Source organism: Henckelia pumila, chromosome 3 (assembly GCF_033568475.1).
Source record: "Henckelia pumila isolate YLH828 chromosome 3, ASM3356847v2, whole genome shotgun sequence".
Taxonomy (NCBI): Eukaryota; Viridiplantae; Streptophyta; class Magnoliopsida; order Lamiales; family Gesneriaceae; genus Henckelia; species Henckelia pumila.
In genome coordinates, this window is record NC_133122.1 from 160454186 (window position 1) to 160526274 (window position 72089).

At 35.7% G+C, this 72089-nt stretch overlaps 2 protein-coding genes and 2 long non-coding RNA genes across 10 annotated transcripts; all 4 read right to left on the bottom strand.

Moving 5' to 3' along the window:
* Positions 1 to 9380: 9380 nt before the first annotated feature.
* LOC140892829 (uncharacterized) lies at positions 9381 to 31458 on the bottom strand. Of its 2 annotated transcripts, XR_012152923.1 has the most exons (5): positions 30244 to 31458; positions 30051 to 30163; positions 29894 to 29971; positions 29627 to 29713; positions 9381 to 9489 (listed from the first exon to the last, which is right to left on the bottom strand). It is a non-coding gene; the product is annotated as an uncharacterized lncRNA (long non-coding RNA). The 2 variants fall into 2 exon arrangements; XR_012152922.1 differs by lacking the exon at positions 9381 to 9489 and having other exon boundaries at positions 29570 to 29713.
* LOC140892580 (WAT1-related protein At5g64700-like) lies at positions 12549 to 16380 on the bottom strand. 6 transcript variants are annotated; one of them, XM_073301522.1, is made up of 9 exons: positions 16175 to 16380; positions 15369 to 15467; positions 15208 to 15286; positions 14536 to 14613; positions 14183 to 14452; positions 13553 to 13615; positions 13222 to 13338; positions 12768 to 13020; positions 12549 to 12628 (listed from the first exon to the last, which is right to left on the bottom strand). In XM_073301522.1, the coding sequence occupies exons 5-9, from the start codon at positions 14209 to 14211 to the stop codon at positions 12611 to 12613; spliced, it is 480 nt and encodes a 159-aa protein (XP_073157623.1). In that variant the 5' UTR covers positions 14212 to 14452; positions 14536 to 14613; positions 15208 to 15286; positions 15369 to 15467; positions 16175 to 16380; the 3' UTR covers positions 12549 to 12610. The 6 variants fall into 6 exon arrangements, with proteins under 6 accessions (XP_073157623.1, XP_073157622.1, XP_073157621.1 ...); XM_073301521.1 differs by having other exon boundaries at positions 15369 to 15472; XM_073301520.1 differs by having other exon boundaries at positions 15208 to 15467.
* A 3547-nt stretch (positions 31459 to 35005) lies between the features above and the next one.
* LOC140890614 (uncharacterized) lies at positions 35006 to 41048 on the bottom strand. Its single transcript, XR_012152223.1, has 3 exons — positions 40925 to 41048; positions 36104 to 36261; positions 35006 to 36014 (listed from the first exon to the last, which is right to left on the bottom strand). It is a non-coding gene; the product is annotated as an uncharacterized lncRNA (long non-coding RNA).
* A 2169-nt stretch (positions 41049 to 43217) lies between these two features.
* LOC140889853 (uncharacterized) lies at positions 43218 to 44114 on the bottom strand. The gene is made up of 3 exons (XM_073297586.1): positions 43941 to 44114; positions 43752 to 43803; positions 43218 to 43381 (listed from the first exon to the last, which is right to left on the bottom strand). The coding sequence occupies exons 1-3, from the start codon at positions 44112 to 44114 to the stop codon at positions 43218 to 43220; spliced, it is 390 nt and encodes a 129-aa protein (XP_073153687.1).
* Between the last annotated feature and the right edge of the window lie 27975 nt (positions 44115 to 72089).

Sequence of the window (72089 nt, forward strand, 5' to 3'; positions counted from 1 at the left end):
GAAGTACCCACGTGGATGAACACATCTAATAACCCGAACGTTAGCTATACGATAAATGCGGATATTGAACCCCAATTTTGTTGCTGCTTCTGTCGATCCATGCCAATATGTTTGAATAATACCTGCATGCACAATAGCTCAGATGTGATCATTAATATGTCGAATAATTGTCCGCACTTGGATCGGCATGTCTCTGTGTTTCTTATGGTTACAAGCTCTCCAGATAAACCAATTGATAAGAAATGAAATCATTTCTCTGACATTGGCTTTGCCACCTCAAAAGCTAACTCAAGAGGGGAGGTTTGTCCTTGTCTATATAAAGGGCTCCCAGGTTATTTAGCCAACCAATGTGGGACACAAATTAATACACCAAAAATAAGCGTCATTTTTTAAAATAATACACAACGGCGGCGGCGGCGATGATGAACAAGGTATCCATATTCCCTGTTCATTTTGGTGGAAGCGCATCTTCATCTTCTAATGAAGAATAGAAAACCAGAGAACGAGAGAAGGAGAAAACGAGAGATTCTCAAAAAATGATGAAGAATAAAAACCATAAAATAGAGAACGAGAGATATGAAGTCAAGTTGAAATGAATTTTAAGATCACTCAATAATTATGTCATTTGAAATATATTTTAGTTTGTATTACTAATGTACTAATAAATAAATTTTAAATTTTAAATTTTATCAATTCTTTCATTGTAAACAATAACATTAAAATTATATTAGAATCAAAATTCAAGAATTTAAAATCCATCAATCCAAATACAACCTTAAAATATTCACTTTTTCAACTTTCTCTTGCATTTTGTTTTCACATTTTGTAGAGATGTTGGTCTTGTATTTTATTTACAAATTGGTTTAACTTTTGCAATATTTTGAAATATAATATATAATATAGTTGTGTGAATCAAGATCCTAGATTTTCCCAATACATCAAATCCCTATATAAGAAAAAATTGAACATCCTGATATATGTTGTATATATCCATCTTCAGAATTAACAGGAGAAAATATGAAACACCTAATTCAAAATTTAACATCAAATATAAAAATGAGCTCCATTGATAGGCGCGCCATAAATTGATTTTTTTTTTCCCAAGAACCTTCCTGTATATATAAAAAAGAAATGGAGCTTCATATTTCGATCCCTCTTAGATTTGCTACCATTTCAGCTCTAGTATTAGAACTATTTCCAATATGTTCATGGAAAGCCACAATTGGGTCCCCTTTGTGATCACGAACTGTGTCTCCAATGCTAGACTCCCCATCACTCTTTGAATACCCATTTGTGTTTAATTTGAAGTACCCCCAAGGAGGATGAACCCATCTAATAACCCGAACGTTAGCTGTACGATAAATGCACATTTTTTTGCTGCTTTTGTTGATCCATGCCATTGATATGTTTGAATAATACCTGCATGCACAAGCGATAAGATGTGATCATTAATATGTCGAACAATTTTACGTACTTGGATCGTCATGTCTCTGTGTTTCTTTAGGTTACGAGCTCTTCAGATAAACCAAATGATAAGAAATGGAATCATTTCTCTAACATTGTCTTTGTCACCTCAAAAGCTAGCTCAAGAGGAGAGGTTTGTCCTTGTCTATATAAAGGGATCCCAGGTTATTTAGTCAATCAATGTGAGACACAAATTAATACACCAAAAATAAGCGTTATTTTTAAAAATAAATCACAATAAAAGGACATGTGATGATGCTCACATGCTGCTACGGCGGTGGCCGCGACGATGAACGAGGTATCCATATTCCCTGTTCATTTGGTGGAAGCGCATCTTCATCTTCTAATGAAGAATAGAAAACCAGAGAACGAGAGAATCCATATTCCCTGTTCATTTGGTGGAAGCGCATCTTCATCTTCTAATGAAGAATAGAAAACCAGAGAACGAGAGAAGAAGAAAACGAGAGATTTTCAAAAAATGATGAAGAATAGAAAACCAGAGAACGAGAGAAGAAGAAAACGAGAGATTTTCAAAAAATGACGAAGAATAGAAAACCAAAGAACGAGAGATATGAAGTCACGTTGAAATGAATTTTAAGATCACTCAACAATTATGTCATTTGAAATGTATTTTAGTTTGTATTACTAATGTACTAATAAATGAAATATAAATTAAAAATTTTATCAATTGTTTCATTGTAAACAATAACATTAGAATCAAAATTCAAGAATTTGAAATCCATCAATCCAAATACAACCTTAAAATATTCACTTTTTCAACTTTCCCTTGCATTATCTCTTCACATTTTGTTGAGATGTTGGTCTTGTATTTTATTTACACATTTGTTTTAACTTTTGCAATATTTTGAAATATGATATATAATATTGTTGTTTGAATCAAGATCCTAGATTTTTCCAATACATGAAATCCCTATATAATAAAAAAAATTAAACATCGTGATATATGTTGTATATATCCATCTTAAGAATTAACGGGAGAAAATATGAAAAACTTAATTCAAAATTTAAAATCAAATATAAAAATGAGCTCCATTGATAGGCGAGCAATGAATTATTTTTTTTCCAGGAACCTACCTGTATATATAAAAAAGAAATCAATACAGGAGAAGGGGACTAGGCCAATACCTGTCTAGTAGCAACAACAATAAGATTCAAATTTTAGTGCTAACTCTAATATATGGAAAGCCCATTTTTCGAGTCTACAGATCCTTTTGAGACGACCTTGGAAATCCCTAGGCTGATGCGCTCTCGTCCCAAAGTTAATCCCCATGTTTTCCAGTTTGTCTGCTGCTGCATTCGCTTCTCTAAAGACATGAGTTTTTCAAATTTCATATGAGAACAAAAACTTTTGGATAACTGTCAAAGTATTTCTCAAATCCCATTGAACGGTATCCAAATTTATAATTGAAAGCACAGTAGTGGAATCGACTTCAAGTCCAAGGGGAAAGAAATTGTGCAGCTTACAAATTTCGAGCCCTCTTAGAATTGCTACCATTTCAGCTCTAGTATTAGAACCATTTCCAATATGTTCATGGAAAGCCACAATTGTGTCCCCTTTGTCTAGAATTTGTATGAAAATCGATTCATTTTAAGCATCATTAATGGACTCTTCAAGAGGTAGCTAATGTCTAGTAGTAGTCGTCAAATAAAAATTCTAAATTTGTATGCATAATTTTTCAAGCTCATAAGTATTTTCATGAATGATTACGGTATCCTATATGTTACGTTGGGTAATTATTTTTAAAAACATGGGGTTAGGATATTACCGGAACCCGAATTTTATATGTAGGGTTGGTTATAATAAATATATTTTGAACCAATTTTATGCAACATTATATTAACATTACAAATAAATATAAGGAAATTAAATGATTTCCAATATTGTGATCAAATTTAGGAATTTTTTGTCGTGGAAAAGCCTGACGCAGTTACTTCAAATTAGTTTAATTTTAATTCTACTTTATAAACCGAAATTAATGAAGAGAAGTTTGCATATATATTCTTACCATGACCTAAAAATCGTCTCATCTTTAAGGGAGAGGATCCGAGCGAGTCTAGGGTTATTGTTTCTTGATCGGAAAGTTAGAAGATGGATCTTTTTAAATGGAAATTTGTAAAAATAAAATTTGTTCCAACTTAAAGAGCAAAATTCCAATTTCGAATACTCTTATTCACCAATTTACTTGCCTTGATAAATGAAGGATAACATAGATAATACCAACTAATCCTATGTTTACTTGCAAAATTAAAAAATGGTATAAATATTTAGGCCCGTTAATGATAGGATTGAGAGATGATTTTTAGTTCTAAATTTTTAATGGGATTATAAATATTATGGAGTGAGAGAATGAAAAAAAACAATTATGTCCTTCCTTTTTATCTTCCACCTTCTTTCCTTCTTTGCCGAACATATGATTATTATGATAGCTAAAGGGTGAAATCGTAATTTGTTCTTAATTATCATTTCAATCCCAAAATTAATCCATCCAACTAAACATATTATTATTTATCCATAATCACTCTCTATCATATCAAATTATATTAATAATCATACTTTAATCTATCATTGTTCAATCCCATCATTCAAAGTAAACGTAGCTTTAAAATTATATATACAAGTTAGTGGACTAAAAAATTATAGGGAAAAATTGCATATATCACCCTTGTGAAATCTCGGGTTTGCTGATAACCCCCTATGAAATTTTTTTATGCTGATAACCCCCTATTAAATTTTTTTAAGCTAATAACCCCCTGTGATACTAGATTTGTAGCATACACACCCTTTTGCAGCTAAAAAATAACGAAAATACTCTTACTTAAATAAATAATTAAATTAATTTTGTTTTATAATTCTATATTTAATTGGATAAAATAATCAAATTTTAGTTAAACAACTATGAAAATTATATATAATTATTTTTTTTATTAATATTTGTTATAAACGAAATATTTTTTAATAGTAAATTTTATTATTACATTAAATTATGTAATAAGTTTAATTATTTTTTAAATAAAATTTAATATTTAAATTAATTAAAGTGATTGTATAAATAAACTTAATTGAAAATATAAGTTAATGCATTGGTTTTTTCATTTCAATCTTCAATAAAATGTGATAAATTAAAGAGTTCATAAAAGTCAAAGAGCATTTTCGTCATTTTTTAGCCAGAAGGGATGTGTATGCTACAGATCTAGAATCACAGGGGGCTACTAACTTAAAAAACTTTCATAGGGAGTTATCAGAAAATCCAAAATTTCATAGGGATGATATATGTCATTTTCCCAAAATTATATATCATCTTATTATATAAATATTGTAATTCAATATTTATAATTGTAATTCTATAATACAGAGAGATAAAAAAAATAATGATATAGTCTTAATATATATATATATATATATATATATTGGATAAACTACATAAATTAATTAATGATTTTGATCGTTTAATTGATACAAAGAGTACTATAATTAATACTTCAATATAATAGTACTATATATATGATAATGATTGTTTTTTATCAACCATTCATGTGCCAAAGACTTTCTCATTTTTTGAAGCTAGTTTTGTTAGAAAAAAAATAGTAAATTAAATTAAAGCTTATTAAATATTAATCTAATATATGGTAATAGATAATCCATCACGGTATGTCAATAATAACCCAAAAACAAGCCAGTTTTTTCTCCTCCAAAAAGCTGCCCTGCCCGGAATATAGTACAAAAACAAGAATAAACTCATGCGTAGTGAAGTGGGCAAGTCAAAGATCAAACAAAAATATTAAAGGACCGTGAGAGAATAGTAAGTAACAATGGATTGGAATTACATACACAGCATCAAACAGCAGCACAGATACCACACCCACTGAAAAATTTGTCTTGAATCCCAGAACAAAATGCTTTCTACGAAATATTATATATATTAGCGAACAAATACATAACAAAAACGAAAACCTCAGGATAATTCATTACTCATGAATCTTAATTTCACTTAGATTTTATATTATAATAAACATTCCACCACACTATATAGTACCCCAAAAAGACAATTTAAAGATCATAGTACAAAAACAAGAATAAACTCATGCGTAGCGAAGTGGCGGACAAATTCAGTCCCGTTTCCCTTGTTGCCTAAAAGACACGAAATGGAGAGATTATGTTTCCTAGGAAAAATATATGTATGAGAATTAGAACAATAATCATACCCGAGGAAATACATTGGGAATCCTTGGCTAGCTTACTGTAAAAAATATGTATATTTATAATCTATAACTTGAAATATCTATTGATCATATATTTTTGGATAATCTATCATTTTATTTAATATATGACTTACAATAATTAAAATAATAATGAAAATTGAAAATGTTTTTTTCTCGCTTATACTCGTTCTAAGCTTGCTTAAACTTGAAAAACACAAAAAAATATGCTTTTCAAATATAATAACAACAATAATGAATAAAAAAATTATATGTAAAATAAAAAAATTGTTCTCTTCACTTAATGTTACCAGAAACTTCACAATGTTGCAGACCTCTTTTACATTACGTTGAATGCATTTTATAAACTCTTCCACGGCCAAAACCATTGTTCTAAAAAACGAGATTAAACGAGGATTAAATGAGATTAAACGTGAAACGTGATGAAAACGCTAAGATTCATGTAAAAACAGGAAAAAAACGGTCAACTCTAAGTTGATCATATTAAACGTGATTAAACGTGTTTAATCGAGATTAAACGTGATTTTTGTAAAAAAAATTAATTTTTTATTTATTTTTTAAATAAATTATATTAATTTAAAAATCTCAAAATAAAACTATTTTCTTCAAAATCAAATAAATAAATCCAGTCATATATTTTTCAAAACCTTTTTCTTCAAAATATTTTGTGTTTTGGGTAATGTTTAAAATTTTTTATGCGGTCTAGCCATAGATATTGCTAAAAATTATAGTTTTGATATTTTTTTTGCTTTTAAACATTTGAAAAATTGTATGTTACTATTAAATTTATTATATATGTGTGTTATTTAGCCTATATATTGGTAATAGAGAATTAAAATTTTAATAAAAGCTTGAAACATTTTTTCACGTTGAAACTTGTATTAAACACGTTTAAACTTGTGAAACTTAAAACTTAATTCGACATTTCGTCGCGTTTCACATTTTTTATAACCTTGCCAAAACCCACAATATTTGACATGATTGTGCTACTATATGTAAGAACACCCCACAAGATATCTATTATTAAAATATATTATTTGATAATTTTAAAATCTTAAAACACTATTTCTCCATCTCAATTATATTAAAACTATATTCCCAAAAAAATCGATTAGTATAATAGTTGAAAATAAGCCAATCCAAACAGATCACCCACACGTTGTGTAATATGTAGTATTGTGGTTAGAATGAGTATAGATATGAAGGACAATAGGACGTAGTGGACATTTCTTCCCCAACCCCTTCCCCGATATAAAATTCATTGCCATCCTCGTCCAAATAAGTGAGTGGTCGATAAGAAAATTTATAGATCTGTGAACTTAGAAAGACCTATCTCAAAAAAAAAATTTTAAAACCCGAATATCAATAATGCAAAAAGAAATTATTATAAAAGAGAGTGAAATATCACTATTTGAACATCTTATACTATTCATTAGTAAATATCTTATTAGATCGTCTTACGGATCCATATTCGTGATATACGCCGACTTCTTCAATATCTAGGATAAAAATTTATATTTTTTCATTAATCAATTGGATAATAAACTCATTTCAAAAAATGATTCGTGAAACGGTCTCATCAAAATTTTTATATTAATTTATTTATTCATTCAATAAACTTGAATAAAAAGCACCAATAAAATAGTGTCAACTTCTATTAATATTAATTTATGTAGGATCAAGCATGAGATTGCTTTCATAAAATGCCCTGACAACTGATCACCCGAAAGACCCTGTGAAACTTTATCTTCATTTGAATTGAGCATTGAAATTCAAATTTATCGTTTTAAATTCCAGCAATAAAAATCCAAATAACAAAATCCCCAATCTTCCTTCGACCACAAGCTAAACAATCTCACTCTCTTCCTTTCACCATGAACAAGAAAAGTGAAATCAAGCATTTTTTTTATATAGATAAAACCATAAAAAAATAAAAAGGCACAAAAAATAATTTCGATGAAATTGGACGACTAAAATGTTGAAGAAAGGGGAAAATGTTTAAGAAATAGAAGGTCGGAAATTTCCTCGCGAAGGTGAGTCGTGTGGCAGTGGTGTTACTTGTTAGCCGATTTTTGTGTTACTATTATTTCTCCTCTCTTTATTCTTTTTCCATTTTTTTTAAATTTTCTTATTTTGTGGTCGAAGATGAAGATGGAAGCCAAGAAAAAATTGAAACTTTTTTTAAAAAATGAATAGTATGGAGAAATAAGAAAGAGGAGGCAGATCATTAAAAAAACAAAAAAACAAACGTGAGTACAATTTTGTCATTACAAGGACATTCACAAAATTAATCAATAATATTAAAATCCTACCAAACATTATGTATCAATTTATAATATTTTATTTATTATCCTTTTATTTCAATTTATTATCTCTATTTTTTTATCAATCATTCATTTATCTAATCACCCGTAACAAGTGGTGTATTATTATTAATCATTTTTTAATTTATCTTTGTATTTAATTACCTGATGAAGGTCATTTTTAGGATCATAAGTGAATCCGGGCCAATAAAGGTTGAGCCCACAAACTCTATATAAACCTATAAACAGATCACTTACTCTCCATTTAAAAGATAAGATCTCATTTACTCTGTTCGTGATGCATTACCTTCTTATTAAGATTCGTATGAGCAACATTTGTAGTCCGACATTCCCCCTTTACCCTAAATTTCGTGACTTAAATGACGGTTTTATTTTGCTACGTCACTCCATGAATTTTCTTAGAGCATGTTTAATGGTGTAAATAAAAAAAATAGTAAAATTTTATGTTATCCCCACCCAAGACATCTATTTCTATTACATACCTAAAAGTATAAATAAATAAACAGTAAAGTTTTTCAATTATAAATTAACTTTACCCTTTTATTCTGCAATATTGTATCAAAACTAAAAAAATATAAGGATAATGTAAAAGTAAAATACTAGTTACAGTATAGGAGTAATAATATATTTTATATATAAATACAAAACACATTCATTAGTTTTTAATCCAAATAATAAATTAATATTGACCGATAAAATAAATTATAAATAGAGGTATCTATTTATATTTTTTTTACGGCAAGTATCTATTTATATTTTTAATAATATATATTAAGTTATTAAATTTAATTTTTGATGTTATCCCCACCCAATAAAGATTTTAAAAAATAAAATAGATTTTATTATATAAACAAATTGTCACCGAGTACGACGTATGTGCTATTTACTAAGATCATAAAATACATGCATTTAAAGGAACAAAATGGACATTTAATACCACCACGCTGTCAGAAAATCTAGTTAACCTTTCTTGCAATTTCTTCTTGTCATCAACCGAAATGGCCTGTTTAGTTGTATCTGCAATTTTGCACTGATAATAAGTGTTCAACCTAACGCTTTTGATACCTAAACTTTAAAAAAATGTGACATAACTAATCCTTAATTACCACTAATTATATGGTTAAACTAAATGAAATGTATTCGTGATACTTGACAAAAAATGTTTATAAAAACTACTCGTTTCAAAGCATACCATCTTTATCTGGGCATTGATGTTTCCCTTTCCACCAGCTCCATCAATTATTATTGTTTTATTAAAGGATATGATTATCTAAAAGAAAGGAAAAAATATGAGTAAAACCGATAATATAATTCGTAACTAAGGAAAGTAATTAACAACTAAAACTTACCCTTCGACATGTTCCCAACATTTTGGCCTTAACTTTCTCTAGGTTCGTCACAAGCTTGCTCTGTGTCACAATGACTAGATATTTCAAATCAGATTTTCGGTGCTCCCCACAGCCTAGATTTAATTTTTATAATAATGAAAAAATCAATTATCTCAATCAAGTGATTAATAGATTTATTAAACAGTATAACTACCTTCATCCCAACATGAAATTTGGGGCTAATTGCATCCACACCCCCTGTGAAAAGTTTAAAAAGCATAAAATCCCTTAAAAAATATTAATAGGCTAATGCATCCCTCAGTTTTTTAAAATGTAGCACATTTCACCCCTATGTTATACAAACTCGGGCACATTTATACCCTCTCATAGGGGTTTTTATGCTAATTTTTTTAAAATATAGGATCTAACATGCTATTAATTTTACACATGGGGTTTTATGCCTTTTAGACTTTTCACAGGGGGTGTGGATGCAATTAGCCCATCAAATCTGTTAGTATAAAGAATTTCAAGCAAATCATCGTCCAATTGTACAGTAAAAACCACGAGTGGACTTTTCTTCTTCATAACACAAGAAGTATAAGAAAACAAGAACCAATGAATTAAGACAGAAAAAATTATTATGAGAAAACAAGAACAACCAATGACTTAAGAAAAAAATTTATTTATTCCATCATTAATTATTATATAGTCAATCTTCTTCCAAAGATTTAGTCCGGCCAAAATCGGTAATTTTAGTATTCATCTAGTTGTCTAGTAAAATATTGGATGGCTTGGGATCTTTATGGATTATCTGTGATCCTAAATCTTAATGAAGATACCGTAGTCCTCGAGCAATTCCCACGATGATCTTGAACATGTGATTCCACTGAAGTTGGATTCGTCGTGCTTCATCTGTACATGTGTAGAAATAATTTAAAAATAGACCCCCTACCCAATCTAAAATTCATTCTCATCCTCGTCCAAGTAATCGCATTTTCAGATCGGGGATTCACTGTCCTCATCTCAATAGGAATTATCTCTATCTCCCCACCTATCAGGTTCTATTTAATTGAAAAATCTCCATCTCACCCCCCGCCCATACTCGGTTCTTTACAATTGGATAATCTCATTTCTGATTCTAAAAATATTTTATATATCCTAGAAGGCCTTACGAGCAGCCTAAACATAGTGAATGGTCGATAAGAAAATTTATAAATATGTGAACGTAAAAGACCTACCTCAAAAAATTGTTTGAAAAACCGAATATCAATAATGCAAAAAAAAGTTATTATAAAAGAGAGTGAAATATCACTATTTGAACATCTTATACTATTCATTAGTAAATATCTTATTAGACCGTCTTACGGATTCATATTCGTGAGATACGCCGACTTCGTCAATATCTAAAGTACAAATTTATATTTTGTTATTAATCAATTGGATAATAAACTCATCTCAAAAAATGATTCGTGAGACGGTCTTATCAAAGTTAGTGTACAAATTCTGATTGGTCCAAAATGATGACGTGGACCAATAAGAAGATGACATGTATGCAGTTGGACGAAAAAACAATAAAAATGCAAAGTTAGTGTACCAAAACCCACATCGAAAAAATTAATGGATCAAAATCCAAAAAAAGTAAAGTTACTGAATCAAAAAATTTATTTTTTTTTCTATTAATATTAATTTATGTAGGATCAAGCATGAGATTGTTTTCATAAAATTCCCTGACAACTCGTCACCCGAAAGACCTGTGATAATTTATCTTCATTTGAATTGAGTATTGAAATACCAAATTTATCCTTTTAAATTCCAGCATTAAAAATTTAAATAACAAAATCCCCAATCTTCCTTCGACCACAAACTAAACTATCTCACACTCCTCCTTTGACCATGAACAAGCACAGTAAAATCAAGCATTTGTTTATAGATTGTTGGGAAATTTAGTTTTGGTATTTACAAAAGAAAGCCAAACTAATTGAGCAACCAAAAAGAGCTAAACTGATATTGAGAACTAAATGATGTCACTATCAACAACCGTATGGCTAAGGGATGCAGTTTACTTCGCTAAACTGAATCGCTAAACTGAATCCCCAAACTGATGACGTCACTATCAATGACCGCGCTCAACTGGCGAAGGGATGCAAATCAGTTTACCTCGCTAAACTGAATCCATCAGTTTACCCACAACAGTTTACTACCTTACTATTTCTGGATAAGATCATCCGTACTCTGACAAAATCTGCAGAAGGAAGTGACGCGATACTAAGGGCAATGTCGGCTCAAGAATTCGTTGGTGAAAGTGACAAATCCAACGGGAATAATTTAAAACTTATCGAAAGAATTCAAATTGGATTTATGACCGTTGAAAATCCAAAGGGTATAAATAGAGATCTTGATCGATCAATACAGCCACTTCACGCGAAAACGCTCTGCTATTTTACAAGAGTATTCAAAGCATCAAAAGCTAAAGATTTGATCAAGGAACTCGAAGTACAAACGCTCAAGTGTTATTCTGATCATTGAAGGATCGATTTTTGTGCTAAAAGATTTTGAGTTGTATTCATTCTATTATATCATCAGTCTAGGACTGAAACTGAAGTTTTGTACTAGGAATTCTTGTTTAGGCAGTGTCTAAGTCCTAAATCGGATTGGGTTTGTACAAATTACTTGTATCACTACAAGAAAAACGGCTAAAGATAACGCTTTTTTCGCGTTGTTAATGTTCCCAAAAAAGCGTTGTCGTAGCCAGTGTTGTAAAAAACCATGGTCAAAGACAACGCGGAAAAAGCGTTGTCGTTTCTGAAAAAGACAACGCTTAAAAAGCGTTGTTGTATCTAACAACGACAACGCTTTTTAAGCATTGTCTTTTATAAAAAGCGTTGTTGTTTTTGGAAGAGACAACGTTTTTTAAGCGTCATTGTATTTGGAAAAGACAACGCTTAAAAAAAGCGTTGTCTTTACCAGAAAAGACAACGCTTTTTAAAAGCGTTGTCGTTTTTAAAACATAAAACAAAAAAAATTAAATCACAAATTTTCAATATTATAAATCACTCAAAATTCAAAAATTTCTAAAATAAAATTTAGTATAAAATCTTCCAATATTATAAATCATTCAAATAAAAAAATAATCGAATTCTAAATTAATGAACACTAGGAAAAAACTATGCATTAATCTCGAAAAACTTTGATTCCTTCCTTCAGCATATGTTACCGTCCCAAGCTTTCATAAAAGCAGCAACAATTTCTTTTCCTTTAATTTGTATCTCCATACTGTAAATTATTAAAAATAAAAACAAACATAAAACAAATATGAATAGATTAAAATGGAAAGTAAACTTAAACACTTATTTATCAGTAAAAGAACATGAATTTAAATAGCATAGAATATTAATTATTAATGAATTAATACCTGTAATAACAGCCATAATGCCCAGGTTACATTGGAAAGCATCATGAGGAAGACACCTTTAATCCAAGTATCAGCGGCAGGATCTTCGCCTCGTCGCATTTCATGAATGCGACTACTGATCAAGTGATGGTGCACCAGTAGTTTCAAGAGAGGCCCTTTGAAGAAAGCAATAGTCGCTACTCCGGCAATGCATAGACTTAGTCCTCCAAATTTCATTATCCCACCAATTGTCCTTAGTTTTATGTTTTCCATCCTGTCATGATGAGATTATAGTTCATGTATTAATTATTAATTTTTGTTTTAAACAGGGCCAGGAATCATTAAATTAAATAGCTAGGAATGATAACAAGTGATTTCTTATACATAATCGAATTATTTTTCTTGTATTTCCATTCCCTCGAAAAATTTTGCTATAATTAAATTAGAATATTTTTTCGTAATTAACTTTAATTACCTTAATAGAACAACAAGAAAGAAAGTAATAACAGGATGAGTATTTGAAGAAGCAGCTCCCAAAGATGCGGATGTATATTTCAAAGCTACACCAACAATGTTTAAGCTCATCGTGATCCTGCAAATTATTAATTATCCAACTCATTAAATATAATTAATATCTATGTAGTATGTATGAACAACCATATTTAATTTAAAACACTAAAAGGATCAAACAAAATCATAATTATGAGAACAAAAAAACACTTAATTCATGATTTTTATATATATTCTTGTTTAATTACCACCAAAAAAAATTGTAATTACCATTCTGAAACATATGACGCACGTACCCAATCAGTGAAAGTAGGAATATCTTGATCGTCAGGGAAAAAGATAGAGGTGGAGCACTTTTCCTGAAAGTAAAATCAAATCATTTGGAAAAAAAAACAAAAGAATCAAAATCAAAATCAAATTCACGGTTATGATTGAAGTTTTAGGCATCGAACTAATACAACTTTGTTAATATGCATGATTATTTTATATATTGCCATTCAGCTCTAGCATCGAGCAAGCCAGCATCTCTTCAATGGCCTCTCATTTCTGAAGGTCTAGGGTAGTGTTCTGGGGAATCTCTTCTAAAACTGAGTTTTACAAAAAAATGGAATTTTTCTAAAACAGGAGCTCGAGATCCTGGAGATGATATCGAGATGGAGTTGAGAAATTTTCAGACACACAAAAACAGCATAAGAAATTATACCCCGCAGATGGCTATCTATAAAAAATTTCACGTAAATCGTGGATATTTTAGTCAGGAATACCAGCTGCGTATATTGTATGATTATGTTGTTACAAATGTTCATTACAGCCACATAATTACCGAATCGATTAAAAAGAAAAATCGCCTCATCAAGTGAAACAAACGTCAACCCAGAATCAACATCAATAATAAAACACAAGTGCGTGAATAACACAACACGTACCTTTTGCTTTTCAGCATCGATATACTCATTGACACCAGGAATCGACCTCATAAAATAGAAATAGAAATAAATAAATGTAGTCAACAATTACGAGAATGCACAAACAAAAATCAAAGGATAAGAAAAATTACTGAAGTCAACAATTACGAGAACGCACAATCCAGCATCTCTTCAATGGCTAAGACAGACCTCTCATTTCTGAAGGTCAGCTTCCTTTTGAAGATCGAACTATGCAGCTATTGATAAATAGTGATTCATGATAGGAAATATCTGTATAATGAATTTTTACAAAAAAAAAATCAAACACTTGTGCAAGTTTTTGAAGAAGAACTATTAATATAAGGTAAAGTCACCTGAGTTCTCCAGTTATGAATATTGTGTTCCCCAAACCCCTTTAAAGGCATTACAACTGTGACCCTCGGCAACTTGATCTGATTAGAAAATGCTCCAGGTCATTATTGTCATAACAAAGAAAAGCAATTCACATCTAGCTTATTTGATATTCTCAAGGAAAAAAACAGGATCCTGGAAGCAAGGGAAAGACATACATTTCTTCATCAAGAGCCAAATTTATGCTTCATGCACTATAGTCTAATTTGTTGATTTGTACATGTATATATTTACACTATGGGGACGTCAAGGTATAACGATGAACTACACCTCATCATTTGTATGTATATCCATTTGTATGTATATCCACATTCCAAGCACTACACCTCATCATTTAATTCACGAACTAACCAATTTTGCAGATTCCTAAGCACTACACCTCATCATTTGTATGTATATCCACATTCCAACAAATTTATGTGCCATAATTTAAGACCTTCTACTCGAGACAAAGTTAAATTTTCAAATGAAATTGATCAAAAATTAGTGAGGGATAAACACAGGGAAAAATAAAAAGAAAAAGAAAACATAAGTTTTGCAATTGTATTATTCATGCTTGCATGAAACAGACCAAATCAAGACAGGCAACAAAACATGAAACCCGCTTCTTTAGAATTTGAGACAAAAAAACTCACCTATCCAGCGTTGAGTCAGCAAAAAAAAAAAGGATCAAAAACCTGTGACGAGTCGAAGAAGCTGTGGAAGATCTCAATCCTGTACGTAAGAACTGGAATCAAGCTTATAATGTCGAAACTCAAAGTAAAGAAGGCTGAAACAAAACAACAGCCATACTCACCTTAAATGCCAATAACATCCATATCAGGAAAATCATTTTCAAGGAAGTCTAAGAAATTCTGGACACCTTTCAAAACCATGTTCATCCCCATGGCATCACCTGTGCTGCAACTAAATCTAATTCACATATTTTTCCCCGTGGTAGCACACTAGATTCTAAAGAGTCTTGCAAATCTACTCGACATGGTCCAACATTGAAAATGCATACATTTTCAGTAACAGAATCGAGTTCAATGCATATAACCATATCAAACAAGAGCAACTTAACAAAGCAAGGCTTTGGCGTCAAGATTACGTACGGAGTGGAACCACCAACTCAAGAAAATGTAATCAATATCAGAGCATCGTATTATGTACGGAGTGGAAAAAAAGAGAATGTCAGTAAGAACCACCAACTCAAGAAAATGCAAGCAATATCAGCAAGATTAGAAAAGTTCAAAGTATTTAGCAATGTTAATTAATTTTTGGAATTCAAAATGGGAAATTAGAACAAAAAAGCTTCAATAGTTTAAATGAATGGAGCCTTTCCCTGGGTATTCATAAAAAAACACCAGCAACAGAAAAAAGGTTTTCCACGCCTCACTTGCCATGAAAATGACAAAAAAATTTACAATTCCGACAAATTCTATTGGTATGTACGGATGTACCTACTCCACAGGACAAGAACTCAATCTCTGTAAAATCATCATGCAGAAACATACACAACGCCGAATAATTCCAAACCATACTTCACAGACCAAATGAATCGAGAAAAACGAAACAACTAAAAAAATGCCCGAGTTCGAAAACCTAGAATTCAAAATATACCTCCAGGCTTTGAAATAAAGATCCAAAAAACCTTCCTTCTCTCCTATGCAACAGTCGGTGACGGCAAAACGACGACGACAGAAAAAAAGGTTCGACGGAGCGTGCTTAAAAATTAGGGAAATAGGTACTGGAAGAAAGCCCTCGACGAGAGGATTCTAAATCTATGCTCAAATCAATTTTTCAAGCAACGAGGCGGTGTAGATCGGAGCTAGAAATTTCGAAATGGTGAAGGGAGAAAGGAAGAAGATACCTAGGTGAAAGAGAGACCATGCGAGGAGAGAGAATAATACATGTAAGAAATATTTTATTTTGGGGCCAGATTATGTTTTAAAAAAAATTAATAGAAAATGTTTTTTAAAAAGCGTTGTCATAGATAGTAAAAAAAACGCTCATTAACAACGCTTTTTTAAAAGCGTTGTTGTAGATAATTAAAAAAACGCTCATAGACAACACTTTTTAAAAGCGTTGTTGAAGATATCAAAAAGCGTTGTCTTTTATAAATTTAAAAATTATGGACAACGCTTTTCAATAAAAGCGTTGTCTATCATAAAAATTTATTGTAGTGTATAAATCAAAGTCTTCTAGTGATATCCTTCTGAGGTGGAAGAAGGGGTGATGTAGGAGTGTTTTGAAATCTCCGAACATCCATAAACAACTACTTGTGTCATTTCAGTTTACTCACCATTACCACACACCCTAAAATGATATTCACTCAGTGTTTTGAATCTGCAGTTTGACATATTTTCGCACATATTTTTTTTGTCAAACTACATCTGACATTAAAATAACCCTCGAACTCAATCACTAAACCGATCGAGTTCAATATTTCCTACTAAACTATTTTGAAAGTATATTCACCCCCTCTAGACTTTCAACCGATCCTAACAAGTGGTATCAGAGAGGTTGTTATCTTATTCTTTAAACACTGTACCAAAATGACTTTGTTTAGCAAAATTCCTATGTTCTCAAAAGAAGATTTTGATGATTAGAAAATTTGTATGCAAGCACATCTATCAGCACTAGATGATGACATGTGGTTTGTCATCACTGATGGACCTCTTTCAATCACCAAGATCAATACTGCTATAGCTCTTTCTGGAGGTGGTCCACAGCACATTGAGAAATCAAGAATCGAATGGACTGCTGAAGAAAAAAAGAAGGCAAATCTTGACAATGTGGCTAAAGATATCTTGTATAAAACTCTTGACAAGAACACCTTCAGCAAGATCAAGACATGAAAAACCGGGAAAGAAATTTGGGAGAAATTGATTCAACTTTGTGAAGGAAATGAACAGACGAAAGAAAACAAACTGTCTATTGCCACTCAAAAATTTGACAACATGAGGATAAAACCAGGTGAATCAATGACAGAGTTTGATGAGAGAGTAAGCAACATTTTTATTGAGCTTAATGGATTGGAAAAGACATATCCCAACAGGGAAGTTATTCTCAAAGTAATTCGAGGCCTTCCCAAAGAATGGGATGTGAAGACAATGACAATGAGAGAATCGTAGGATTTGAACAAACTAGAGTTGCATGATCTGTTTGCAGATTTGAAGGCCTATGAATTCGAGTTGCGAACTTGAAAAGAAGATCAGTCTACCTCACAACTGACCAAAGCCTTGACTACAGTAAAAATAGAGTCACCAGCTAAATCAAAAAAATCAGCAGAACAACTGAGCAGTGATGCCATGTCCTTGTTTGTTAAGAAGTTCGTCAAATTCATCAGAAGAAACCAAGAAGGATCCTACAGAAGAAATTTCCAAAATAAAGATGCAGTCAAAGAACAAAGAAGTTGCTTCAACTGTGGGAAAACAGAACATTTTATTGCTGATTGTCCCAAACCGAAGAACTTTGACAAAAGGAGAAGTTCAAGGGATGACAGACATACTTCGAGACAGAAACATGAAGCACTGGTTGCAAAGGATAGCAAAGCCAAGTGGGCAGAAACAGATAGTGATTCAGAGGGATCCAACTGTTCCTCCAGTTCCAGTGATGATGAAGAAGAGGTCAAATGTCTCATGGAGAATGATCAAGAGCTTCCATCCACTAGTATACAGGTATTTGATTTCAGCTATGAGGAATTTACCAGAGAGGAACTGATCAAAGCTCTTCATGATATGGAAAATGAGTATCATCAACTGTCCTTAGCATTCGATGAAGTCAGAGCCAAGCAAAAGGATCTGCAAGATGCCTCAACTGAACCCTCCTGGGAACAATAAGTTGAGATAAATTTTCTTGAAACAGAGATTGCTGTGCTCCGAACTGAGAATGAACAATTCAATATCAACATCATGAATCTTACAACAGAAAAACATAACATGGATGAATTAATAAGATCATGGATTAAATCTTCGAGCATGTTGACAGAAATGAATGATTCATAAAGACCTCTCCATGACAAAACTGGTCTTGGATATGGTAAAACAGTAGAAACTGGTGAATCAAGTACTCTACCCAAACTGAACATGTGCGAAGGCAAATACATAAACTTTGTACGAGCAGTTAGGGAAAATGAAAATGAAAAACCTATCCTAATGACTTGGCAGCAAATAGAGCAGATGAACAGAAAAAGATTTGGTATTGGTTTCAATTCTCAGGAAACTAAGGTAGAGACTGCTAAAAGTCCTAAACGGACTAATGCATATCAACCTAATCCTATGAGAGGAAATCGAAGTCAATATCATAATCAACGTTCAGTTCAAAAGCGATATAGAAACTTCAAGGATACTGGAAAAGGCAAATAACATATGGTCTCACAAGCACATCACACTCCACCATCTGGAGCATCTAACTTAGTACGCACCTATAGGAACACAGAAACTGGTAAACTGGTTAAATTATTCCAGGTTTGTGTTCCTAAAGTATTAATCCCTCGTGGACCCAAATAAATGTGGGTACCAAAAGTTATTCAACCTTGTGAATGCAGGTAACAGGTACCAAAGAAAAGGTGGATGAATCATGGTACTTAGACCGTGGATGTTCAAGACACATGACTGGAAATGATAAACTACTGTCTGAACTCGTTAACTACCATGGTCCCACTATCACATTTGGTGAAAACTCAAAGGGTAAGACTGTGGGTAAGGGTAAGATTATCCACGGCAACAATATCATTCAAGATGTTCAATTGGTTGAGACTCTGAAATATAACTTAATCAGCATTAGTCAAATGTGTGACTATGGGCACTCTGTTGAATTTCAAAAGCTAACTTACATTTTTAGAGATGCCTTTGGTAACATTATTTTGACAGAAAACAGATGTGGAAACACATATAAAGTATGCTGGAATATTCAGTCTAGCAAACCAGTTTGCCTCGTAGCTTCCAACTCTAAGCGCAACTGGATTTGGCACAAGCGACTGAATCACCTCAACTTCAAATCAATTGCCAGTCTGAGTAAGCTCGAGCTAGTAACAGGCCTGCCTAAAATTGATTTTTCCAAAGACAATGTTTGCTCAGCTTGTCAATTTGGGAAGCAAGTTAGGTCATCTTTTGAAAACAAGGTTATAACTCATTTTTCCGATGCTTGGAATTATTGCAGATGGACTTATTTGGTCCAATTCCAGTAACAAGTTTAGGGGGAATGAGGTATACTCTTGTCATCATTGATGACTACTCACGTTTTACCTGGGTCATTTTCTTAAAATCAAAAGACCAAACTGCTTCTCAACTGATCAAGATTTTTAAAAGACTTTTTAACGAAAAATCAAGTAAGATTGACAAAATCAGAAGTGACAGAGGAACTGAATTTGTCAATCAAACTTTATCTTCATTTTTAGAGCATTATGGAATCAAACATGAATTTTCAGCTGCTAGAACACCACAACAAAATGGTGTTGCAGAAAGGAGAAATCGTACTCTTAAAGAAGCTGCGAGAACCATGTTAGCTGACTTCAAAGTCTCTCAAAGGTTTTGGGCAGAAGCTGTGAACACTGCTTGCTACACTCGAAAGAGATCAATGATATGCAAGAAATTTTTTTAAACCCCATATGAGATCTGGAATGGCAGACAACCTACTGTATCATACTTCAAGATATTTGGGAGTAAATGCTACATCCACAACAATGGTAAAAGTCATCTGACTGCATTTGATGCAAAGTCAGATGAGGGTATATTTCTGGGATACTCCTCAATTAGCAAAGCATATAGAGTTTTCAACAAAAGAACTTTAAATGTTGAAGAATCAATTCATGTTATATTTGATGCAGATTTAACTACTGATATTACAACTAATACTCATCAACTCTCAGATCTATTTCAGGAAATACAATTAGACAATGATAGTCAGGATGAAAGTGAAGACGAAGTTTCACCACCTATCAGAACACTTCAATCTCCTGAACCTGAACTAGTGGACCCAATAGTTGAGGATCATAACATTGATCAACCAGTTGATATTCACCAAACTCACACAGTTGAGAATAATGAAGAGCAGCATCATGAGACTCAAGATCCTCACACACATATTGAAGGCACAGAGCTTGACCAAGACAACATGACTAATCAAGATCTAGAGGCAGAATTGAACAGTGAAAATCAGCCTAATACTAGACTCAAATGGTCCAAAAAGCATCCACTCAGTTCGGTAATAGGTAATCCTATAGCACCACTAAGGACTCGATGGAAAATAATTAAAGAACTCCTTCATGCAGCCTTTGTATCCCAAGAAGAGCCAAAGAAAATTGAAGATGCACTGGCTGACAGCTGTTGGATGGAGGCTATGCAAGAAGAATTAAATCAGTTTACTAGAAACGCAGTCTGGGATCTTGTTCTAAGACCTTCACACCAGTCAGTCATTGGCACTCGTTGGGTCTTCAGAAACAAACTCAATGAAGAAGGAACTGTGGTCAGAAATAAAGCAAGGCTAGTAGCTCAAGGTTACAGGCAAGAAGAAGGAATTGATTATGATGAGACTTATGCACCAGCAGCTAGACTGGAAACCATAAGAATATTTCTTGCGTATGCATCCTTCAAGGACTTCAAAGTATATCAAATGCATGTCAAAAGTGAATTCCTAAATGGAAAACTTCAAGAGGAATTATTTGTTGAACAACCATCGGGATTCACAAATCATCAATTTCCAGAACATGTATACCATTTAAACAAAGCTTTATATGGACTGAAACAGGCTCCTAGAGCTTGGTATGACACTTTAACTAAATTTTTTCTTGAACACGAGTTTGCAATAGACACAGTTGATAAGACTTTGTTCAAATTCACAAAAGGTGATCACACACTGCTAGTTCAAATATATGTTGATGATATCATTTTTGGGTCAACTAACCCCAAATTATGCACAAGATTTTCTAAGCTAATGCAGGAAAAGTTTGAAATGAGCATGATGGATGAACTAAACTTTTTTCTTGGATTCCAAGTTTGACAAATGGAAAATGGGACATTCATAAGCCAAACTAAGTATACCAAAGAACTGATCAAAAAGTTTGGTATGGAAAACTGCACAGTTGCAACAACTCCCATGGGTGCATCAATTAAACTCGACAAAGACGAAGGGGGAATATCAGTTGATGCAACAATGTATCGAGGTCTAATAGGTTCATTGATTTATTTAACAGCCAGTAGACCTGACATTGTCTTTGCATTTTGTTTATGTGCTAGATTTCAGTCTAATCCTAAGCAGTCCCACTTAATAGCTGGCAAGAGGATACTAAGGTATCTTAAAGGATCTAAGAATGTTGGTCTGTGGTATGCTAAGCATAACTCCTTCAATCTAGTTGGATACTCAGATGCTGATTATGCTGGATGTAAACTGGATAGAAAAAGTACAAGTGGATCCAATTCCTTGGGGATAGATTGATCTCATGGTTTAGCAAGAAACAAACATCAATTGAAACCTCTACAACAGAAGCTGAGTACTTAGCTGCAGGAAGTTGCTGTGCTCAACTGCTCTTGATTCAACAACAGTTGAGGGATTATGGAATTGAAGAACATGATTCACCAATATTCTGTGATAACACCAGCACAACTGCAATCACTTACAACCCCATTCTTCATTCAAGAACAAAGCATATCGTAGTTAGACATCATTTTATCCATGAGCATGCACTCAAGAAGAATATTCGACTGGAGCATATATCTACGGTGCAACAAACTGCTGACATATTCACCAAACCACTCCCAGAGTCTAAGTTTTCTTACTTTCGGAATATTTTAGGGCTTATTGAATTAACTTAAAATTAGTTTATATGTTGCAAATTTTCTAAACAGTTTAGCATGACCTAAACTGAACTTTTCTCAAAATCATTAAACTGATTTTTTTTGAGATATTTCATTATACTTGTTTACGATGTTTTAAAACTCTCTTTATCTATTTAACTTGGTATAAACATATATTAAGGGGGAATATTGTTAATTCTTTTGCAGTTTATCTCTTAAGCGTATAACAGATATCAAAAATAACACCATATACAACAAAATAGCATATTTTATTAATAAACACCATTTACAGTGTCTATCTCATTCTCCACAGCTATTTTTCAAAGGAGAAGATGTTCCTCCAGCGGGCCATCCTCCATCTCCTCCAAGCCATGGAGAAGGGTCACCACCTTTAAATCCTTCTTCAGGAGCAACAACTGTATGCCCTCACGGCCAAGGACATAAGCAGGATCGTTGATCCCAAGCACTTGTTTGTACTTTCCGAGGCGTCGAATCTCGTCAGGACCATGGGCTTCCAAACCTCTAAACTGCATATACACAAGCTTTGCTCGAAGACGAGCAAGCTTTTCCTCGACAAAGTTTTCATGAGCAATTCTCCAATTATCCATATTTTTTCTGCTTATTTTGCTTATTTGATATATAAATGAATATCTTAATTCTTTTTTATATAGACCAAAAGCTCAAACATCGAAGAGTCTCTCACATTTATTATACTTAAATTACTTGAGAATATAAAGATTCTCTTACGTATACTTTCACGAAATAAGGCACTGTTTATGACAAAATATCTCTGAAATTTGATTGCATGTAATAATTATCTGATAACATAGTTTTTTGTGCTTATTATTACATATTGAAGTTTACCTTTATTAATCTAGCAATTGCATTAAAACAATTTAGGTAAACAAGTTCATGCACAATTTTAGTTTAGTAAAATTTCCTTTATTGGTACTCGAAATCAAATGCTACAATCACACACTTTAAATTTCCCTCATCTTAAGAAAAATCTCAAAACTCCAGTTCATCACCCATGCTCGTAGAGGAGCAACTGAAGGATCCATGAGCTCATCTGAGGCAAGGCGAACCAATGTGATGTAATCTTTACTGAGCATCATATAGAGAACATTTTTATCCTTAAAAATGTCTCTGGGTTCAAATGTGTCCAGTGCTATCATGTAGTACATCTTTCTCTGAGCTATCTCCGTTGCCTCCTCAAATTTCCTTGGAGGAAACTGAGCATGATGATACATGTGGAGTTCTTCTATCTTCAACCAGACTTTCATCACTTTTTCATACACCCTTTCCTCGATCCTCTTCTTTTCAATCTCAAAGTAACTCTCCCGACATGCTTCACATGCCACGTATGAATTTTGACCAAAACCGAACAAGGGAACATTGTTACTCATATTTCTATGCTCAACTGAATTTATAAAATTGGTTATCCTACTGTATTTCACTATTTATAGTTGAAGATTGTGGCATTTTTAGAGGGAAATACATGTACTATCTCCCGCTTTACTGTACTATTTTTTTGAATTTCAAAATTCCTTTTGTGCCATATCATCATCGTGTTGTATTGACCAAGTCACCCATTATACAACAACTCAGTTTATCATAAACCCTAAGTCTATCCTAACTTCCTTCAGATTTCTCTATTGATTCACAGGAACTATTTCAATGGATACTTCATCTGCAGTTTACATTCTCAATGCTCTCGCCGTCGACTTTGAATCTCTGTATGGAATAGATAAACCAAGCATAACCAATATTTGCACAACCCTTGAACAATCTGGACTTCGCCCTTTTTTGGATATAAAAAATATGAATATCTATCAAACGGACTTGATATCTTTATATCACAACTGCACGCTCAAAGATGATGGCATACTGTTACTTTCTCTTGGAGGACATACTATTCAAATCAGTGAAGAATTCTTTGCCAACACTTTCAGTTTACCTACTTCAGGTAATACTGACTTCAATATTATATCAACTACTGATATCACTGAAATGAAAAGCATATTTTCTGGCTCAAGTCAACCAATTTCTCTGTCTGGATACAAAAGAGATTTAAAGCCTGAATATCAAATGCTAGCTGATATTGTTGCCAAGAGTATTTTGGAAAAAAGAGGGTTCTTCGCCAAATTAACTATCGGAAAGTTCAAAGTAATGACTGCTATCATGAAAGGTGTAAAGATCAACTGGAGTAATATACTTTTCAATATTTTTGTTCAAATGATGACTCCCACCAAGAAATCTTCTGGATATATACTACAAGCCAGTCAACTCCTTGAAACTCTCGGAATTACTCTTCAAACATCTTCTCAACTGCACAAGCTTAGAGTTTTGAACGCTTGTATCTAACAAACTTTCAATCCAGAGAATCAACTGAGTTAGCTATTGCAAAAATTCAAAAGACACCAGCGAAGAAACCAGCCAAAAAGAAGAGAAATTTTCTTATATATGACAGTGAGGACACTGACAGTGAAGAAGTTGTGACAAAGCCCCACACCAAATGGACAAGAACTCTACAAACAAAGGCTAACTCATCTTCATCTAAACTGATCATCTCTGTGATTCCTAAACAAATGAATATGGCCTCAACTGAAGATACACATCTCGTTGATAAAACAACCGAGGAGCTAAAAGCAAAAACTGATTCCAATGGAAAACAACCAACGATGATTGAACCACTTCAGAGTCTTCAATCCTCTCTAGAAACTCAAATACATGAAGACTTGGAAACAGTTGTTAAAACTCAGAAGGCCCCTTTGCAATATATCTCACCAATCGTAGTCTTGCCTCAAGAAATACCAATCGGTGGTTTATCTTCAAAACAAATTATTGAATATACTCACTCAGGCTTGGACTTGGCAACAGGAAGTTCTCAAACAGAATCCTCCTGAGATCCTGACAGGCCATCCAATGCTATTCAACTTCAAATTGACTTAACCATGGATGAGGTACTTGAATATGCTGAGAAGCGCACTGCTGAAATCTTTGATACTTGGCACAAGTACATGACCTCTACATTGGCCAAACATCTCACCAAAAAGAATGAGCTATCTAAATTTGTCAAACTTGAAGAAATCGTGCTAAGGGTAGTCAAGACTGCCAACATTCAAGAGGCCTTAACAAAAAGAAAATACTTCTATGATCTTTTAAGGATCAAGAAATTGAGTGAAATTGTTGATGAATTTCAAAGGAATTATGATCCACGTGCCAGAACATCTTATGAAGATCGAGCCATTTTTACACAACTGCAAACTGATCTCATCAATATACAAACGGAAGTAAAATTCTGGGAGACTGATCAAACTTTGGAAACTCCAGAAATTTTTGTTTGGAAGAAACACAAATCTCACTCCAAATCTAGATCCAAACACAAGAAAAGAAAGAAAAGTCACACTTCCACTGAATCCTCCAACCATTCAATTGATCAGGTGTTTGAAGAACTTCAAAGAGAAACTTCAGTTGCTCACAATACAACAGAAACATCAATTGAGCAGCAACTGCATGCCTCAGGCACTGAAACTGCTCTACCCGAACTTCAACTAATGAACATTGATGAAGTCATCTCTCATATTGAAAATGAGGATCATCAAACTCCTTTATTAACAACATCATCTATGGAAGAAGTCGTGCCTCCACTGTCTCTCCAAGAGGAACCTGAAGAACCTCAACCGATCATTATGAAAGTGTCATCCTCTCAAATTCTTGACAATACAGATGAAACATTAACTTTATCTCAGAAGAAATTCACAGAACCACACATGTCTCAAGTAGATGAGTCATATTTCTCAACTCCTACTGAACAAGCTCTTACAGAATCCAAGGTAGTCTCACAACCTTTGGAAATTCCATCTCAACTTGTTGACACACCTGCTCCAACCAAGTCTATTAATGAAGAAGCACTTTGGACATCCAATTCAACTGATGATCCATCAATCACACCATATCTTGTCACTGACACCAAGCTGCAAAGATCAGTACATGAATCACCATCACATGTACAAATTGCCACATAATCATCTCTTAATGATAAAGCTATTGAGACTGAGATTTTGTCTCAAACTCTAGCAATAGTTGTTCATTCAGTCCCTGAATCATCAGCTCATCAGGACAAAGGAAAAGACAAAATTGCGAAGACCTCAACTACAACTTCATCTCCTCCTAAAGGACAAAAGACAAACTTTGTCAAAGAACACATTTCATCCAGTGGTAAAGAAAATCTGTCTCCCACGTCACTTTATGATGATGATTGGTATCAGTTGATTTCTCAGATTGAAAATTCAGTCTATGCTATATCCAAGACTGTCACTGGTCTAAAGGAAAATCAACAGGAAACCAACAGCAACATCTCTTTTTTGAAACAATCAATGAGTGCTGAACTAGGCAAACTTCAAGAAAAATTTGCACTATTGGACAAAATCCTAGTAGACTCAAATCAACTGACAAGCTCATTGTCTCAACTGCAAAATTCTCATCAGTCTTTGGAGACAAAAGTTGACACCTTGAATGTATTTGTTCAATCTTTTCACACTTCAGCTCAATCAAATTTTCAAGGAATTTCTCGGCAACTCAATACTTTGGCAAGCTTATCTCAGAATATTATGCGAACTCAACATGAAGCTCAAGCTATACATCGTCATACTTCAGCAGCTCATCAACCATATCACAGCTCATCATTGCACAAATCCTCTTCCGATCAAAGATAATCTATCTTTTATTGCGTCAAGATTATTATGTTATCTACTCTTGTACCTCTTCTTCCGGATCGTTATTATCAGTTTATCAAAAAGGGGGAAAGATTTTACACGACTTGAAACTGACTTTGTATGTCAAAAACTTTACTTTCAATATCAGTTTATCACGCTAAGTCTCAAAGTTTTGATAAACACCAAAAAGGAGAAAATTGTTGGGAAATTTAGTTTTGGTATTTACAAAAGAAAGCCAAACTAATTGAGCAACCAAAGCTAAAATGATATTGAGAAGTAAATGACGTCACTATCAACAACCGCATGGCTAAGGGATGCAGTTTACTTTGCTAAACTGAATCGCTAAACTGAATCACCAAACTGATGACGTCATTATCAATGATCGTGCTCAACTAGCGAAGGGATGCAAATCAAATTACCTCGCTAAACTGAATCCATCAGTTTACCCACAATAGTTTACTACCTTAATATTTCTGGATAAGATCATCCGTACTCTGACAAACTCTGCAGAAGAAAGTGCCGCGATACTAAGGGAAATGTCGGCTCAAGAATTCATTGGTGAAAGTGACAAATCCAACGGGAATAATTTGAAACTTATCGAAAGAACTCAAATTGGATTTATGACCGTTGGAAATCCAAAGGGTATAAATAGAGATCTTGATCGATCAATACAACCACTTCATGCGAAAATGCTCTGCTATTTTACAAGAGTATTCAAAGCATCAAAAGCTCAAGATTTGATCAAGGAACTCGAAGCACAAACGCTCAAGTGTTATTCTGATCATTGAAGGATCGATTTTTGTGCTAAAGATTTCGAGTTGTATTCATTCTATTATATTATCAGTCTAGGACTGAAACTGAAGTGTTGTACTAGGAGTTCTTGTTTAGGCAGTGTCTAAGTCCTAAAACGGATTGGGTTTGTACAAATTACTTGTATAAATCAAAGTCTTCTAGTAATATCCTTCCGAGGTGGAACAAGGAGTGACATAGGAGTGTTTTGAAATCTCCGAACATCCATAAACAACTACTTGTGTCATTTCAGTTTACTCACCATTACCACACACCCTAAAATGATATTCACTCAGTGTTTTGAATCTGCAGTTTGACATATTTCCGCACATATTTTGTTTGTTAAACTACATCTGACATTAAGATAACCCTCGAACTCAATCACTAAACCGATCGAGTTTAATATTTCCTACTAAACTATTTTGAAAGTATATTCACCCCCACTCTAGACTTTCAACCGATTCTAACATAGATAAAACCTTAAAAAGAGAAAAAGGCACAAAAAATAATTTCGAATGAAATTGGAACGACTAAAATGTTGAAGAAAGGGGAAAATGTTTAAGAAATAGAAGGTCGGAAATTTCCTCGTGAATGTGAGTCGTGTGGCAGTGGTGTTAGCCGATTTTTTTGTTACTATTATTTCTCCTCTCTTTTTTTTTATCTTTTTCCTTTTTTTTTAAGTTTTCTTATTTTGTGGTCGAAGATGAAGATGGAAGCCAAGAAAAAATTTAAATTTTTTTTAAAATGAATAGTATGGAGAAATAAGAAAGAGGAGGCAGATCATTAAAAAAAAGTGATTACAATTTTGTCATTACAAGGACATTCACAAAATTTATCAATAATATTAAAATCCTACCGAACATTATGTATCAATTTATCAGATTTTATTTATTATCCTTTTCTTTCAATTTATTATCTCTAATTTTTATCAATCATTCATTTAACTATTCACCCATAACAAGTGGTATATTATTATTAATAATTTCTTAATTTATCTTTGTATTTAATTACCCGATGGAGGTCATTTTTAGGATCATAAGTGAATCCGGGCCAATAAGGGTTGAGCCCACAAACTCTATATAAACCTATAAACAGATCACTTACTCTCCATTTAAAAGATAAGATCTCATTTACTCTGTTCGTGATGACCCATTACCTTCCTATTAAGATTCGTATGAGCGACATTTGTAGCCCCACATTCCCCCTTTACCCTGAATTTTGTGAATCAAATGACGGTTTTATTTTTCTACATCACTCTACAAATTTTCTTAAAGCATGTTTAATGGTGTAAATAAAAAAATATTAAAATTTTATGTTATCCCCACCCAAGACATTTATTTCTATTACATATCTAAAAGTATATAAAAAAAAAAAGAGTAAAGGTTTTCAATTGTAAATTAAGTATACCCTTTTATTCTACACTATTGTATGTAAAACTAAAAAATATAGGTATAATGTAAAAGTAAAATATTTTTTAGGGTATAGAAGTACTAATATATTTTATATATAAATACAAAACACATTCATTAGTTTTTAATCCAAGTAATAAATTAATATTGACCGATAAATATATTATAAATAGAGGTATCTATTTATATTTTTAATAATATATATTAAGTTATTATATTTATTTTTGGTGTTATCCCCACCCAATACAATTTTAAAAAAATAAAATAGATTTTATAATACAAACAAATTGTCATTGCGTGCGACGCATGTGCTATTTACTAAGATCATAAGAGGCAAGCATTTAAACGAACAAAATGGACCTTTAATACCGCTACGCCATCAGAAAATCTAGTTAGCCTTTCTTGCAATTTCTTGTTGTTATCAACTGAAATGGCCTGCTTAGATGCCTGCATTATGTGCAATTTTGCCTTGATAATAAGTGTTCAATCTAACGTTTTTGATACCTAAACTTTAAAAAAATGTGACATAACTAATCCTTACCACTAATTATATGGTTAAACTAAATAAAAATTTTTCGTGATACTTGACCAAAAATGTTTATAAAAACTGCTCATTTCAAAGCATACCATCTCTATCTAAGCATCGATGTCTCCCTTTCCACCAGCTCCATCAATTATTATTGTTTCATTAAAGGATATGATTATCTAAAAGAAAGGAAAAAATATAAGTAAAACCTATAATATAATTCGTCACAAAGGAAAGTAATTAACAACTAGAACTTACACTTCGACATGTTCTCAACATTTTGGCCTTGACTTTCTCTAGGTTTGTCACAAGCTTGCTCTGTGTCACAATGGCGAGATCTTGCAAATCAGATTTTCCGTGCTCCCCAAAGCCTAGATATTATTTTTATAATAAATAAAAAATCAATTTTCTCAATCAAGTGATTAATAGATTTATTAAGCAGTATAACTACTTTCATCCCAACATCAAATCTATTGCTCGTTGCTCCACACTGCCGCCACAAGTGAGCATGATATAGTTTTTTTTGTTTATTATTTAAAAAAAATCACGACAATTCATTCACATTTCTTATTATATATTGTCAGATTCTTTTTGGAGGTCACATTGTACAGGTTCGTCGCCCTAGTGGTGTTCAATCCCAGATTTATACCGTATAAAATGTTGAAGTTCTTCTGTCTTGTCATAGCTGCGACTAGATACTTGTATCATCGTAAACAAAAGAAGGGGATGGGGGAGAATAGAAAATGGTTCAAATTTGGTCTTAAGTGCTCAATGAAGTGCTCAAACAGACCAAGTAACAACTCACAGACACTAATCAACATTTTAAAAAGTAAACAAAAATTGGAAACTCGAACAAAAGGCGAGAAAGACCATGGGGATGAGGATTTAAAGTAAGAATTCGGGCATAAATAATCCCCATAAATAAAAAGTGTTCATTGGGGCGGAGATGGGGATAAATATTGGAATCAGGGACGGGGATGGATTATCCCAAAGGGAAAAAATAAGAAATCATAAGGGAAGACCACATATCAGCTAACTCAACAATCTAAAGTTTTTTGAAAAGAAGAAAAATTTACTATTCTTCCCATCCACCATGTCCCTAAATTAAAATGAAAAAAAGACCACGATTTTATTCATCTGGATATAATAGTTGGATAAAAATTCAAAAAAATGCTTAGGTCAGATCAACCTTATAGAAATAATTTTACCTTTGTTTTGTCATGTAATCTTGGGCAAGAGTTTTCCAAAATTTTTGTTATTTGATAACAACAACGAAGAATATATGAAAAGGAAAAATGGGGTGGTGAAAACTGTTTTACATGGAAATAAATAATGCAAATTGGAATGGTTTACACACATCCAGCAGCAGATTGGACTGATTGTGTGAAAACCATGTGGTGTGAGAATAAATTGGGTTTAGATTCCATGTAGTCAATGAGAGTGTGACCAGGATGATCGAAATACATGGTGGAATGGTTGGACAGATCGGTATCTGTGAGATGATGGTCGAGCAGATATTTTTGGAAATGGGGCATGGCGGGGGAGGCGATATATTCCCTATTACTGTCCTCGAATCTAAAACTCATCCCTATACTCTCTGCAATCTCCACCTATTTTAATCTGGGATTCCTCATCCTCGCTCCGATACAAATGAATCTATATTAAAAATTTTAGCAATTTGATTTCAATATACACAAGAAAAAATTCATTAACAAATTCATATTTCATCTTATTATGAAGCATTGCAGTCTTGATTATATTCATTGTAAATTTTTTTGTTTGTAGCAGTGTGCATGAAAAGAATATATAAATCTTTAATATAATAAATAATCTATTGAAAAAATAAATAATAGCGAGAAAAAAGCTTACATAATTTCCAGACAACAATAAAAAATCTTCATATAGCATATAAAATAAATGGTTAATTACGTTGACCTCCCGTGAGGTTTTCATAAGAAAATTTGCAAGGATTACGAAGCTAAGGGTTGAAGAAAGCGCTTGTAACGCCCAGAAATTCGGCACGTAAATCCGCATGCATAACTAGGGGATTTAATAATTTTAAAATAATGTGAAAATGTGTCAAATTGTTTTAATGAGTGATTATTTAAATTATATGATTTATTAGCATGTTTTAAATATTTGTTTCGGAATTTAAATAGGTATGATGTGATTTATGAATTTATCTTAGAAAGTTTATTTTTTTATCGCGTAGGCGAGACCGTGGACGGACGAAATATTACTTTTACACCCAAAATATTTTATGATATTTTTAGGAGCCTTAAAATATTATTTTATGGTATAATTTAAAGAAAATTAAGGTATTTAGATATATATTTAATTATGTGCTAGTTTTTACCCAAAATAAGTAATTTTAAACTTTTAAAAATCTATTTAATTATTATTACGGGATTTTCATTATGTTACCTAATCTATATTTTTACTTATGAGTTTTAAATATATTTTATGGTATAATTATCTACTTAGTTTAATTAGTGTAATTTAATTTATTCTAACCTAAAAACCCACCTTATCTCACGCCTAAACTCTCCTAGCCGCCTCCATCAACCTTCAGAAAGCTTTCCATCATCAAAAACACAGCACACACGATTTTCTTGAGGTTTTTCGGCAAGGATTTTTTTAAAGTCGTTCGTCCCGGCGAGCCCGATACGTGTCGTTTTCTTTGTTTGGTCCAAATCTTCAACAAGGCACGTTTCGAATCCCTTTTTGCTCACCGTTTAAATCGTAGTACACTGATTTTTACATGATTGATTAGTTAATGCATGTATAATGTGGCGTGAATGAAAAATCTTACAAGATCATGCATGTGTTTCACGTTTTTCTGCATACATCCAGATTTTCGGTTGTTTTTTTTTTATTTTGGACAGATCCAAGCTGCTGATCCATGTGTTAGGGTCGTTCTAGGGTCCTTAGGAGTGTCTTGGGGTGGTGTCTCGGCCATGGAAAAGGGCTGCATTCAAGCTGGACGTGGCTTTTTCCGGGACGCGGCAGATTCTCGCATCGGCTTGGGTAGGGGTTCGGGTTATTCTTGCTGGTTCATGGTCGGACCAGGGACTAACCAAGGGCTAGGGGGTTCGAGTTAGGGTCCTTAGGGGCGGGTCTGTAGGGTGGCTCGGTCTTGGTAAGGGCTGGAACCAAGGCTTGTCGTGAGTGGGTGCAGGTGGCGGGTTGCGCAGGTTCATGGGGTAGATGGGATCAGGTTGCTCGGTTAGGGGGCTGGATGGACCAGGGGCTGGTCTGGTCGGTCCGGCAGGACCCTGGGGAGGTCCTGCCGGCGGAGCTCCGGCCAAGGGTGGCCGGAGCTGGGCAAAGGAAGCAAGAAAGGATGGGGCAGCGTGAGGTACGTGGGCTTGAAAAGCCACGTACAGTGTGGGTTTTTGGGTTTAGGCGGGCCGGGCCCGGGTTTTGGGTCCGGGTCGGGTCTAAAATGATGGGTCAAATAATTTTAGTCCGAGTCTAGATTTTTATTAATTGGGCTTGTTTTTATTTTTATTTTTAATTAATTAAGAGTTTAAGTTAGTAAATAAATGGGTTAGGCTTGATTAATTAATTAATTAGACTAATTTAATGGGCTTTAATAATTATGAAAGTGAGCCCACTAATTTGTCATGAACCGTGTGATCCATGAGAATTATTGGGTCAAGCTGTGTCGGGTTTAATAATTTTATCGGTCTAATTTATAAGTTAATGGTTAGTTAATAATTTTATTAATTTAATTTTTAGTTAATTAGTTAATGAGCCTAAATTATGTTTTTAGTGAGCCCATTAGTTTCTCATGGGCCTGGGGGCCCATGAAGCTTAATGGGCCAGGTCAGGTTGGGCTTTTTGGGTTTTGAGTCAGTCTAGGAATTTTTGAGTTAAGTCTAGTGGTCAGCAGCTCGAACAAGTCCTTGGAAAAATAAATGTTCGTAAATATATATTTAATTAATGCATGCATTTTTATTAGATATATAAGTATTATTTTTTTAAGAAAATAAATTAAATATATATTTACGGACAAATTTTCATGAAAATAAAGAAATAATGAGAATTTTTATGTTCATGCATCATGTAACAATTTTTATGATAATTTTAAATGCATGTTAAGAAAAATATATTTTTTTGGAAGTTGAAGTGAAGGTGGAAAGTGATGTGGTTGAAGGCCGGGATACCTGGGCCCGGTGACCTTCCTAATGATGTATAAGTATGATGAGCTTATGGATCCAGCTGAGAGGGCTGGTGAAGTGGCAGCACAGAGGTGGAAATCCCACCGCCGCGTACGTTGGTTTAAGATTGATCAATCGCTCAGTATGATGCCACCGACATGGATACGACCTGTTGAGAACTAAGAAATCATGATATGTTATTTTTTACGAAAATTATAAAGTATGATGAATTATGTTATAGCATGATGATTTAGCAGTATGATTATTTATTTATGTTTATATGCATATAATTTTAAGATCATGCACGTATAATTATTATTCATGTATTTTATATGATGTGTGCTTGTGTGTGGTTTCATTTTGTTATGTAAGGATAGAACGTGCTGGGCCTCTAGGCTCACTAGATTTAAATGGTGCAGGTGAGCAGAATGTTAATGAAGTTAATGTGTTCCCGACTGGCGGCGAGGGCGTATGAGTATCCAGGCGGCTAGAACCCGTGACCATTGTTCTAAGATGAATTTTATGTTGAGATTAAAACATTTATTTCCGCATATGTTTTATTATTATAGATTTTTCAGTATATGTATGAATTTTAGATTTAAGTATTTATTTTCTAAGTTTTCCTGAAATTTTTGTGAAAGAAATATTATTTAGAAATTTTATTATGGCATTCTTATAAATTATTATTTAGTAATTAATTTTAAGTATTTGATTGCCTGTGTGTACTTTTAATGTATCCTTTGTGTATTTGTATTTTAAATTAAGTAAAGTATTTTTTTTAAAGTACAATATATATATGTATGGGCATATATATATTTATATTTATTATTTTATAGTTAGAGAGTTATTTTTTAAAAAAAAAAATTCACTAGCAGTTCTAGGATGTTTCATTTGGTATCAGAGCCTTGGTCCTTGGAGCTCATAAACCGCACTGCCAGTCTGTAAGTTTTAAGTGTTTAAAATTATGATTTATCCATGGGACACATGAGTTATGTTTTTTAATGATTTATGAAAATGAGAATTTAAAGTTACGAGAGATTTAAAGCCAAAAATATTAGTTATGCATTGCGATTTACGTGGGGAAATTATAGGATGGGTGACCCCCTAGGAAGTTTCTCAGGGTGCGTGTGAGTGCGAACAAAAGCACGCTGAAAATACCCGTCTTGATACAGTGAGTCGTTACAAATGGTATCAAAGCCGACCTCTCTTAGTACGGTATGGTTCGGGGACGAACCAAGCGGAAGCTGGTGGGCATGTGACGCCCGGGGCTGAGGAAGCAGGGAGTGATCGCCGGTGCCAATAGGTTGCACGGACAATGAGCGGCTCCTGGTAGGCTTCTAGGCGGAGGGAGACATGAATGAACCGATCCCGTGCCGGAATGAGAGGGGATTCTGAGACTGTGTAGGTATGGGACTACATAGTTGAGGAGGGTTTAAAAGATTTCATATGTATTGCTCATATCAAGAAGGTGCATCTTCTTTTCGGGAGCTCATCACATAAAAACTCCAAAGTTAAGCGTGCTTGACTTGGGAAAATTATAGGATGGGTGACCCCCTGGAAAGTTTCTCAAGGGTGCGTGTGAGTGAGGACAAAAGCACGCTGAAAAGACCGGTCTTGATATAGTGGGTCGTTACAGCGCTGGTTGAAGAACTCAGGGTTGAAGACAAATTTGATCCCTAGAAAAATGAACCAAAAATACCAAAATAATTCAAAGTTGAGCAAAATACACACTGAATCAAACGAAAACATGAAGAAATATATATATCCCAAATTCTCAATTCATAAATATTGTGTAAACAGGTATCTATTATTTATCCAAAATCGAAAACACTCTTCAGCATTCACTAATCATTCCAGATTGTCTAATTAAAAAACAAAATTCTACAAATAAACAAAAGTTTAAAGAACACAATTACGCAAATCACGATTCATGAATCATCATCCAATCCAAATCATGAATCAAAGTTCACGACTTCAATTTCAAAGAAATTGAAATCATCATACCAATTACTAGAAAAAGAACGAAGAAAAGCAAGAACTCATTATTACGATCGTAAACCTGCAAATAAACACAAAAATCAATCATATACAATCAATATGAAAGCAAAATTTGGGGAAAAAAACAGAGCATCGAGAATCTGGACTCACAAGAGATCTTCGCGGCGCTCTGCAGGGACGATGGAAACTATTTCTTCGACTATCAGGTTTACGAATTTCTTTTCCCATTTTGCAGCTAAAGGCGTACACGCCATCCCACTTTTGGGCTAAAAACGTTGGACTCTTAATTTTTTTAGTGGGCCACCATGCTAAAAAGAATTGAGCCAAAATTTAACATGTAAAAAAATTTAAAAATTTTGAAGTGTTAAAGAACGTACATAACATTGAAAAGTTGGAGAACGGATGGTATCCCAATATTAAATGCCAAGACTCAAAATGGTAAAAGGTGAAATTTGGTGAACTGATGGTATCCAAATATTAAATTTGAGACTCAAAATGGTAAAAGGTAAAAGTTGGTGAGCTACAAGTTAATTCAATTAGACAATTTTTCTTTATTTTCCAACCAACCCAAATCTGAATACGATCTAGTAATAAATACACATCTCCTTTAAATTAATTAAATTTAATCAAAAGGACAAAATTTATTGTAGGTTCATTAATTATGATCAGAGAAAAGTAAATCAAATGACAAAAATGAATATGGCTCATGCGAGCCGGTCTCAGAGTTCTATTTCGTGATACGGGTCTTCCCAACCCATATCTACAACAAAAATTAATATTTTTAGCATAAAAAATAATATTTTTTATCGGTTGAGTCAAATATGAAATCTATCTCATAAAATTGATATGTGAAACCGTATTACTGATGTTTTTTAGACAAAATTACTATAGGGTCATCAAACAGGTTATGTGTTTACACGACAGGGCACCGCTAGTTCATGGAAGTCAACATGCAAACCTTGACAAAAACATCATCAAATCACTTTGATATCATTGCAACCCAACATATTCAAGAATCATGTGGATTACCAACAACGAAAGATAGCCGACAACTATTTTTTAAGATAATGCTACTTTCATTGCACAACTAAAGGGAGGAAATATCAAAGGAGATCGAACGAAACACATTTCACCAATGTTTTTCTACACCCACGAACTTCAGAAGAAAGGTGATATGATGTAGTAGCCCGTTTCCATTTTACATGATTAAATGATTTTAAACATGTTAGAAAATGACATATAATTTTAAAAGTGTCAAAACATGTTTAAGGAGTCCTTATTTGGTTATAATAAGTGGAAAATCAGATCCAAAACGTCCGAAAATGGTAGGATAGGTCCCGGGGGTCCAAAAATGTGTTTGGAAGGACCAAAACAGTTCGGAGCTTACGGACCAGTTTGGGCCCTCCGAACCACTTTGGGCCCTCCGAACCCAGTTTGGGCAGTCCGAACTCAGCAGAGCCCAGGTGTCAAAATGGCTCGGACAAGTGGCATTTCGGACCGTCCAAACTCCGCCTATAAATAGACCCTCCAAATTTCATAATTTTCACACCAAATTTCATTTCTCTCTCGGTTCTTAGGCTTTTATAGGGGTTTTGGGGTGATTCCAGCCTTCCTAGTCTTGGTCCGGAGGTTGGCCAGGTGCTTCAGGGTTGCGGTGGAGCGGTGCCCAAGTTCTGGGGCAGTCGTCATCAGCGGGCTGACGACGGACACAGGTATAGCTCTGGCTCCTTATAGTAAATAGAGAGTATGTTATAGTCTAGTTAAGGTTTTTAGAATAAAGTGATGATGCATGAGTACTTTGCACTGTAGTGTGGACTGTAGGCTGGGACATAGTGCTGGTCTAGCTTGCCTAGTTTATGAGGTACGGAAGTATTATTCGAGATATCCAGATTGAATATGCATGTATTATGTGATTGCATGTTTTATATGCCTTTCTATATACGGCATGTCACGATTGTATGTTGCATACATGAGCATATTGAGCCTGTATCCTTGCGATATCCGGTATTGGGATATTTATTCTGTCAGTAGATGGTTGGACACAGAGACACGTGTTAGGTCACCAAAATCAGTTGGACACGGATCTCGTGTTAGGTCACTGATATTTGGTTGGACACATGTACTTGTGTTAGGTCACCATCAGGGCTTTTGAGTATGTTGGTCACCTCCTGTAGCGACGGCTCAGCGTGGCACATACCAGGACCTAAGTTGTTCTTGATCAGATATTCTTGACATCGTGTCTTGGTACACAGTTCACTTGCATACATGCACATATAATACCGTATACTCATACTCTCGTACTGAGCTTATCATGCTCACGTCCCATACTTGTTGTATCTGGACACCCTATTCCATGGGGCAGATCTGCGGCTGGATGAGGCGGGTGGTTCCAGGAGAGCTTAGGCGATTGATGATCAGCAAGGATATCTGTCTAGGCTTTTTTCTCTGATACATTTGGGTTCATTCATTTGGACATTCGATTTGGTTGTATCTTTATTTGGGAATTTATTTATGCTTTTCCGCTGTTAATTATGATGATTTATTATTTAAGTTAAATGCATGCTTAAGCTTCTGATTAGTAGATGATCACGACGCGGGTCACTACATTTATGGTATCAGAGCATGCATAGTAATCTTGGGATCTAGATTGTTGAAATTGGGTTTAACCTTTTGATCATTGTATAGATGGCGGGACATGGTGACGATAGTATCCAAAGTAGCGTGGGTGGACGCTGGGGTGATCAGGACAATCGAGAGCATCGTCGGGGCCGTCATCACCATCAACATGTGCAGATGGGTCCGTAACCATTAGTCGGAGGTGAGTCACCAGAGGATGCGGAGACCTAGCTTCGGCGTATGGAGGTCTGCTTCCGAGAGTTCCGTTGCACAGAGGAGCAGAAAATGGAGACTCTTGACTTCCTCGTGGAGGGACTAGCTCAGAGATGGTGGCATTCTGCATCCACACCATTTATTGCAGCCTGGGGAGTTGCTACCTTGGAAGAATTCCGCACAGCTTTCCACAAGCTTTATTTTCCTCCTGCTCTCCGACAGGCGAAGGCGAGCGAGTTACTGAGTTTGCGTCAGGGATCGATGTCGATCGACGATTACCAGCTGAAGTTCTTTGAGTTGCTGTCTTATTGCCCCCAGATTTCTGATAGCACGGAGGCGAAGTATAATCTGTTCCTTCAGGGTCTTAATCCGGAAATTCATGGCCAAGTAGCTGTGAGTAATGACATGACTTATGAGGGATTAACTAGTCGATGTCACCAGGCGGAGGATAGAATTCGACGCAACAGGTCATTCCTCTTGTCTAGACCCACGAGTTCTTTGAGTCCCCGCACTGAGTCATTTAAGAAATCCGGATCTTCTTCATCTACAGGATCTGGTGAGACTCGTCAGTCGGGCAAGAAAAATTTGCAGTGTGATCATTGTGGGAGAGACCATCTCACTGAGAATTGTAGAGCCGCTGCTAGATCTTGTTTCATCTGTGGAAGTGTTGATCACTTCAAGAGAGATTGTCCCAAGCGTAGTGGACAGAGTGGACAGAGTGGACAAACATCTAGGATGGGATCTCAGGTGAGTAGACAGTCTGAAGCATCAGTGCCGCAAAGGACCCAGAGTAGGCATCATGGAGATGGTCAGCAGTCTCGGATGCAGGTCAGATTTATGCTTTGCAGGGAGCTCAGACGCAGTCAGAAAATAATGATGACACTCATAATGATTTTGCGATGATGTATTTGAGTTTTCTGTTTGACAATTCTGTTTTGTGATAACAGAATGTTAATAAGTTGTCTTCTGACAATCATGTGGATTTATGATTTGGGAATTTTCTAAATTTAATTACAAGTATTTTTTGATCGATATTCAACTGTGTTGAATTAGTTGATATTTGCATAACCAAGGATTAGAGTGGTGCTAGTTTTCAGATGATCAGTTCCATGATTTTTCCTATATGATTCAAAAAATTCAGTATTTTGACGTAGTGCCAGAGTTGACTTGTTTTCTCAGATACTCAGTGTTTGGGTGATTGGTTATTGATGATGGATTTTCATCATACATTCAGTGATGAATTATACCTGTTTTAATCGGGGATTCCTTATCCTCGCTCCGATACAAATGAATCTATATTAAAATTTTTAACAATTTGATTTCAATATACACAAGAAAAAATTCAGTAACAAATTCATATTTCATCTTATTATGAAGCATTGCAGTCTTGATTATATTCATTGTAAAAAAATTTATTTTGTAACAGTGTGTATGAAAAGAATATATAAATCTTTAATATAATAAATAATCTATTGAAAAAATAAATATATCGAGAAAAAAGCTTACATAATTTCCAGAAAACAATATAAAAAATCTTATATAGTATATAAAATAAAGGGTTAATTACGTTAACCTCCCGTGAGGTTTTCATAAGAAAAGTTGCAAGGATTACGAAGCTAAGGGTTGAAGAAAGCGCTGGTTGAAGAACTCAGGGTTGAAGACTAATTTGATCCCAAGAAATATAAACCAAAAATACCAAAATAATTCAAAGTTGAGCAAAATACACACTGAATCAAACGAAAACATGAAGAAATATATATTCCAAATTCTCAATTCATTAATATTGTATATACAAGTATCCATTATTTATCCAAAATCCAAAACACTCTTCAGCATTCACTAATCATTTCAGATTGGCTAATTAAAAAACAAAATTCTAAAAATAAACAAAAGTTTAAAAAACACAATTACACATATCACAATTCATGAATCATCATCCAATCCTAATCATGAATCACAGATCGCAATCATGAATCAAAGAAATCGAAATCATCATACCAATTACTAGAAAAGGAACGAAGAAAAGCAAGAACTCACTATTCACGATCGCAAATCAGCAAATAAACACAAAAATCAATCATATACAATCAATATGAAAGCAAAATTTGGGGAAAAAACAGAGCATCGAGAATCTGGGCTCACAAGAGATCTTCGCGGCGCTTTGCAGGGACGATGGAAACTATTTCTTCGACTACCAGGTTTCCGAATTTCTTTTCCCCTTTTGCAGCTAAAGGCGTACACGCCAGCCCAATTTTGGGCTAAAAACGTTGGACTCTTAATTTTTTTAGTGGGCCACCATGCTAAAAAGAATTGAGAAAAAATTTAACATATAAAAAATTTTAAAAATTTTGAAGGGTTAAAGAACGTACATAACATTGAAAAGTTGGAGAACGGATGGTATCCCAATATTAAATTCCAAGACTCAAAATGGTAAAAGGTGAAAGTTGATAAACTGATGGTATCCCAATATTAAATTTCAAACTCAAAATGGTAAAAGATAAAAGTTGGTGAGCTACAAGTTAATTCAATTGAACAAGTTTCTTTTCCCATTATCTAATCACAAAATTTTTTTGGAAATTCTTGTTTACATGATAAAACAAAGGTAAAATTATTTCTATAAGGCTGATTTGACATAAACAATTTTTTGAATTTTTATTTAATCATTATATCCAGATGAATAAAATCGTGGTCTTTTCTTTCATTGTAATTTAGGGACATGGTGGATGGGAAGAAATAGTAAATTTTTCTTAGTTTCAAAAAACTTTAGATTTTTGATTTACATGATATATGTTCTTTCCTTCTGATTTCTTATTTTTCCCTTTGGGCTAATGCATCCCCATCCTCTCCCCGATTCCAAGATTTGTCCCCTCTCCGCCCCAATGAACGCTTTTATTTATGGGGATTCTTTATTTCAGACTCTTCATTTGAATTGATCATTGAAATACTAATTTTTCTTTTAAATTTCAGCAAAAAAATCCAAAATATCAAAAATATGGTGTAAATCCAAATTTATCCTTTACCCTGAATTTCTTGACTCAAATGACAGTTTTATTTTGCTACATCACTCCAGGAATTTTCTTACAACATGGGGATGTTGATTTAAAGAAAGAATTCAAACATAAAGAATCCCAATATATTAAAGCGTTCATTGGGGCGGAGATGGGGACGAATCTTGGAATCCAGGACGGGGACAGGGATGGATTATCCCAAAGGGAAAAAAATAAGAAATCAGAAGGGAAGACCACATATCAGGTAACTCAACAATCTAAAGTTTTTTTAAACGAAAATTTTTTTACTATTTCTTCCCATCCACCATGTCCCTAAATTACAATGAAAGAAAAGACCATGATTTTATTCATCTGGATATAATAGTTGGATAAAAATTCAAAAAATTGCTTAGGTCAGATCAGCCTTATAGAAATAATTTTACCTTTGTTTTATCATGTAATCTCGGGCAAGAGTTTTCTAAAATTTTTGTGATTAGATAACAACGACGAAGAATATATGAAAAGGGAAAATGGGGTGAAAACTGTTTTTTATGGAAATAAAAAATGCAAATTGGAATTGTTTTCACACAACTAGCAGCAGATTGGACTGATTGTGTGAAAACCATGTGGTGTGGGAATAAATTGGGTTTAGATTCCATGTAGTCAATGAGAGTGTGACCAGGATGATCGAAATACTTGGTGGAATGGTTGGACAGATCGGTGTCTGTGAGATGATGGTCGAGCAAATATTTTTGGAAATGGGGCGTGGCGGGAGAGGCGATATATTCAAGGGTGGATGCATGTATTGGGCCACCCGGGTTACAGCCCGAGTGGCCCAAATAATTTTTAAAAATTTTTTATATGTATATTTGGGGTTAATTATTTTTAGCCCGGGTGGCCCATTAAAAAAACTTCAATAGCTCTAGTTTTCGAACTAGTTTGGTGCTTCCAAACTACTCTTTTGAGGTTCCGAACTGTCCCAAAACATTAAGCCCTTTGAACTATTTTAGATCGTTCTGAATTTGATTTTAAAATCATTAAACCCAAATAAGTATTTTTAATCATGTTTAGGTAGTAGATTGACTTATTTAGGAGTCGGGCTACTACATTCTTCTCAACTTAAGAGATATCGTCCTCAAAATCCAATGCTAGGATAATCAGAACAAAACATCACTAGAATAATCTTATTACAATGTTTCAGTTTCAAAATACAACTGAACTGCTCAAAGGAAAACAAAGTGCAATCAAAACAACTCTGGATGCTCGGAATGCATATGACTTTCTAAATCCCAAGTCGCCTCCTTCTCAGTGGTGGAATAATTCCATTGGGCATCGTCCAAAATTCGCGAGGAGTAGTAGATGGAATGCGACACTTTCCCAACTTTTTGTCCCAATACCGCTCCTACCGCATAGTCATTGGAATCACACATGATTTCAAACGGTTTGCTTCAGTCAGGTTGTTGGATGATAGGTGCAGAAGTCAATGAGTCTTTAATTTTGTCAAACGAAGTTTTGCATGACTCGTCAAACTCAAAAGTGACATCTTTCTGCAACAGCTTGCACATGGGAGATGCGATCTTGGCGAAGTCCTGAATATATCTCATGTAAAAACCTGCATGGCCAAGAAAGGAACACACTTCCCGCACACAAGTGGGATAAGGTAAAGATTGAATGATATCAATTTTAGCTTTATCTACCTCAATTCCCTTATAAGAAACGACTTGACCCAAAACGATACCTTGCCCAACCATAAAATGACATTTTTCAGAATTTAAGACCAAGTTAGTTTCGACACACCAACTTAAGGACAAGAGCAAGGTTAGACAAGAATTTCTCAAACGTATCACCATAGACGAAAAAATCATCCATGAAGACTTCTAATATGTGCTCAATAAAATCAGAGAATATGCTAACCATACATCTTTGGAATGTGGCTGGTGCGTTGCAGAGTTCAAAGGGCATACGCCGATAAGAAAATGTACCAAACGGGCAAGTGAATGTTGTTTTCTCCTGATCCTCTAGTGCAATTGAAATCTGAAAATATCCAGAATATCCATCAAGAAAACAATATTAAGAATGACAAGACAATGTTTCAATCATTAGATCAATAAGGTAAAGGGAAATGGTCCTTTCGGGTTCCAGCATTCAATTTTTCTATAATCTATACAAACCCTCCACCCGTTTTGAATGCGTGTGGGAACTAATTCGTCATCTTTGTTCTTCACCACTATAATTCCGGTTTTCTTGGGAGCCACTTGGACAGGGCTAACCCACTGGCTATCAGAAATTGGATAAATCACTCCAATTTCAAGGAGTTTGAGGATTTCTGCCTTCACCACCTCCATCATAGGTGGATTCAATTTCCTTTGCGTCTGACGTGAGGGACTTGTTCCTTATTCCACCAGAATACTATGCATGCATGTAGAAGGGCTGATTCCCTTGATGTCTGCAATGGTCCATCCTATAGCAGTATTGTGCTCCTTTAAAACCTTTACGAGCTGCTCTTCTTGTTCTTTCTCCAAGCTGCTAGAGATGATGACTGATAATGTTTTTCCTTCTCCTAAGAAAACATATTTGAGATGTTTGGGCAACGTCTTCAGCTCATTGAATGGTTCCTGCAGAATAGATGGAAGACGCCAAGTATTAGGTATTGGTAAAGAGATATATGAAATATTACCTGATTGAGGTAGGTCAGGGGCACGGTTCAGAATTGTCACAATCTCTTTCACTTCTTCATTGAAACAAATTCCATCGTTGTCCTTTTGAATGAGTGCTATAATAGCCACCTTTAGCTCGTCTTTCCTGCAAGCTCAAAACACTTTTGTGCCAAGTAATCTACAATATCAACAGAATAATCACAATAGTCAACATTAGGAAATTTCATGGCATCATAAATATTAAATTTGACGACCTCGCCATCAAATTCCATAGTAAGTGTGCCACTGTGAACATCAATTTTTGTCATCGACGTTTTCAAAAATGGTCTGCCTAACATAATTGGACTATTGTGATCGCCATTTTCCATGTCATGTACATAAAAATCAGCAGGAAACACCAATTTATTTACTTGCACCAATACATCTTCTTCTACTCCCCTAGGGTATGTATTAGACCTATCAGCCAGTTGTATGAAAATTCCAGTTTTTTTCAAAGGTCAAAGCTTCAAGGATGCATAGATAGAATATGGCATGACATTGATTGATGCTCCTATATCAAACATTGATTTTTCTAGTCTAACATTCCCTATGGTACATGGGATAGAGAACATACCTGGATCCTTGCATTTTGCAGGAAATTTCCTTTGGATCACAGCAGATACATTTTATCCCAACTCTATATTCTGACATCCTTTCAATGTCTGCTTCCTTTTTGCAGTGCACAATTCCATCAAAAACTTCGCATAGAGAGGTACCTGCTTATTAGCATCTAGCAATGGATTGTTTACCTCACATCTACGAATAGTGTCGTAGAGTTTCTTAATCCCTTCATATTTCCTAGATTCCTTAAGTGCTAAGGGAAAGGGGGCTATAGGTTTATATTCAGAGAGAGAAGAGAACTTACTTTTTTGCGCTTCTCCCTGAGTTGCTTCTTTATCATCCATCTTTAGTTCTTCACTCTGTTCCTTCTTTGACGAAACATCAACTACCTTCTCCTTAACCTTCAACTATTTCCCATTACTGAGAATGATTGCACTAGCATTCTCCCTTGGTTTAGGGACCGTTTGAGATGGTAAAGTGTTGGAAATGTTGTGCTTCCATCTTGTTGATTGCAGTGGCGAGCTGTCCCATCTGGGTATTCAAATTTTGGATACTTGCTCGGGTTTTTGGTTGGAAATTCAGAGTATTAGTTGCAAGATCATTAACTATATTTTCAAGAAACTCACCTGGCGCTGGAATTTGAGGACGTTGCTGTTGTGGAGGATACGGTGGCTTGTAAGCTTTATTATGCGGTTGTGCATGAGGTCCAGGTTGATTCGCCGATGAGTTTCCGTATCTAATATTTGGATGATCCTTCCAACCTGGATTATATATGTTGGAATACGGATCATACTTTCGATGTGGTGGCCCAGGAAATCCTCCAGTGGCATTCACTTGTTCGACCGATTCCTCTTGAAGTGTGGGACACATATCAGTCGCATGTCCTACTGCAGCGCAAATTCCACATGCCTTTGTAGTCTGTCCATTTCCTACAGCCATTTGATTCACAAGAGACGTCAGTTCAATCAATTGTTGCTCAAGAGAAGAAACATTTACCTCATTATTCTTTTTGGTTGCAGGATCACTTTTGTTGGTGCCAACTTGTTGAGAATTGACAGTCATATTCTCGATTAAGTTCCTTGCATCTCGTGGAGTTTAGTCCACAAAAACTCCTCCACTGGCTGCATCTACCATGCTCCTGTCATGAGGCAACAAACCTTCATAGCAATATTGAATTAAAAGGTTCTCACTTATCTGATGTTGCGGACAGCTAGCACAAAGCTTTTTGAACCGCTCCCAGTATTCATGAAGTGACTCCCCCATATATTTCTTGATGTCGTATATTTACTTTCTGATATTCGCTGCTCTAGAAGCTGGAAAATATTTCTCCAGAAAGATTCTCTTCATTTCAGTCCTGGTTGTGATGAATCCAGGAGGTAAATAGTACAGCCAATCCTTTGCAGCATTCTTCAAATAAAAAGGAAAGGCTTTCAATTGGATCCGCTTCTCTGTTACTCTATGGGGTTTCATACTCGTGCATACCACTTGGAATCTTATCAAGTGCTTGGGAGGATCCTCACCTGCGAGACTATGAAAAGAAGGCAATAAGTGAATTAGTCCGAATTTTAACTCAAACGTAGCATTAGCATCTAGAGTAGGAAAAGTAATGCATAAAGGTTGCTGGTTTAGATCAGGAGTGCCAAGTTTTCTCAGGCTCATATTTGCATTGGCAGCCATCTCTTCCTCAGTATTTTTAGTTTGATGTTTGTCCTCTTCTAGTCTCCTTCGAGCTTCTCTTCGTCGTCGGTGAAAAGTTCTATCAATCTCAGGATTGTAGGGAAATTCTTCTACTGAAGATTCTCCTGCAGACATGAACGACCAGAGAAGTAATAGAAGGAAATAAAAGAAACAAAATAAGAAAAAACAAAATAACTAGAATTAAACACCGTCCCCAGAAACGGTGCCAAATGTGGTAGCGCTTAGTCGTATTGTGCCAAAATTAACCCAACTCAGATCAACTAATTAAATTGTAGTAGCAAGAGTAGGGATCATTCCCACGAGGAAGGTGCAATTTATTACGTTCTTAAAAATACAAAAAATAAATGAAAAGGGTGGTTTTTGAATTTGAATTTAAATACCACTAATTAAAAGAAATTTAAAATAAATTTGATTGACTATCATGCAGGATTAAGAGTATGAAAAATCAATGAATTAAACAAGCCTTGGTATCGGTCGACTACACCCTTGAAGTTATTCACTCGATCATCGACTCTCTAAAAATAATTAATTCTCATTGAATATTCATCATTGGAAATTTAATTCTTATCTCATCTTAATTTTAGTTAATTATACACAAGCGTTATAAATTAACTCTTACCAATAAATCAATCAATATACAAGAGATCAAGATTTAAACCCAAGTTAGCATTCAAACTAGTGAAATTGATGAATCTAGACAACACAAACAAAAGAGGTTGTATTTAATCTAGTCAATTGTTGTTCCTACGAATTAATAAATTCACAAGCGGAAATTACTAATCATAGTTGCTTCATAAATTAGAGGGATCAAACAATTACGGATTTGATTTCTAATTTAGCTCTATATTGTATTATAAAATCATAGGGTGATCAATCCAATAATCTCACATACAAGCATAAAATAAATATCAAACAACTTTTGATATCCAAATAAAAATCAAACACTGAAAATTTGAATTTCACAAACAAATAAATTCAAGGACTTGTCTTCCTCAACCAAGTATTAAAACTTATCCATGAATATTCACGAAATTCTAAATAAAATTCAAAAGAAAAGAAGAAATCTGAGAAAGTTAGGAAGAAAACCTAGCCGCCAAAGCGTTTTTTGTGTTAAAACCCTTCAAGTCTGATTACTCGATAGACAAAATTCGGAATAATAACCAAATAAAAGACTAGAGTCCTTCAAAAGCAAATTTTCTAATTTAAAAGATTTTTTTTCCAAAACCCGCATCGCGCTCGATCGGTAGAAAATGACCAATCGAGCGCACATAACTCTGATCCAAGGTTCTGTCTTTTCTCTTCTACTCACTCGGTCGGTAAGAAATTACAGAACGAGCGGAAGATGCTCTGCCCAAATCTTTTTCTTTTCTCCATGCTCCCGCTCGATCGGTAGAAACTTGCAGATCAAGCGAGATATCTTCTGTGCAAAATTTCCATCAAATTGTCATATCCTACACAATAAAACCCGGGAGCATGTTATGTAGACATGATGCATACAATACGAACAAAATCTTAATTAAAACAAATGAATGCATGTGAAAACAATAGTAAAATGACATTAAAATATGCAACAAAAACACAACTATCATTCTTCAACTGATCTTCAAGCCTATTTATTGGCACCGATTTCAACGGTCATAAAAATATTCAAAAATATTTGTTCCTCACAATAAATATCCGTTGTGTTGTCTTGTAGTTATTGTAGATAATTTCTGATAGAAAGTACGCTCTTCGCATTGTTAATGTTGCGACGTCTACAGTGTACGGATGTTTATATCCCCAAAATGGACAACAAACAAATCTGAATTCTTCTGAGTGTGTTGGAAATTTTTAAGGATCGAGACTGACGTTATTGAATATCCCTGATATATGTAAGTTGCCCTTAAATTCCGTTCTGGTCAGTCCAGTTGAGCAGCCTTGACTAGTTGAAAATGATTTTTAGTTGAGGTTCAGTAAAGGTGCTTTTTACAGTCATAGTATTAAGTCATAAAATACTCGGCTATATCAAGTTGTGGTCACTTCGAGTATTTCAGTCATCTAATAAAATCAAGAATATACCAGTTAAGCTTTTGGAATAGTTCACTGACTATGGTTGACTAGTTCACTGACCAGTTAAGGTTCATTTGAATTAGATGACTAACAATGTTCAGTTGAGTAACTTGATGTAGTCTATTATTTTTGCCTTAGATTATTTTGTATAAAACAAAAAATTAACAATTGATTTCCCAAAAATTTCTCTCCTTTTGGTGTTTGACAAAATTAAGCTTTAGTTGATTAGGCAAAAATATTGTTTGTATACTTAGTTGGTTAACTGATTTATCTTCCCCCCCCCTTTTTGGCAAACATAATAGCTCACGGTTAACTGATGATGATAAGAAATTAGAGAAAGACTGAATTAAGAAAAACTAATAGATATATAAGATCGAGATACACATTTTATATAAAATAAGAATAAAGATATTTTATGTCCTACTGTAACTGCTTTGATGAGAACTATGGCCTTGATGACCTAAACTAGAACTGCCTCTGCCTGGATGGCCCTTATGGCCTCCTCTAGAATGTTATGCTCTAGTTGTGGCAATATTAGGGGTATAAATCAATACTTGTTGAACCAAATTTGATACTAAGGTAATCTGAGTAGACATGACTTGAAACTTTGATTCCATGGAGCTTTGCAATGAGTGCATGTGAGCAGTCAAAAATCCACTTTGATGGAGACTTTTTCCACTTTATTAACAAGATCATTGTGAGATTGGACCAATTTTGGAATGGAAGTAGTAGTCTTATTAACCACTTCCATAGTCTTGAACATATTGGACAACTGCCTTTGCAAACTAACAACATCAGTAGTCAATAATTCATGAAGACTGTTGACAAGATCACCAGTCTTGATTGATCTGCCCTGATTGCTGTGACATTTGAGGAAATATTAGAAAGGCTGGATTCAATGCTGTCTAGAGCAAAATCCAGATCAGCAAAAGACTCCTTCTTTGGTGACTATTCATTAGATTCATCAGCTGGGTGCCTGGAAGTACCTGCCTTACCAGAACTAGACTTGGAGATTTTTTTGTGTTGGAACATTAATAATTTCGGTGTTAACAAACTACATAGAAAGAATCATCAGGCGAATAACTTTGTCCACTGTAATTGAAGACATCAACTGGAAAAGTTAACAGGAGTCTGAGATATCTAACCAGTCTCTGAGCTAAACACATGACTCGACTAACGAAGCTAACTGGGATCAGACGTGCATAGCTAAACTGAATTACCAAGACTGGATAGCATCCAAGACTGATTAGTTAGGGAAACTAATCAGTTGACCAAACAACATCTAAATTAATAACTCTACCTCAACGGTTTGATAAAGTTTTACGTACAAGACTGACATCGTCGAGCTATAGAAGCATTAGTGTACTTCGTGTCAAAGAAGGTAAAAGGCAGCAGAAAAGTCAAACAAAGAGCTAGAATTTGAATCAAATTACCGTTGGAGTTGGAAGCTATAAATAGAAGATCTTTTGAAGCGAATAAAGATGCAAGGGAGTGAACACAACAAAAGACAAGTGATCAATTCAAGATCCCTCGAGATCACTCCCACACTATAGCAGCTCACACCTCCACTGATACAACACACACTTCTTTCAATATATTTGATCAAGTGTAGGATAATTGTTTGCTAAGCTACCGAGTTGTAATATCTTTATAATAGATCAATTGAGGTGCTACGAACCTCGTTGTAAGATTAATCAGTTGAGGACTAGATTCAGTCAAGAGGCTAGGCTTTTTGGGATAGGCAATTGAGTATGTCCTAGTATTGGATTGGGTTTGTACAAGTTGTTGTATAGATCAAAGTCTTCTATTGGATCATTCCAAGTGGAAGAAGGGGTGACGAGTCTCCGAATATACATAAACAAATTCTCGAGTTCTTACATTTCATTCGTCCTTTTTCACTACATATTAAGTCATTTTGGTACATTGTTTCTAATCTTTCATTTGACCTTATTCCACTAAATATATATATATATATATATATATATATATATATATATGTTGATCAATTAACACGAACAGTCGAGGAAGAAGAAGTTCAGTTGCCAACCACAACTAAACTCAAAATGAGCCACGCACTATCCGATCTTATCCAAACTGGTGTTATCAGAGCGAAGTCCTTTCTTGTTTCTGAACATTCTCTCAAAATGACTACATACACTGAATCTCCATTGTCCTCCCAATAAAATCTTGAAGTATGGATATTAAGAACTCAACATCACCTTGAGGCACATAACGAAGATTTGTGGCAAGTAATGACAGACATCGTCATGGACAGCTACATGTTTAGCAACATCAATAAATGTCCCATTGCTAAGGACATTTGGCAGAAGCTAATTCAGTTAGGCGATGAGAATGTAGAAAGTGAGCAAACCAGGAGCTAAGAGACAGGATCTTATGAATAACTCTATTGCTTAGACAGTCTATAAAGCCAAACCAATGAAGAACAAATTTCATACTTGATGACTGAAGCTTCTGTATATGATCCATTGGAATCACCAAAATAAAATGAGGTAATCTCTAATTTTATACTCACACTGTACAATGCACATTTTTCTTTGAAAAGTTTCCTGAAATATACACATACAAGGAAGTCTGTAAAATAATCCAAGTATGGGCTTCTATAAAACTAATTATATCTGGACCCAAGAAGGAATGGGTTCCAAAGGATATATTAATTTGTTCATACAGGAAACAGGAACTGAAGATATCAGTTTTGGGACATAGACAAAGGTCAATTGCTGATAGCCCAACTTGTGATATCCCAACCGATATCCTAGTTTCTCAAGAACACTGGATTGAAGACCGCTCTCTCAAAAATACTATCAAGAAGTCACCAGTTCCTCTATACAACCCTCACATGCTTATCACCTTACTTCTATGAACCTTGAGGGGGAATCAGACTGACATCACCGAGCTACAGAAGCATCAGTGTACTTCGTTTCATAGAAGGTAAAAGGTAGCAGACATGTCAAACCAACAGCTAGAATTTGAATCAAGTTACCGTTAGTTGGAAGCTATAAATAGAAGATCATTTGAAGCCAACGTAGACATAAGGGAGTGAACACAACAAAAGACAACTGATCAATTCATGATCCATCAAGATCATTCCCACACCATAGAAGCTCACACCTCATTGATATAGCACAAACTTCTTAGAATATATTTGATCAAGTGAAGAATCAATATGTGCTAAGATATCGAGTTTTAATATCTTTGTAATAGATCCGTTGAGGTGCTACAAACCTCGTTGTAAGATGAATCAGTCGAGGACTACATTCAGTCGAGAGGTTAGGAGTTATGGGATAGGCAATTGAGTAAGTTCTTGTATTGGATTGGGTTTGCACAAGTATTTGTATAGATCAAAATCTTCTAGTGTTTCCTTCCAAGTGGAATAAGGGTTGACATAGGAGCAGTTGAGTCTCCAAACATGCAGAAACAAATTATCGAGTTCATACATTTTAGTTGCCCTTTTTCACTCCATATTAAGTCAGTTTGAGACATTGTTCTAATCTATCAGTTGACCTTATTACGCAAAATGAGCCACGCACTACCCGATCCTATCCTTAAAATTTTCCTTTCTATAAAACACTTCATCATACTCAACCTTCATGAAAAATTTCTCAATCTCAAATTCTGGTCGATTGACCATCTCTAGACTGATTTCTTTTTTGGGTGTATTTGGGTTGACTTTATCTAATTCAGTTGAAGCTTTAGGCTGAGTTGGCTCTTTAGTATCAACACCTCTATCAATATCAGTTTATGTTTCAATTTGTTCAATTTCAGATTTTGATTGCTTAATCTCTGGTTCTCTTACTGTTCATTCTGTGTCTTAGGCTCAGATGCATTTTATTTTTCAACAGTTTGACTTTGTGCCTACTCAATCAAGATTTTTATTAGTTCAACCTCAATTTTTGGTTTTGGTTCTGCTTTAGTTTCCATTTCAGATTCATTGATAATCTCAACAACTCTTTCAGTTTCTAACATGTGCTGGTTATTGGTCATATCGATGAGTTCCTTGGAAGTTGCCTCATCTGATTGAATTTTCAAGGATATTTTTTGAGCAGTAAATTTATTGATCAATCACGAGATCAGGAATTTTCAGTTCCATGTTGGGCGCGGTTCAGTCTTTGGCCTCCTTGGTGCATCAATCTCCAAATCAGTGATCGGAGCTTTTTCCTTGAACATTGAGGGTCCATCCTCAATTTAAATTTCAAATTTGTTGTTGTAATCAATTGCTTCCTTATCAATATCTTCAGTTATTGTATTTAGGATGGAATCAACATTCAGAAGTGAGACTTCCTAAAATGGATTAGACTTACTGTAGTGACCCTGCATAGAATCACCTACTAACTGGCAACTATGACATGCATTAATCTTAATTACAACATAATCACTTAACAGAGTAAAAAATGCGGAAACATAACCCATAATTTACATATCAAACTTAATACAATAGTTCAAAGCTTATTTTCAGTAGTGATACAACCATATCGAAAAGACTTTAAATAAAACTGTCTAAAACATTATACAGCTATAAAGAATCTGTAAGAGTGGGTGCCCAGTGAGCCAACTGTGTGGATGGGCTTTGTTGACTCTTTGTATAAACAATCTTTTGTTTAATATTATTTACACTTTTATGGCAATGACTTTATATTACTTCATATTGTTATATTGTGATATACTATTGTTGTTTTGATAAAGACCTTGAATATACTATAGTGTATGTAAGATGTGGTAGAACATGGAGATGTCTATCATGAAATACATCTTATAGTCACTGTATATTCTAAAACCGTTCCTAGTCAATTGAGCCGTCCGATAATAAGGATAAGGATCGCTCGAGTTTGAGACTAGCATTTGCGATGCGGAGTACCACGTTTCATTGGTAGGGAACATGGAGATGTTCGAAGCATGCAAATGGATATTCATAGGATGAATAGTCGAACTACCCTATCCGGACTTTTCAAGTGGTTATCACTTATCGAGTGGATAAAGTCCGCGGTTTTGGTTGTACACCATTAGTCCTTACGACTTGAAACATCATGGAGACTCTATATGCTAGTACTGTGCTTTGACTCGTTTACCGACTCTGAGGGGGTCATCAGGTGTCGAGATTGGGTACAGTTACGACACATATAGGAGTCAATGCATTGTTGTCAAGGATTCACCACATACTTGCGAGTGTGGATATCCTATGCGATCTGAGGAGATATTAGTGTGACAAATCTCTGGCCAGAGTACTTGATGTGATTTAAGAAATGGTTTCTTAGTAGCACATGCGATGTCACTAATTTGATCTTCAAGATGTATTGCATAGTTATCGAATCTTGAGCGACTCTCGATATACCAATGGTTGTTGATTCGATCGGGATATATGGATGAAGGGACCGTACTGTACGCTAACCAAAATCTACTGGTTCTTGTAGGCACTATCAGTGATACCTAGGGAATCATGGGGCGATGTTGCTAGGCGCTTTACCATGATTCGTTGGGCAAGTCGGAAAGTGTTGTTCCGAGTCACAAGGAGTTGTGAGCCCACGGCTAGCTGTATCCCTGAACCATTGAGGGTCACACAGTGTAATGGAGTTTTAATCCCCGTTGAGATAGTTAAATTTAAAGAGTTAAATTTAATGAACTAAGGAGTTGGACTTCTTAAATAAGAGTAAGGGAGTAGGATTTCCTAAAATGACATAGGGATGGACATTTTTGGAAACCACTGAATTCGGATTCAGGAAAATTTATTTTGACTTTAAAACGTGCAGAAATGGTTTCTGTGCACATTGGTGAAATCGTTTCATCAATCGGAGTCACGATGAATTTTATATTAATTTCTGAACGAGCGGGCTTTGCTTGTCGGGCCCCAGCTTATGACTAATGGGCCCTAAGGTGTTAGTGGCCTGCATTATAAATAAGTTATTTCAGTACAGAAATTACACACAACAGGTCATAATTTTTGAGACAGAAAAAAAATCGAAACCCTTCTCTCTCAAAGAATTTTCGGCCGTCCCCTTCCTGCTCTGCCCGAGAAAATTCCGGTCTGTGATTTTGAATCGCAGTAAGGAATAACGAATCAAATTCGTGTATTCTCTTCGCAGAAAACTTCTGATAGATTTTCTAGTGCAATCTATCAGAGGGATTAAACCTCTGTTCGTGGACCTGATTGAAGGCGTTCATCGGTTCCAGGGAGAGACAACAAGAGCAGAATTGTTCTGTTGGTGTCCATTAATCTCGTTGCGAGATTTGAGGTAAAATTTATTTAATTGTTATTTAAATTTTACACACACGTAATTCAATCGATGAACGGTTGATACCCATACCATGGAAACGTTCCATGAAAAAATTTTTAAACTTCCGCTGCACCGGGTATCAATCGTAATTGGTCTGGGAACTCGCCAGTTTTCCATCAGTGGTATCAGAGCCAGGTTGCTCAGATCAATCGATTGAATTAATCAATTGTACAAAATTTTTGAGTCTCGGTTTTTGAAACAAAATAAATATTTTAATAAAAAAATTTTTTTTTCCGGGGGCGAAACCCGGGCAGCGATTGGATCGCTGCCCGGAAGGGGCAGCGATGGTCGCTGCCCCCAGGGGCGGCGCACGGCGCCGCCCAAAGGGGGCGCACGGCGCCGCCCAGGGCGGCGACCGTCGCCGCCCAGGGCGGCGCACGGCGCTGCCCAGGGCAGCGCTGTGCGCTGCCCAGCGCAGCGCGGGGCGCTGCGCAGGGCAGCGCTCGGCGCCGCCCAGCGGCGGCGCCAGGCGCCGCCAGGGCAGCAAGCGTTGCTGCCCTAAGGGGGCAGCCGGGCTGCCCCGGCCCGCGCCCCGGGTGCGGGCCAACCCGGGAGTGTCCCGGGTGGCCCGCGGGAAAAATTATATTTTTATTTAAAAATTAATTTTAATATTTAAAATTTTATTTTTGGTCCGGTCAAAAATTGTTTTTGATTGGTTCACGAGATTTCGGATCGAATTGTTCGAGTCCGTAAATTTTAAAATTGATTTTGGATAAATTTGAATTTTTGGAAAATTTTAATATTTTATCCGTAAATTGAATTTTGAAATCAATTATTTTGGTACAATTGATGATAAGATATGATCTTATGATATATTAAGTAAAATATGATTTTATTTGTAAAATTGGATTTTATAGATAAAATATGATTTTATTTGATATAGAGATAAAATATGATTTTATATGTGAAATGAGATTTTATATATAAAATATGATTTTATCTTGTTTAAATTTGAATTGCCACAGCATGTTATCCAATAAATTAATTTTGAATTAAATGTTATTGGATAAGGATGATCGATTGCCATGACCAATTTTGTAGGTGTATGTTAGGAATTTACATTTTGTCTTTATTGTTGTTGGTTTTATTAATGGGCCTGGTTTATGGCCCGATATGAATGTCATATGTAATAAAAGTGGGCTTGGTTTATAGCCCGTTCCCACCCCCTAAAAATGTATCCCCTACTTGTCATTGTTATTTATTGTAAATACATTAGATTTAGTGGGAGATCAAGATTTGAAGATGGTGGGCCCAGCAGACAATGAAGACTGAAGAAATGTAAATTGGAAGCATATGTAATAGGATTGCATTTGCATACTGCATATTACCTAGGATTGGACTAAGACCCGTGATTGGCAACCACGGGTCAATTAGAAATGGAATCGATCATCCTATATAATATGTGATATTATGATTGTATGCATGTTTAGACATAAATTGCGTGAATCCGGCAATGCATGCAATAAATTAAATATGATGAGACAAATATTTTTATAAATAAAATCCCTCATTTTAAATATGATTTAAAATTTATATCAAGATAAATAAAGGAAATTTAAATATTGTTTAAATGTTCCTACCTTCCATCAACGGTCAATGTATGTGATGCTACCCGCGGATACGGTCCGGCTCATATTATTGGGGGGGCCCGTCCGTCGGAAAGCTGTACATTGGATCGACAAATGTTGTAAGTTGGGTGGAACTCCCATGGGATCGGCTCATATTATTGGGGGATCCACATGGCGACCGTCCATCACAACTTAATATTGATGGGTCATCTTGACATGTCACTTTAAACGGCGTCATATTATTGGGCCCTTATTGGACATGAGGTAAATACATGGGGGTTGCTTTGGAAGCAATTGGGCTCTACCTTTTGAGAATTATGGTTGGCTGATATTATTCGGGACCATAAGTTTGTCAATTGGACTCCATGTTCTCACTAAGGAAAAAGTTTCCCGTTTTCACTAGAGGGTGGTGAAATCGTTAAAATAGTGGGAGTGAGATTAATAAAATTAAATTCGCCTATTTTATGTCTTAGTAAATTGTTAAACAATCATTGATATATGTCTGTTTTCCTTTTCAGTATTTCATACAATGAATTCGCGAAATCCTTTATTCTCGATCCTCGAACAAAACAAGCTGACTGGCGCCAACTATACGGAATGGTTCCGGAAGTTGAAGATTGTCTTAACTTCGGAGAAAATGCTCTACGTGTTAGAAAAAGCACCTCCGAAGGAAGCACCAGCTGACATAAGTCCGGAGGAATTGGCCAAACTTGATGCATGGTGTGACCATGACATCAAGACCAAATGCTATATGCAAGCCTCGATGTCTGATGAACTCCAGAGGCGATTTGAGGACACGGTGAATGCTGCTGACATTCACGCGCAACTCAAGGAACTTTTTGGGGCTCAGTCGAGGGCTGAAAGGTTCTCTACTGTTAAGGAGTTGATGACGTGCCGCATGCGTGAAGGGACTTCGGTCCGTGATCATGGGGTACGAGTGATTTGGCTCATACAGAAGTTAGCGACCCTTGATTTGGTGTTGGAGCATGAACTCAATGTGGACTTGCTGCTTCTATCTCTTCCTTCTTCATTTGATGATTCGTGATAAATTTTAATATGAACAAGATAGAGGCCACCCTTGAAGAGATGGTCAATATGCTCGTTACATATGAATCCACACTTAAGAAGGATAAGCCAGCTTTCTTGGTGGGCTCCTCATCTTCTGCTAAGAAGGGGCCAAGTATGAAGGGCAAGAAACGTTCTGCCCCACCCAAGAAAGTGGAACCCGAGAAGAAGCAAAAGACAAAGGCTTCAAACAATGGAAAATCCAAGGATGTTTGCCATTACTGCAAGAAGCCGGGTCATTGGAAGCGCAACTGCAAGGAGTATCTTGAGCAGTTAGGAACTGCAAAGGGTATGTTCTATATCGAAATAAACATGTCACTTAATACAACTTCTTGGGTATTGGATACCGGATGTGGATCTCACATTTGCAATGATTTGCAGGTGATGACAAGAAGTCGCAGGCTTAGAATGGGTGAGACCCAGCTGAGGCTCGGGAATGGTTCCAGAGTTGAAGCTACGGCCATTGGAGATGTTTGTTTGATTTTGCAGAATGGTTTTAATTATTGTTGAGAGATGTTTTATTTGTGCCAGATTTAATTAAAAACATTATTTCTATTTCTATGCTTGATAGAGATGGTTATTCTTGTAATTTTGTGAATGGGATTTGCAGTATTTACAAGAATGAATGTTTAATTGGAAATGGACAACTTGAAAACGATCTATATAATTTAAAACTAAAAGACGTTCCAGTGAATTGTATTGACAAACCGGCAACAACAAACAAAAGGAAAATCGATAGTCAAAACCCGGCAAACCTATGGCACGCTAGACTAGGTCATATTTCCTCAAGGAGGATGAACAAGCTAGTGGGAGAGGGCATGTTTGATATGTCTGATATTAACTCTCTACCTACTTGTGAATCCTGCCTAAAAGGGAAAATGACTAAATCTCCTTTTAAGGGGAAGCCTGAGCGTAGTCAAAATCTGTTGAATTTGATCCATACAGATGTTTGTGGTCCATTTAGAGTAGGGACTCAACATGGCCACACCTACTTCATTACCTTTACTGATGATTATTCTAGGTATGGGTATTTATATTTAATGAAATATAAGTCTGAAGCATTTGAAAAGTTCAAAGAATTCAAGGCTGAAGTAGAAAACAAGCTAGGTAAAAGTATTAAAGCACTTCGATCGGATCGAGGTGGAGAATACTTGAGTACCGAGTTTTTGGACTATCTAAAAGAGAATGGGATTCTCTCACAGTGGACTCCTCCTATGACACCACAGCTTAATGGTGTATCGGAGCGTCGTAATCGAACTTTGTTGGACATGGTTCGATCCATGATGAGCTTCACTGAGCTTCCACCTTCGTTTTGGGGCTATGCGCTTGAAACGGCGGTATTGTTGTTGAACAACGTCCACACTAAAGCAGTGGACAAAACACCATACGAGTTATGGAATGGCAAAGCTCCTAAGTATTCGTACTTGAGGATTTGGGGATGTCCTGCTTACGTGAAGCGGACAGTGGGAGATAAGTTGGATAGTCGATCCAGCTTGTGTTATTTTGTAGGGTATCCGAAGAATTCAATCGGATATTATTTCTATTATCCTGCTGAAACAAAGGTGTTTGTTTCTAGGAATGCCACCTTCTTGGAGAAGGAATTCTTATTGGATAAGAAAGGCGAGATGATGGAACTCGAAGAAGTTCGAGAAGAACCCGAAATACAAAATAACGATCCCACACCTCAGGAACCATTGCTGGACATGCCTGCACCTAGAAGATCCGAGAGGACTTCTAGACCTCCAGTTCGATATGGTCTTCTTCTTGAAGAGGGTCAAGATGAACCCGACATTGGATGTGATCCAAGAAGCTTCAAGGAAGCAATTTCTGATGCGGATTCGAATTTATGGCTTGAAGCTATGCAGTCAGAATTGGATTCGATGCATACTAACCAAGTCTGGTCTTTAGTGGATCCTCCCGATGGAATTGTTCCAATAGGGTGTAAATGGATCTACAAAAGAAAGCTTGGGCCTGATGGTAAGGTATTGACCTACAAGGCGCGATTGGTGGCTAAAGGTTATACTCAAAGGCAAGGAGTTGACTATGACGAAACCTTTTCACCAGTTGCAATGTTCAAGTCCATAAGAATCCTTATTGCCATAGCTGCATGGTATGACTATGAGATATGGCAAATGGATGTGAAGACTGCTTTTCTTAATGGAGACATTAAGGAAGAAATCTATATGAAGCAGCCTGAGGGGTACACATCCATGGGAAGCGAGCATAAGGTATGCAAGCTTCAGAGATCAATTTATGGTCTAAAACAAGCATCAAGAAGTTGGAACCAGAAATTTGATGAAACAATTAAAGACTTTGGTTTCATCAAGAACCCGGAGGAACCTTGCGTGTACAAGAAAGTAGTTAAGGATGCGGTGACATTCTTAGTACTTTATGTTGATGACATCCTACTCATTGGGAATGATGTAGGGATGTTGCAGTCAACAAAGATATGGTTATCAGGTAGATTTTCGATGAAGGATTTGGGTGAGGCATCCTACATTCTTGGGATACAGATCTATAGGGATAGATCTAAGAGAATGATAGGACTCACTCAATCAACCTACATCGATACCATATTGAAACGGTTTTCAATGGATGGGTCCAAGAGAGGACATCTACCCATGTGTCATGGAGTTTCTCTATCCAAGTCTATGTGTCCCAAGACTGAAGCAGAGATAGAGAATATGACACATGTACCATATGCGTCAGCTATAGGTAGTATCATGTATGGGATGATATCTACCAGACCGGATGTAGCATTTGCTCTGAGTGTCACGAGCAGATATCAGTCTAATCCTGGTCAGATGCATTGGAAAGCCGTGAAGGACATTCTTAAGTACTTGCGAAGGACTAAGAATATGTTCATGGTTTATGGAGGACGAGAACTCAAACTGGAAGGCTATACCGACTCTAGCTTCCAAAGTGATGTGGATGACTCGAAGTCAACCTCTGGATTTGTGTTCATGCTCAATGGCGGTGCTGTCTCTTGGAAGAGTTCCAAGCAGGACACCACAGCGGATTCCACCACTGAGGCTGAATACATTGCAGCATCAGCTGCTGCTAAAGAGGCCGTTTGGATGAGGAATTTCGTCCAAGAGTTGGGCGTCATTCCTGAATTTGTTGGTCCAGTCCCGGTGTACTGCGACAACACGGGTGCCGTTGCTCAAGCAAAGGAACCAAGGTCTCATCAAAGATCCAAACACGTACTGAGGAAATACCACATAATCCGGGAGATTGTGGAAAGAGGAGACATCAGTGTCGAACGAGTGGCCTCTGCAGACAATATCGCTGATCCACTTACTAAGCCTTTGCCAGGACCATTGTTTGACAAACATCGCGAAGCAATGGGTCTACGTAGTATGACTAGTTGGCTATAGGGCAAGTGGGAGATTGTAAGAGTGGGTGCCCAGTGAGCCAACTGTGTGGCTATGGGCTTTGTTGACTCTTTGTATAAACAATCTTTTGTTTAATATTATTTACACTTTTATGGCAATGACTTTATATTACTTCATATTGTTATATTGTGATATACTATTGTTGTTTTGATAAAGACCTTGAATATACTATAGTGTATGTAAGATGTGGTAGAACATGGAGATGTCTATCATGAAATACATCTTATAGTCACTGTATATTCTAAAACCGTTCCTAGTCAATTGAGCCGTCCGATAATAAGGATAAGGATCGCTCGAGTTTGAGACTAGCATTTGCGATGCGGAGTACCACGTTTCATTGGTAGGGAACATGGAGATGTTCGAAGCATGCAAATGGATATTCATAGGATGAATAGTCGAACTACCCTATCCGGACTTTCCAAGTGGTTATCACTTATCGAGTGGATAAAGTCCGCGGTTTTGGTTGTACACCATTAGTCCTTACGACTTGAAACATCATGGAGACTCTATATGCTAGTACTGTGCTTTGACTCGTTTACCGACTCTGAGGGGGTCATCAGGTGTCGAGATTGGGTACAGTTACGACACATATAGGAGTCAATGCATTGTTGTCAAGGATTCACCACATACTTGCGAGTGTGGATATCCTATGCGATCTGAGGAGATATTAGTGTGACAAATCTCTGGCCAGAGTACTTGATGTGATTTAAGAAATGGTTTCTTAGTAGCACATGCGATGTCACTAATTTGATCTTCAAGATGTATTGCATAGTTATCGAATCTTGAGCGACTCTCGATATACCAATGGTTGTTGATTCGATCGGGATATATGGATGAAGGGACCGTACTGTACGCTAACCAAAATCTACTGGTTCTTGTAGGCACTATCAGTGATACCTAGGGAATCATGGGGCGATGTTGCTAGGCGCTTTACCATGATTCGTTGGGCAAGTCGGAAAGTGTTGTTCCGAGTCACAAGGAGTTGTGAGCCCACGGCTAGCTGTATCCCTGAACCATTGAGGGTCACACAGTGTAATGGAGTTTTAATCCCCGTTGAGATAGTTAAATTTAAAGAGTTAAATTTAATGAACTAAGGAGTTGGACTTCTTAAATAAGAGTAAGGGAGTAGGATTTCCTAAAATGACATAGGGATGGACATTTTTGGAAACCACTGAATTCGGATTCAGGAAAATTTATTTTGACTTTAAAACGTGCAGAAATGGTTTCTGTGCACATTGGTGAAATCGTTTCATCAATCGGAGTCACGATGAATTTTATATTAATTTCTGAACGAGCGGGCTTTGCTTGTCGGGCCCCAGCTTATGACTAATGGGCCCTAAGGTGTTAGTGGCCTGCATTATAAATAAGTTATTTCAGTACAGAAATTACACACAATAGGTCATAATTTTTGAGACAGAAAAAAAATCGAAACCCTTCTCTCTCAAAGAATTTTCGGCCGTCCCCTTCCTGCTCTGCCCGAGAAAATTCCGGTCTGTGATTTTGAATCGCAGTAAGGAATAACGAATCAAATTCGTGTATTCTCTTCGCAGAAAACTTCTGATAGATTTTCTAGTGCAATCTATCAGAGGGATTAAACCTCTGTTCGTGGACCTGATTGAAGGCGTTCATCGGTTCCAGGGAGAGACAACAAGAGCAGAATTGTTCTGTTGGTGTCCATTAATCTCGTTGCGAGATTTGAGGTAAAATTTATTTAATTGTTATTTAAATTTTACACACACGTAATTCAATCGATGAACGGTTGATACCCATACCATGGAAACGTTCCATGAAAAAAATTTTAAACTTCCGCTGCACCGGGTATCAATCGTAATTGGTCTGGGAACTCGCCAGTTTTCCATCAGAATCATGCTGTATAAAATGCCCACTAAAATCTCCTGCTCCTAGTCCTGCCTCAAACTACCAGCTCTGTCCATCCTGCGACCTACCCGTGGAATGGGGTGTCCAAGATAATAACTAGGACGTGAGCGATTAACGCCCAGTACATAAACATGAGTAAACATATGTATATGACGCATGCAATCGTGATGACGGGTAATAAGTCATCTGAAATTCATGCTAATAACCGGCGCCAAATGAGTGATGTGACTGCTCGGATAAAACCTCTGGGTACAACACACTCGCCTAGAATGCCCCACTATAACGGTACATCCGGTTCTAGAATATCTCCTAGAACCCCCCGCTATAGCGGTACATCGACTCTAAATTAAATACACGTATAACAAAGGAATAGGCTCAACATGTATGTGTACATGACATATGAATATGGAAAGCAGTAAACCATACATCATGACACATAATAATGCCACAGAAATGGGACATATAAACATGTATACTCGCTGGCAATCTCAGTCAATGTGTACGTACCTCTAAGCTAGTTCGAGTCTAGTAGGACCTAGGTTCCAAGCCTATAATAAAAAGTTCACCGTATCACTACACAAGTTCTATAAACCTTAACTAAGCTAATAGATACTCCCAAACCTTAATAAGATTCCCGGACCATACCTTCGTCCGTAGTAAGCCCTTTTGAGTCGCTCGTTCTGGAGGACTATAACAACACCTTTGTTATTCCAGAACCTCTCTATTAACCGATAGGGCCCTCAAGTGTATACGCCTCACTATATATAATTGAAGAAGGAAACTTGGAATTCTTAATTCAAACTGAATCCGAATGACCCGTATTTATAGGCAAAATCTCGGCCAAGTTTGTAGACTCGGTTCCGGGTTTGGAGTGTCCGAACTATGCATGCATGATACGTGACGATCGGAGAATCCGATATGCTGACTCTTGGACACATGTCAAAACTCGTGGTTTATTCATCGTGTATTGTTGGCTGAGGGAGTTCGGACCATCCGAACAGGGTTCGGAGCGTCCGATCCTGCCTTCCTTCCGAAGTTAAATACTATACTTCGTTGCCTCCGAACTGGCCCATGATGCACAAAATTCCAACTTTTGCTTCTGAAGTCCAAATAAGCCCTGATTTGGTTAAATACTAACCCTTAATCACGTTTACCATATTATTATATTAAAATGGGTTCTGGGTGACTACAATTACGCTTATTTGCAGGGTGTGTAACTGACTCAGGCTCGAATGGACCCTGTTCATCATCAGCAGACTTTTTTTGGTCAGTTGTCTCTTTGAATATTTCAGTCTTAGAGATTTTCTTAGATGTTTTCTTCTTCTTAGATCTATGGTGAGTGGCTGTAAAGAACAAATATTGATCAGTTTCCTAGAATCATGCTTTCCTCTAAAGGGTACTGTGACGCCTGAGGTTGAAAAGAGGACAAGAAGTGATCATTGGTACCAAGAGGTTGAATGGACATTGAGCGGCTCCTGGCAGGCTTCTATGCGATGGGAGACATAAATGAACCGATTTCGTGCCAGAATCATAAGAACACCGAAGTTAGGCATTCTTGAATTGGGGAAATTATAGAATGTGTGACCACCTAGGAGGTTTCCCAGGGTGTGTGTGAGTGAGGACATAAGGACGCTGAAAAGATCCGTCTTTATACAGTGAGGATAATCGTCGAATGATAAGTTCAATTTATTTCACTTTACAGTCACATATTTTATCCTAGATTTTGTTGTTTCTCGGACGATATTATGTGTTTTGTTGTTGTTTTTGCCATTTATAGGGAATGAGGAAATCAAGATATTTTAAAGCTTTTATGGAGTGGAAAGAGCCCAAAATGGTGAAGGAAAATAAAAGCTGAAGCACCAAGCCAAGACCAGCAGTGCAACCGTGCTACTTCACAGGAGCACCCACGCCATGGTCGCGCAACAGCGCCATGTCACCCGTGCCCCAACGCTACGTAATCGAGATCCAAGCACTCAAAACATAACTGGTTGTGCACCTGCACATATTCCATAGCGTTGCAACGCTACATGGATGGAGTATTTTTGAAAAGTTGGACTCTTGATTTTGTAGAAGTTTAGCTTGCATCTTTTAGGGATTATCAAGATTTTAGAAAAGAAAAAAAATGGCGGCCAAGAAAGGGAGAGAGCGGGTAAGAAAATTGAAGGTTGAAGAAAACAAGAAAAATATGGAGATTGCATGGATCCGGGAACGGAGAACGTGGCCGCTATATTGTTCTAGTTCTTCTCTTTCTTATATTGTTATTGGGATGAATTATTTGAAGACAATGTTTCATTCTAGTTTTATTTTCATTAAGAACTAAAATTCTCATCTAGAGGTTCAATTAGTGACATCGAAAATTATGTTTAAGATTTTTTTATGTTGGTTTTGTGAGAACTCCTTATTTGATTCATTTGTGTTTTCTAATTTATTGCTTTCAATTCTTTTGGCCATAGATTGACTGATTTGTATGTTTGGGTTCATCACTCAAGAGAAGGGATTCTAAACAGGACATATGAAAATACATCATGAATGATCATAGTGCTGGAAAGAATATGATACCAACGAAGCCATGAATAATTTAATGTTCTTCATATTATCTGACATTAGATTGTTAATAGGAATATTTCGATCTATATTAGATAATCAACGTCTGTTCATCGCCTGGAAAGAAGACAGACAGTAACTGAATTTTAGGTTAATGAATTGAAGGAGTTACGAAATAACCTCATCAGGACTTAATCACAGTGGAAGGTTGAGTGAAGTCCCACCTCTAGAACTCTCTGGCCAATTAATTATCGCCATTTAATTGCACTTGATTATTGTAAATTCTGCAATAAGCATAGAGATCTTACCAACATTGAGGCTCTAAATAGTATTAATTCAAATTAGTTACAAGCATCTAGTGTAATATTAATTATTCAGTCTCCGTGAGAACGATAGTTTATTCATTCTATAGTAAGAATTGACATCGTGCTCTTGAGAGCGTATAAAACACGCGACAATTTTTTGGCGCCGTTGCCGAGGAATGAATTTTATTTACTTTGCACTAGATTGTCACTAACTAGTTTTAATTTTAATATAGAGAAATTTTCTTTTTGTTTATTTTTTTTAATTTAAACCTTCCTGTTTATGCATTTAATGTGCAAAAACCAAAGCTCTGATTCATTACTCTTTGATCCAGAAATAGAAAAGACTGGAAAGGCTTTGAGAAAAGCAAGGAGAGAAGAATTAAGAAGAATAGATGAAAATCAAAACAATGGGAACGGAGGGGAAGTGTTAAGTGCATTTTTGTGTGCATTCATATTGTTCAATATGTGTTTTTATGTGTTTTATTGCATGCATGTGCATTTCACTCTCCGGGTTTTATTTGTAGATTGAAGCATCATGAAGATGAAAAAGTAGAGCAGCAGCTCTGCTGCTCTAGGAGAGAGAAAGGAGAAGCGTTATAAGAAGAAAACAAGAGCTATTGCGCATTGAGGAATCAAGAGGGCGCTGTTGTTTGAATCTGCGCAGCTGCGCGCCGATGAAGGAGAAAGCAGCGCAATTGCGCTTAATGATAGAGATTTTGTGCTTGCGTCTGTGTGAAATCAGAAATTGAGGCATAAAATATCTCTCTCGAGCGACAACTTCTTGCCGCTCGAGCGAGCACTGTGAAAAGAAATTGGCAGAAGTTTTGTCGCTCGAGCGGCAAGAGCGAGCGATCGCGGATCAGAAAAATCATAATTTTCGGAAATAAAAACTCTTATTTTGCGGGTTTTATTTCGTGCGCTTTTAAAATCAAAATAAATAGAAATCATCAGATCTAGAGAAGGCGTTCCAGATCGTGGAGAGATCGCACAACACAGAGGAGGGGGCTACAGGCTTTGGGAGTGAAGATTTCATCTTTTCTTCTCTTTTATCTTCTTTTGATTTTCAATTTATGATTAAAAACTTTTTTTGAATTATGATTTTGATTAGTGAGTAGTCGTTTTATTTTGATCAAGGCCACGTGATTGGATCGAACAAATTTATGTAGAAAACTTGAATGTTTATTTGAGATTTTTCAGATTTGGTTTTATATTATTGATTTTTGGATTTAAATTTGTCTTGTGAATAATCTGGCCAATTTTTTACTTACATGTTAATCGATTCCAAGTCGACAGAGGAGGAATTGATTTCGATCACTTCATTAATCAACACAAGGTTAAATCGACTAGAAATATTATTCGATTTCATTGTGCGGTTTTAGGTGCAAACTGAATTCTCACGATTCTCAATGCATTCGAATTTGATTTGAATTATGAAAGATAGATCCGTCAATATTTGAATAGGTTTAATTGTTCTAAAAATAGACCTTTCAACAAGTTAGGAGAATTAACAGTAATTTAAGATTTAAATATGAATCTTAAATCGATTACTTGTTGAATGATTTGTTCAATATCTACGTGTGTCCTTGATCGAATCTTTTTCTTCATTAAATTAAATATTTAAAATTCCTGCTGCATTTTATTTTAATTGAATTTACTTGCAATTTTATCTTTTAGTTAAAATTCTGAAATCACTTTTAATTGTTAGTCTAGATTAAGTACAAATAATTATATTTCGGTAATTACTAATAATAGTTCCCGTGGGTTCGAAACTTGGACTCTTTGTCAACTTTACTATTACTTGACCTAGTATACTTACTAGTAAACATCGAAATAAGCGGTAATGTTTTTGGCGCCGTTGTCGAGGGTTGTTTGTGATATAAAATTTTTTATTTCACTTGAGATTATACTTTATTTTATTTTATTTGTTCTTACAAATTCTGAATTTTTTTCATTTCTTTGTGTTTTTCAGGTACTGTCTGTTGTGCATACATAGCACTCGATCGTCTAAGGATCTCGTACTGCTTGATTTGGAGATTGAACGCACGCTCAGCAGAATTCGGAAAGCTAGGAGAGTTATTCATCTTGAGCTTGAATTGGAATCTGAATCAGAGAAAGAAATGGCGGACAACAGAACTATTCTTGATCTTATTCATCCATCGGTAGAAGGCTATGGATCTAGCATAGTTCTCCCTGCTGTTGAGGCGAACACTTTTGAATTGAAGCCTTCTATCATACAGATGATTCAGCTGCAGGCTCATTTCGGGGGTACATCTATGAAAGACCCCAATGCTCATATGGAGCATTTTCTGTCGATCTGCGACAATTTCAAGTTTAATGAGGTAACATCTGATGCAGTGCGACTGCGGTTATTCACATTCTTTCTACAAGGAGAGGCTTTGGAATGGTTGGATGCTCTGCCTGTGGGTTCTATCACTACTTGGACCGGCATTGTTCAAACTTTTTTGAACAAGTATTTTCCTCCTACGAATATGGCGAAGTTGTTCTCTGACATTATCTCATTCAAGCAAAAGGCGGGGGGAATCTTTACATTCAGCCTGGACCAGATTTAAAAAGATGTTGAAGATGTGTCCTCAACATAATAATACCAAAGCCAACAAACCCAGACGTTCTATAATGGAGCTGATCCTTCAGTGCGTTCTATGTTGGATGTTGCGGCTAATGGATGTTTGTTCAGAAAAACGCCAGCAGACGCATAGGAGATCATTGGTACTATGGTTGAGAGTAATATAGGATGGCCGAATGTGAAGAAGGAGAAGAAGGCTGGAGTTCTAGAGGTCGGTGCTTTAATGGCCCTGAATGCAAAGATTGACGTCTGACACACCAGATGACCCTTATGAAAGCAGTGCCAGTTAATCAAGTACATGTGAATATGCCAGAGGAACAAGAGATATTTAAGTTGATGCGGCAAATTTTGTAGGGAACCAAGGGAGGCAGCCATACCATCCATACAACAATGATTTCAACCAAGGCTGGCAGACCAAACAAGAGGAAAAGAAGCTGAGTTTTGAGGAGATTATGATAAAATATGTTGCTGGAACCGAAGCAAGGCTGCAGAATCAAGAAGCTATGTTGCAAAATTTGGAGACTCGGATGGCTCAAATAGCAACCCAAATTTTGACCAGAGAACCCGACACAACCAAGCAACACAGAAACAAATCCTAGGGATGTGAATGCTATCATGGTCGTGACTAGATCACAATCTTAAGTAACCACGAAGAATATCGACAGAGATGAAAGAAATGAGGACAAGAACAACTCCGCACAACCATCGCCTATAGGTAAGAAAGGTAAGAAAGTAGATTATAATGTTAATGTTGATGTTGATATGTCTACTTTACCTTTTCCTCAAAGATCTAAGCAATTATTGTTTGATCATCAATTTATAAAGTTTCTTGAAATTTTCAAGAAACTGCATATTAACATACCTTTTGCAGATGATTTAGCTCAGATGCCAAATTATGATAAATTTTCGAAGGATTTGTTGAGAAATAAAAAGAAGCTGAATGATCTGGCGCAAGTCACAATTAATGAGGAGTGCTCTGCGGTGATCCAGAATAGGCTCCCACAAAAATTTCAAGATCCAGAGAGTTTCTCTATACCGTGTAATATTGGTCAAGTTTCTTTTGATAATGCATTGTGTGACTTAGGGGCAAGTATCAATTTGATGTCTTATTCACTTGCTAAGAAATTAAGTATGGGGGTAATTGAACCCACTACTATCTATCTTAAGCTTGCATATTGCTCTATCAAATATCTTAGAGGGGTAGTGGAGAATGTTTTAGTTAAAGTGGATAAGCTAATTTTCGCTGTGGATTTTGTCGTACTTGATATGGATGAGGATTATGAGGTTCCTATGATTTTAGGGCGTCCGTTCTTGCTACTAGTAGGGCCTTAGTTTATGTCAAAAAGGGATAGTTAGTGTTGAGAATGAATGAGTAGCGAGTGGTTTTCAATATGCTGCAGTCGGCTAGAGATAACCCAATTGGGAAATCTTGCTTTGAGATTGATGTTGTTTATAATTTTGTGGGAGAATTTATGCTGGGGAACAACAACCATGATACCGTTTCACAGCCACAGGATCAAAAATTGCTTTCTAAAGGAGTTGGAGGGAGCCGAGATAGTGCTAGGAATACAACCGCGACAGTGGATGATTCGCCATGAAATTAAAAAGGGAAGTATAGTCGGACTATAAACTATAAATTTTGCGCTGACTGGGAGGAAACTCAGTGTTCTTTACCTTGCTTTTTATTTTATTTTGGATTAGTTTTTATTTTTATTTTATTTTTGCTCCTTTCCCATTCCAGTTTGTCGTGACCACCCGCTAGACCTAGCCTATTGCTGTCATACATCAGATGCTGCCGAGGAATAAGAGGATGCTTCGACCAGGGGAATATTGTTTTGCATTTTTTTGTTTGTTTCTGCATTCTGTTCATTGTTTCTAAAGCATTGAGGGCAATGCTTTGGATAAGTAGGGGGGGGGGGGGTGTATCTAATTTTTACGCTTTTAGTTGTTTCATGTTTGTTTGCATCTCATTTGTTTTTGTGTTTGTTTGCATGTGTGTTAAGTAGGATAATGAATGGGAGCCAATGATGATATAAAGTTATGATTTTTGTGAATTTTTTTTTGTTTTTGCTCTTGCCTTGACATGAGAAACCGTAGGTTAAACCGTGAATACTTTTAAGCATTCATGTTAGACCAGTGAAATGTAGCAATAAAATTGATGAAGTTTGTGTCTGTTTGACCATTGCACGACACTAGGTGTTTAATGATCTTAATTGTGTCCTGTGAATTCTATGATCCTCTAACAATTTCACTTATGATCTTGGGCGCACTAAAAATTTTGAAAAAATGACATGGATACGAATTTTTGAAAAATTCAACTCCATCCGGGTCATTGATGAGGAATTGAAATTCTAATTACCTTGTCCTTGTCTAAATATGCAGAATAAATGGGGTTGAAATTTTATAAAAAATTAAAAAATTAGAGTTTTGAAAAAAAAACTAATAACAACTCCATCCGGGTTTCGGGCAAGGGATTGAAATCCTAATCGCCAAGTCTGAAACTAAGTCTGCGGATGCAATGGGGTTGATGCTTCATCCGGGATATAGACGAGGGGATTGAAATTCTAATCTTATCAAAGTTATAGCTAAGTATGCAGGTAATTAATGAGGCTTAAGAAATATGGGTGCAAAATTCGGCGGTGCATAAAAATAATCTCATAGAAGGTGTGTTTGTTAGAGGTAATTAGAAGTAATGGATGCATGATAGTGACCCTTGCACCGATGTGTTATTAGGTCGCTAAGCAGTCTTAAAACGGATTCTTTCTAAGTTGCTTGAAGCTGGAATAATATTGCACACACGCACATTCACGTTGAACCGAGAGTGTATTGTGAAGAGTTGAGGGGGTTTTTAAATTATCTTGTGACTTCTCTGAGACTAATTCCCATGAATTTTTTCTACTTTGTTATTTGTTGTATTGTCTGTCTTGCTCGAGGGCGAGCAAGATTTAAGTAAAGGGGAGTTGATAAATGAATTTTGTGTGCATTATTTTGTATTATTTTATGTCTATTTTGTGTGTATTCATATTGTTTTATGTGTGTTTGTATGTGTTTTATTGCATGTGTGTGCATTTCACTCTCTGGATTTTATTTGTAGATTGAATCATCATGAAGATGAAAAAGTAGAGCAGCAGCTGTAAGGCCCTGAAATTAATTACTTCGGATTATCAGAGTTGATTAGTATTTATTTTTGGAATTAGTGGAAATTAATCATGCCGGGATTGAATCGATTTAATTTGGAATTTTAGGGACCGAGTTGCAATTTCAGTATTGGACCAAGTCAATGACTTAACCTATATTATTATTATCAAGCAAGTTGCCTCCTCCCCATCACTTCAACCCATCACTATCCTTTCTCCCTCCCTCTATCTCTCGATCTCTCTCTTCGGAAGCCATGGGAGACGATTCTTCAAGCTTTTCTTCCTTCTGATTCGCACGATCCGACCGTTAGATTTTCATTCTGAGTTGAGTTCCACGATCACCGCAACGAGGGCTTCATTTTGACGTAAGTTTTTCTACGATCCTCGAACTTTGATTTTTGTTGGGTCGTAAAAAATTGATAATATTGGAGTATGTTGTTCTTGAGCTAGGATAGATCGTGTATTCGAAGTCGGTTTGGAAAAAGAACGAAGTTTGGATTTTATATGAATTTTGGAGCCTATTTTCGAAAATGGAGTTGTTGGATTTTGTTGA

What these genes read in the sequence shown, in the direction of transcription:
- LOC140889853 (XM_073297586.1), bottom strand. Translation starts at nt 44,114, where the DNA reads ATGGAGGTGGTGAAGGCAGAAATCCTCAAACTCCTTGAAATTGGAGTG. An exon ending in GCATTCAAAACGGGTGGAGG is followed by an intron (nt 43,804 to 43,940) that starts GTTTGTATAGAT and finishes GGATATTTTCAG; the next exon opens with ATTTCAATTGCACTAGAGGA. An exon ending in AACATTCACTTGCCCGTTTG is followed by an intron (nt 43,382 to 43,751) that starts GTACATTTTCTT and finishes TTGGCCATGCAG; the next exon opens with GTTTTTACATGAGATATATT.
- LOC140892580 (XM_073301522.1), bottom strand. Translation starts at nt 14,211, where the DNA reads ATGAGTATATCGATGCTGAAAAGCAAAAG. An exon ending in TCGATGCTGAAAAGCAAAAG is followed by an intron (nt 13,616 to 14,182) that starts GTACGTGTTGTG and finishes TTTTACTTTCAG; the next exon opens with GAAAAGTGCTCCACCTCTAT. An exon ending in TTTCTTGTTGTTCTATTAAG is followed by an intron (nt 13,021 to 13,221) that starts GTAATTAAAGTT and finishes TCATCATGACAG; the next exon opens with GATGGAAAACATAAAACTAA.